The sequence below is a fragment of the Micromys minutus genome (assembly GCF_963924665.1).
Source record: "Micromys minutus genome assembly, chromosome: 4".
NCBI classification, from domain to species: domain Eukaryota; kingdom Metazoa; phylum Chordata; class Mammalia; order Rodentia; family Muridae; genus Micromys; species Micromys minutus.
In genome coordinates, this window is record NC_137973.1 from 19,451,115 (window position 1) to 19,523,203 (window position 72,089).

At 40.6% G+C, this 72,089-nt stretch overlaps 1 protein-coding gene across 1 annotated transcript; it reads left to right on the forward strand.

Annotated features, from left to right (window-relative positions):
• Positions 1–22,598: 22,598 nt before the first annotated feature.
• On the forward strand, positions 22,599–54,610 carry MAP9 (microtubule associated protein 9; the record flags this gene model as incomplete). The annotated part of the gene is made up of 14 exons (XM_080915598.1): positions 22,599–22,686; positions 23,343–23,492; positions 24,235–24,319; positions 27,599–27,922; positions 33,286–33,497; positions 36,174–36,267; positions 38,733–38,977; positions 43,311–43,381; positions 45,387–45,555; positions 46,255–46,344; positions 47,563–47,724; positions 47,851–47,996; positions 48,176–48,308; positions 54,488–54,610. The coding sequence occupies exons 2-14, from the start codon at positions 23,418–23,420 to the stop codon at positions 54,608–54,610; spliced, it is 1,929 nt and encodes a 642-aa protein (XP_080771724.1). The 5' UTR covers positions 22,599–22,686; positions 23,343–23,417.
• Positions 54,611–72,089: the final 17,479 nt, after the last annotated feature.

Consider the following 72,089-nt stretch of genomic DNA (forward strand, 5'->3'; position numbering starts at 1 on the left):
AATGTTCAATCTATCTATCTATCTATCTATCTATCTATCTATCTATCTATCTATCTATCTTCCTTTCTTTCTATTTATCTATCTGTAGATAGCCTTTGTTTCTACCACCAATCTCATTATTCAACTACATTTTCATAAACAGATTGTATAGAGAAGAGATGGAAGAAGAGAGAGAGAGAAAGAGAGAGGGAGGATGCTATATAGAATATATTCACATATTTACCAGTAAGCTGAGGCAGATCTTACTTTAGAATTTCTTAAGGTGATTTTATAAAATTTACTTCGGCTAGCAAAAATTTTTATTAAGCTGGAAACTATCTCAGAATCCTTCTCCATGCAAAGGAAGTGAATAATTTTTCTTAAAAATGATGATGCTTTATGGGCCAGTCAGTCTTATTCATAGCATTTAGAAAACATTGGTTCTTCACCCCAAACCTAGCCTTGTACTTAGCTCATCTGACTTGGAGAAGTTTAACACCAAGATTTGAGAAAACAGAGTCCTGGCTGGACATGAAATGGTGAGCTGAGCATCCTCCCTCCACCTCCCTCTTCTTTCCCCACTAAGGACAGGGGGGCGGGATGAGCAGCTGTGCAGCCTGCACTTCCTGCTGTCAGTCAAGCCTTCAAGGAGATCCCTGGGGCAAAAGTGAGAAGATAAACAGCCCTGAGCGTTTTAATCCTACGCTGAGGAATATTTCTCCCCATAGTTAATGTTCTGTTGTCATTTTTTAGTATTCGTTTTCATCTTTTCTTGGCTTTTAAATTGTCTGTTTGTTTTGAGACAGGGTTTCTCGATGTAGTCCTGGCTGTCCTGCAGCTCACTACCCACATCTTGAACTCAGAGAGGTCCCTGTGTTCTACCTCCCAAATTCTGGCATCAAAGGAATGCATCACTACACCTGGATGACTTTTGAAATTTTAACTGAAATTCGTTTTGATTCTGCATTCTGATCAAGATTTACCTCTCTCCCAACTCCTGCCAGATTCTTTCCACCTCCCCAATCACAACACAACTCCATAAATAAACAAAATCAACAACAGCAACAATAAAAACACAAGACATACAAACCACTCCACCACCACAACACACACACACACACACACACACACACACACACAAAACAATATAAAAGCAAAAGACCAATAAAAACAACAACAACAGCAAACCACAAAAAATATCCAAACAAAACAAAATGAAGCAAAATGTCTACAAAGAAACCTTTGAGTTTGTTATATGACAGCCAGCTGTTCCTGGGTTCGGGGCCTACCTTGAAGTGTAGTTATTATGCCCAAGGAGGTTCTACCAGAGGAAAGAAACCTTTCCTTTGTCAGTAATATCACCGGCAGACAGTTTCTTTTTTAGGGGTGGGGCTTGTGCCTACTTCCACTCCAAGCAGCGGAACCCCATCCAACTTAAACTTACCCTGTTAATTTTTTAACTTCAGGACTCCTAATTTTATGTTTCAGGCTACCACAACTTACATGAACTACACAGGTAAACCTGAGTAGGGGAGGTGACTCTAGAGCTTGTTCTGAATTTTAATGTTGCTCAAATATGAAGTTAGGGCTTGACTTGCTCAGTGATACTGATGTAAGCCAAATCAGTGAGGTTGAATGACATCCTTTATAATAGATGATGTTTTCCTGATGAAAGATTGCCCTTCCCAGCTTCCCTTGCAGATACAGAGGTCATCTCACTCCTATGAGGCAGAATCCCTCTTCCTCTGGGGTCATCAGCTCCACTTGGAGGCACTTTGGCCATCTGTAAGGATGAGTGACAAAGATGGTCCTTGTTAACCTAAGATCAGAGTAAGCCTTCTCCTCCTCTTCCTCCTCCTCCACCACCTCCACTTACTCCTCCTGTCTTCCACCACCTCCTCCTTCTCCTCCTCCTCCTCCTCCACCACCTCCTCATCCTCCTAGTCCTCCTCCCCTCTCTCTTTATCTCTCCCCAGCTGATTTCTGTTCTTGTTTATAGCAATAGATATATGCCTAAATTTGGCAAATATGTTGACAGTTTTTTGTTTTTGTTTGACTTTGTTTCATTCTTGGCTGTTATAATGGGACACACACACACACACACACACACGCACACATACACACACATATATATTTCAAACCAGCCCTTAATACCAGAGGACTTCTTGTTTACCCATTCCTTCCAAAATTATTTGTTGTGTGTCCACAGAGCAGAAAATCTGGTAAAACACAGAAGGAATAACTCTGTTTTTACATATTTTGGTGAAGACAAATAAAAACAAACAAAAAAAGCTTCAATTACAAAACACAATGTGCTAATGTAATAGGTAATTTAAATACTGCAAAGTCAAGAGATTGACGTGAGGATGGAGGGACGGGGCAGAAGGGCAGTATGGCATGGTAACCTCTCAGAATCAGTCTCTTCTGCTTCTCGGGAATGTCCGAATGCAGCCAGGTCTCTTTGCTTGTGTTATGAGGCAGGTAGTACAACCTCTGTAGCCTAAATAAACTAGACAGTTGTCTTACAAACGCCATGGCAGAGCACATGGCCAGGAGGGGAAAGTCAGAGAAGGGGTCTGGGAGCCCATGACTTCCTTTGAGACCCTGTTCTCAGTGACACAAGCACTCTTGACTAGCCCAATCTTTGCTTATTGTACCGGGATGTTGACTTAGTCACTAAAATATGCATTCTCACGGAACATTTAAGACCCAAAGTATAGCATACATACCCAGTGAGACTGTTAGAGAAAACATTTTCCCCCTTTTAGTAGTATAGATTGCAGATAGCTTCTTGATTACAGACAGGAGCCTGTGTACACTTCCCTGCTCAGCACTGGGATTGCTTGGCCCTCTACTCATGGTGGTGGTAAGGGAATGCATTGGGAGTATGCGGAGAAGCAATACTCACATCATATCTGAGACATGAAGAAGGAAGGGAGGAAGAGGATGAGCACACTGCCCAGTGCAGTCATCTAATAGCCTGACCCCCAGCAGTCCCACCTCCGAAACACTCCACCATTTGAGGCCATTTATCGAAACCACAGTACACATAGGAATATAAGACTATAACATGCATTTGCTTCCCCCATAGTTTACTATTTACAGACTATAAATAAAGTCTCATGTCATGTTTACTAGGCATTAATAATGAGAAAGACATTAAACATGATAGATACATAGTAACTGGGAGTTTCTAAATAGTATATCGTGTGTGGTATGGGTGGGGGGAGAGAGGGAGAGGCAGACAGAGAGACAGAAAGACAGAGAGCAAGAGAGAGAGAGAGACAAACAGACAGACAGAGAGACAGAGAGACAGGCAGAGAGAGAGAGAGAGAGAGAGAGAGAGAGAGAGAGAGAGAGAGAGAGAGAGAGAGAGATGTTTCTAATGACCTATGGGTCTGAACATAAAACTCATTCCTCTAGTAATTCTTTATCTGCCTAGTGAGCTATATTCTAAAGCCTCATTTGGAACAAATTATATTTGACATAGTCACACTATCCAAGTGCTTATATAATTAAGACGCTATTACAAAAATAATCTAACATAATAAAATGCCCTTCAATTTATAGGACCCTGATCACTTAATCTCTTCAAGAATATTGAGTAAATATCCAGAATTTGAGAAATAAAGATAAGTGGAAATGTGATTTTTTAAAAAGTGTCTCACTTTAAGGAGATTCTCATAAACTAATGATTTCTTACACTTCTTCCTTGGCTTTTCCGTGACCTTTGTTTAAACCTTGGAAACTTCCGAGTAGACGAAGTGTTGTCACAAAAAGAGGTAGACAAAAATTGCTTCCTGTGACATTTGTGTGATGAAGCCTGGGAATGCTTTCATAGAGTGATACAGAAACCTGACTCCCTCGTCTTCTTATAGTGATCTAAATAAGGTGACATCAAGCTATAACTTATTTCTCTTCACATATTTAAGGATCTTATGTTTATAACGAATGCATAATTATTGTGTCTTTTTATGGAAAGGAACAAAACCAAAGCTCTCAGACCATTGCAAGCTTCCTCTTTTGAGTTCTATAAACAGATGTGTTTTATCCATGGAACATAGACCCGGATCATTGCACAACACACCCATGACACAGTAAGACTTTGCCAAGCCTACCTTTCCAGATGGATCAAAGGTTGTCACTTGGCAGCCTCTGAAGGATGTTGGCCTACAAGGTACCTATATTCCTGCTTACTGGATCACAGTCAAATCTCTACCAAGCTCATCCAAATAGATACCATTAATACTGCCCAATTTCTACCAAATGGTTTCTTTCAGACTTGGGTTTATTTGGAAATTTTTCCTCCTATTCAATCTTTCCCATAAAGAAGTTTTCCATTACCTCAAACTGCTTTTATATAAAGTCAAGAAATATGAGATAAATAGTAAAATTTAATTTGCATAAAATGAAATTTTTGTAATGAAGGAGAACGGTGTGATTTTTCTAGAAGCCCAAATAGACTAGGTTATTGATCAAAACTAAATTCTGTTATTTTGCCCTTCCATATTATTTTTTTTTAGGTTATTCTCACTACATCTTTGCACTTACAAAGATGAATTGCCAACTTTCTCAGATCTTCTCATTGAGTATCTGAATGAGCTAAATAGGTTCGATCATCATCTGTGCATAGAATCAGCCAAGACTTGAGGAGAATGTGCTTGAGGAAGGATGCCAACGTTGATAGCGATGTTACAAATCTGAGCACAAACACTCTATTCTAGCTCATAATTTAGCTCCAAAAGAAAATTAAAGTGACAAATTCCATTTGCATATGTTAAAATCCCTTCTGCATATCTTCTGCAGTATAGAAGATGCCTATCTGTCTTCTCTTCAGTCTTCCCAGACTAAGAGCTGATTAGGGTGCCAGATGTATTCCAGGCATTACAGTCTATTAGAGGCACAGAGGACCGTGAGTTTAGATCTATATTTGAGTGGGAAAAGAGAGGTGACTGACTAAACTCCAGCAAATAAACAAGGCAACGTGTAAGACATGGAAATTTAATGGGAAAATGCAGGACACCATAAGAGAAAGAAATAGCAGGAATAACATGTGTCCCTTAAGGACCTGAAATTGGCAAACAGAGTGGAATATGTTGGGATAGTAATGGTGACTAAAGACATGGGAGAAGTAAGGGACAAGCCAAGTGCAAAGAGCAGAAGGGACTGAGGTGACTGGTCTCCGTGGGGATCCAGTGGGGGCCAGCATGCTGAGAGCCAGGGCTACTGCAAGGATCTAGTGATGTACTAGCTTATGCTCAGTTTTAATAAGGGGGCTGGAATGCATAAACAGTAAAGAAACAAAATTATGATGTAGCCAGATTTCTCAGTTGCCTTCTACAAGTCCTCAGATGATCCTAACGTGGGTTATTAAAAATCTATACAGTAAGTAAAGACTTTGTAGGAAAACACATTCCCAAAAGACACAAAGTGGACAGGAACCCACCCCTATCCCTGGGGAAGGAAACTGCAAAGCAGAAAATTCCTCAGAAGAACAGAGCTGCCAAGGAAAACTGTTAATTTTAACAATAAGGACAGAGCTATGTTTAGTGTTTGTAATGGGCCATCAGCATTATTCAAAGAATGCACACATCTATAGTCACATGAAAGACTGTTCTCATGGCACACTGCTATTTGTTCAAAGTATAGAAAGAAGGCCCAGTATCCTCAGGTAACAAACTGCCTGTATGCATTATTATAACAAAAGGTAAATATCCAAAGAGTTACTGTGAAGTGAAATGACCGTTTTTCTTGAGAACACAGGCCTGCCTTCAGAAGATTATGAAGGGCTTCTCAAAGAACTTACTAATATTCAAATGAAATGCCAAATGCTAAAAAGCTTTTAAATGAACAGACACTTGAGTACCAATGCGGCAGATAGGGAAGACCATCCATATTAGGAAGATAGATATTTCTACACCTTCTCTCTAAGCAAGAAACTTTGGAATACATAGAAAATCCTTAGGATATCAAATCTTTAAACATTCTACTGGATCTATATGTGTTTTAATTTTTTTAAGGTAATGTCTTCCAAATAAGGCAAGTTTTCTGGGAAGCATATCTAAGAAGCAACTAAAAATATTCACATCATTTTTCATTTTTTACAGGAAGCCAGAAAAATCAATGAAAGAAAACTTAAGTTGAATGTGTGATTTTTCAAATGTTAGAATGCAAATTGGACATATTGAAACGACTTTCAGTATAATAAGCTAATTTATGTTTCTCTCATGATGAGACTCAGACAAATTGGACGCGATGAAGAAAAAAAAAACAAGTTAAAAATCTGTGAAGTCAAAACTACAGTGTTTTAAATGAAATCATCATTTCTCCTGAAATATTTTAAGAAAAAATATTATCAATAGAATTTTTAAAGCCTTTACTGAACAATATCAAGAAGCTGAACATTACAATGGATGGCTTGACTATGTGATGTGCAAAATAGGTTCAGTAATTAATAAAGTGCTATTTTTCAAGAATTTTGCACTCTCTGAATCCTTGGTATTTTGTTTCTATTGGTACAAAAAAAATCAGTGGGTTTGGTTTTTCAAAATTTACAGCAGGGATAGTTCACTCAAGGGATTTGGTATGACACACAAATTATTGACATTTACTCCATAAAAAACAAACACTTATGAAAGAAATATGAGTACAAAAATGCTTCCTATATCTGTAATCTGTTAAAATTCCAATATTACAAACTGTAGTAGAAATATCCTAACTGCCATTGGAGTCTTCGCTAGTTAGTTCATTTTTATATCTACTATATTGGCTTAATCTATGTTAACAATATTATGTTGAAAATTCTACTACGAAACCCATATTCTCAATCTCCTTGGTCACAGCTGATTAAGCAAGTCTTGTGACTTCACATAAGAGTAGACAATCTGATGGGCAGTCTTTAAGTCCGATGTCTAAATTTTCTCCACAGTAGCATACAACTGATCAGACCAGCCTGCTCATCAGTGTCTCTATAAAAGTGAGATGGTGAGCCTTGGGGATTCTTGTAACTAGTAGCAACAATGAGAGTTCAAGTGTCGTGGTACCTGAATCTTAACAGGCAACAGCTTATGAAGGGGAAGAAGCAACCTCAAATCAAGTGAGTGCCCCTTGGTTCATTTCTTCCAAAGCAGATTCGGAGATAGCTTCATTTATTGAAGAATGACTCTAGTATATGGCTCAGTGGGGAAAGTTCTTGGTGCATACAGCATGAGGATCTGATTTCAAATTCCCCCAGAACCTAAGTAAACCAACCAATATATAAGCTCAAATGTGCAGATATCCTAGTAGCTGAAACAAGTCAAGTGGCTGAACCCAGGATAAAGAAGCTAGGGAGTAGAGCCTGTCTTTTAAGAAAGAAGAATAGGCTGGATAGCAAAGGAATAAATACAGCAAGGTATTTAAATTAGGGCCGTTCACACAGCTTAGTAAATAATATGGCAGAATTGGCGTTGAAGCTTTGTCTTGTCTGCCATGAAGCTTTGTTTTGTCTCCCAATTTTAATGTTCTACTTTGTCTTTATCCTCTGGGTTAGAAAATACAATATCAACACATAGCCATTCTGATAAAAGCTAAGAGAACAAAATTAATTCCATGCAGCATTTTGTAAAAAGTAACAGGGCAAGACTCTGTAGCAGTTCCTCAGCCTCATATTCTTCATGAGGCTATTTTATGTTTAACTAGAATTTAATCTCCTTGATGAGAAACCCCATAAAAATAGTCATTTTCATATGAACGGGATGTTTAGGTATAATATTTCCATCCATTTGCCTGCAAAATTCAGGATGTTCTCATTCTTAATGGCTGAGTGGCATTCTATTGTATGTAAGAAACACATTTTCTGTATCCATTCTTCTGCCGTGGGACATCTGGACAGTTTCCAGATTCTGGATATCACAAATAAGGCTGCTATGAACATAGTGGAACATGTGACCCTATGGAATAATGGGAAATCTTTTGTGTCTATTCCCAAGAGTGGTACTGCTGAGTCACCAGGTAGATCTATTCCCAATTTTCTGAGGAACCTCCAAATTGATTTCCAGAGTGGTTGTACCAGTTTGCAATCCCACCAACAATGGAGGAGTGTTCCTCTTTCTCCACATCCTCGACAACATGTGTTGTCACCTGAGGTTTTGATCTTAGCCATTCTAATTGATGTGAGGTGGAATCTCAGGGTTGTTTGTACAGTTTTTAAAGTGAAGAAATAGACCGGAGCATCCAGGTTCCTGATTTTTCTACCAGTCAAACTGTTCTCAACAGTACAAAGGGTCATTTGTTTATTTTTCTCTATTCTGCCACATTCCCTTCATTATAGGAGTTTAACAAAGGTGAGGGTGAGAAAGAGTAGGAAAATATACATGGAAGGTAAAGGTAGATGGGGTGGAGGAGAAGGAAGCCATAGACATTGTTCTCCCTGTACTCATAATTTCAGATTATAGGAGAATATTCTTGCTATCCACGTGAGAAATAGGGAGACAACAGGGGTAACCATCCATGAGGATCAAGGACAGGCTTGCTAATTCACATTCCACTGAGGAGCCCATTTTAACCACTGTTCTGTGCATTGGTATTTGTTATCTGAAATCTACTCTAGGCCACTTGCATTGTACAATCCTATTCAGGAAACAAGCCGAGAGCTGGTGTTTATGTTAAATGTTCAGATTCTACCTCAAACCTATTGTATCAGTACATGCCTTTAACCTGCCCCCAGTATCATTTACAAACGAACACAGTTGAGATTCCTTGACCTCCATTTCAAGGATGTGCTTTTGTATATCTGTTCCCAGATAACAAATAGAGAGATTAGTATTTCCTTGAGATGTAACCTTTATCTCAATTTCCTGCTTCTGTCAGTAAGCCCATGCACCTTTGCCTAAAGCCTGCGGTCCATAAAGAGGCTGTACAGTGCTCTTAAGACCCTCAACAAGAAACTCCAGGAAACATGTCTGGATTAACTGTTAAAAAAAATAACTAATCCCTTTAAGAAAGCATCTCTGGTGTGTTACTGGGAAGGCTGGAAGAAGCCATGTGGTTAAATTGTGTGAACAATTGTGGTTGGTTTTCCAGAAGGATGACAGTGTCACACAAGATCCAAAGAGAAACGGCTTCTTTCACTGTTACTCTTAATGAATTACTTAACATGTGTTTCTTGCCCCTTGTAAAGTTGGATTCCTCTTCTGTGAAGATCTTGTTTGTTCAAGGTTAATGCTTTTACATGCATACAAAACAAGGTCTGAATCAAGCTCGAAGTTGAGACAATTCTTCTTGTCACTGGCCAAGCACTGGAGCCATTGATCATAATTTCACAATAGTGAGTTGGTTGTATTCACTAACTGTTGTGTAGTATTTGCCAGAGAAGACTGCTTGGAGATGGGGTTAATCCAACAGAAAGCCTTGATTAGCTACTTTGGAACTACAAGGGGTAGCACCGATCCTTTCTCAGGGTGAGCTTTTGAGAACAAAAACCATGTCCTGGGTTTACACACTTCAGTTAGGAAGAACAGCCAGAAGCAGAACTTCATTTGCTAAAAGGAAAGGTTAGTACATTTTTCAGAACTATATGAACTTTGATATATTAAGCCTTTGACTTGGGTTTTGGCAGGTGGTGCTGTATCATGCTGAGTTTGACAACCTCAATGGTACTTCCAACATGGACTCAGTTGTGCTAGGAGCCTACTAAGACTGGGGCCCTGTTACACACAGACAGGGAGTATCTATCTGGAACACGGAATGTATAAAGTTGATTCAGGAGAAATGTAGTATCTTCTCTAGGTACTTAGTTTCATTAATAAGAGAATTTAAGCATGAAGTCAAACAGAAACTCAAGAACAATTTTATTTAAATTTAAAAGAAAACATCCCTGGGCAGGCAAGCTGTAACCTGAGCAGCTGCCCAGAGGCAGACAATACAGGAAAAAAGGGGAAAAGCCACGCTATTTAAGTAGACATAGAGGTCAGACACACGGTAGACCAGCTGCTACATGACAGTGTAGGAGGCTTTAGAGGAAGAAGAAGGATATCCAAGATATTGGGGAAACCCTGTGTCTTAAGGAGAAGCTACTTTTATGGATAACTCAAGAATGGACAAACTGCTGTCACTGCATTGCTGTGGACTATAAGCTGCTGCAAGGGAGCAGAAATTCCAGGAAAGAAGCTCCAGTATCTCTTTAAAAGAATAATTATCCCACCTAACTCTTTAGTATAGTCTAAGGTGAACCAGAAATTATATTTGATTGACCTCAAGGAACTTTTTTTCTATTCCAACAATAAAACATACAATAAATAATAACATCCAAAACATTATAGTATAAATCAACATAACAATCTTCAACCTCCCTAACTGCGACTTTGTGTTGGGCATTACAGCATATGTATTGTGTGTTTCCATTTATTAATATCCTCAACATTTACCAGACATTGGTCTTATCAGTTTTTTTCCCTTTATTTTTGTTTCACAGGAGAAAATTTGAAGATCCAGAGAGGTTATGTAATTTATTCAAAGTCAATTATAAAGTAAATGAGCAAGACATTGTATATGGAGTGCTAATCAAACTTTAATAAGACCAAAAAAAAAAAAAAAAAAAAAAAAAAAAAAAAAAAAAAAACTCCTATGGTATAATTAGATGCCAACACAAAGCAACCAATTTCAACTTTTACTTTTAAATTGAAGATATAGGGCCACTTAGAGGCCCAGTAGATAGAGGAGCTTGCTGCTGAGTCTACTCCACAGCTGTCTACTGAATTCTGTGTATGGCCCATCCTCACAAATAATAAAGACTAAACAGGCAGATGCAACAACACAGTTTAAAATTGAAGATCTAAAGCTAAAATATGAATGAGGTGCTACACTACAGAAATTTGTGAAAGGAAATAAGAAGTAGAAGAGACATAGATTTATTAAAGTAATGCCATCAATCAAAGAGTTGCCTCAAACATGGCCTCAAAATCCTGGAACCTATTCTTTTAGTAAGTAGATAACATTTGCCAGGTTTTGGGTCATGTTGAGAAAATATCTGACACTCACCTACTGATTTAAGAATAAAACGGTGGATAAGCTGAATTTCCTCAGTTGTCTTTGTAATCTTGATGTTGTTATTATTAGTTGGTTAATGATTTCTAACTTTATTGTTTCTAGTATTTTCATTTCAGAATATATTTTAATTCATTTTTCTTGCAATTATGTAGTTTCTATATTCCCGGTGGTTTCCAGCAGTCCATGACTCATGTCCACTTCCCCCATCTTTCATTCTGCAATGAGCATGCTTCTCACTAAGCATTCAACCATACTCATATGGTACGCATTCTTAAAAGCATGCATATTTACCTAATTGTTGATTTGTGACTTTAATATTTGTGGTAATTATTAATTTTTGTGTTTTCTCTCTTTATGATTTTTCTGTGATTTTTTTTAGGAAGTAACAGTAAATAAATTTTGGGGTTTGTTGTATACACTATAGATACTGAAAGTGTCTGAAAACACTAAAGTACCCATGTGCTTTGCTCTTTTAAAATTTAGCCCTATATTGTTATAGATATAGAAAATATAGCTGAAATGTCACAGAAATAAATACAATGATTACTGAATAATAGAAATATAGAAAAATATAATTGTAGGGGAAATGCCAGAGAAACAAAAGTCATCATTCAATGAGAATTTGTAACCTATTTTAAAATTAATTTTTAGTCTAGATAAATAGCTTAAAACTGTTTAACAACAGTGTAACTATGCAATCAAAATTTTCTTATTATTAGTTGAATGTCTTACATTAAAAAATAAGTAGATATGAACATACCTGTTGCGTGTTCTTTGGTAAACAGCTTTTCTTAGGTTATATTCTTCAATATTTAATACTCAAAAAGAAGTTTTTAAGTTTACAAAACATAACCTACCCATGCCACATCTCCTAATCGATCTCAGGACGTTTGGGTATTATCCTCTTCCACCTTGGCTCTGTGCCCAGGTTCTTCCTGTCCTAGGAGGAATCCAGAAATTTTCCTACTAATAATTTAATCGCTGGAGCATCTTCAGTAGTATGACCAATTCCCAAAAAGAACCTCAGGAAAAAAAAAAAGCACCTCTGAGTTCTTAAGATTTTTAATGTTATAAAAGCATGCTTTAAAGCAGGAACTTAGTTTTTGGTAAACCAGAAAAGGTAGAAATATTTAATTGCAAATTAGAGTAAAACACATGTTGTGCTGATTTCTATTTAAGCTTCAGCAAATTTGCATGTCTTGTGCATTTATTGTTTTCTGTACACTAGTGTAAACTCCTATTATGATAAAAGATTATTGACCTCATTAGAAAATAACAAACCTAGGGCTGAAGAGATGTCTTAGTGGTTAAAGTTCACAATGCTCTTGCCTAGCTCCCAATCTAAAGGACCTAATACCTTCTGACCTCTGCAAACACATGTGACATAAAGTTATTGTGCATTATGTAAAGATTACCCTTGTAGTATTCAAATGCTGTTTTCTCTACCCCATATCTGGTTATAATTCTTATTCTGAGAATCTTCCGTTTCAATGTTGTATAATTTTTCCTTGTTTGGTCAATAAAGAAGCTGATCAGCCAATGACTGAGCAGAGGGGGGAATTGGACTGACTTCCTCACAGCCTGGGGAAGGGCAGGGAGGAAGTGGGGATTAGCCATGGGGAGAGAGTCCAGGAGATGCCATGAGAAAACACCTGGAGCAGAGAGAGAGCCATATCAGCACTAAGATAAAAGTTTCACCAGGATTTTGGCTAAGGGGTAGTCAGATTAGCTTAGAGAAATAAAATAGAGTGACTCTGCTCAGTTGATGTGCTCTTAAAGCTTGTTAAATCAATCTAATAGTCTGGTCGCAATTGTTTGGGATCTAGCTGGGTTGAGAAAAAAACTGTAATATATTTATAGAAATAACACTAACAGTATGTGTGCACATATATACAAACACACACACACACACACACACACACACACACAGAGAGAGAGAGAGAGAGAGAGAGAGAGAGAGATCTTTAAAAGGATAAACACCTTATCTCATAAATAATGTAATGCTGTTTGCTTACAACTGAAACTAAAAGACAAGAGAATCAAATCTAAATAACCTCTGCTGTTGGTACCACCCTGAAAAGAAGAGACTAGAAGTAGGTTCTGTTTTCTAAAGTTAACACATTGCACTAGAAGAACTGTTAAGATTGTCTGGCATTAACACTGTTCAGAGAAAAAGACAGGACTGTCAGTAAATTATGTATCTTAATTTGTTTTAAGTAGTGACTTAAACAAAGACACTTTACACCATACATCTGTTAAAGAGGAAGATGATACCAAACAGAAAAAAAAAATAGTATATTTATGGAACGTAAGAAATTATCTGAAGATAAAAAGATTTGAAGTAGATCAAATTAAAACACAAACCCTTACATTTAATTGCAAAGAATGTATTGAGTCATGTGATCATCCAACAATCTATACATTCACAGATCAAACAGGAGCAAAACCTATCGGGCAGAAAAGGAAAAGTTAGTTGGAGCTTAGGCTGTGTTAGGAGGAGAGCATAGATTTCACATAGGTTATTCTCTGTGCAGGCTGCACTGTCTCTGCTCTCCTGAGTCTTTTAGAAACCACGCTGGAGAGACAAAATTGACTTACTTATTTACAAAAAGCATAACTGCAATGTCGTCAGATTTTAAAACCACATGAAATAGCGGCAAGGAAATATAATAAATTAGAAGGAGAATGCTGCGTCTTTTCTAAACAGGTTTTGTTAAGCAAGAGGGGGCTTGGGCTTATTTTCCTGGACTGTAGAAAAGAGATAGGATCAGTATAAGGAAGATGGAAAACGTTTTAGCTACATGTGGAGAATAAAGTTATGTTGCGTTGCCCAGCGGTGAGGGTCTTTCCCTGTGTAGTAGAAGAATGCCTTGTTGTCCAAGGTAGTCAATCGAGCAGATGCCGAAAGGATTCCTGTATCAAATCACATAACAGCCATGGTATGTGAATCTCACTTCATACTCTTCAACTGTATTGAACCTCTCTTGATTTATTTATTTATTTATTTATTTATTTATTTATTTATTTATTTATTTACCTACATATTGTTTTAAACACACCGACTGTAAGCCTTCAGACTGATGCTGGAAGGTGGTTGTATAATATCATTTCATTAACTTCTTACTTAGCTGCAGGTAAAATAGTGACATTTCACTTTTTAATACCAGGCCCCAACTCCCCACAGGCTTAGAGGCTGAAACCAGGCCCTGTAAAGTTGGTTTGAATTATATGTGCATTTTCAAATATGGCTACTTTAGGTTCAACCCTCACAAATCCAAGATGCGTCATTTGAAGATACAAAATAACACAAACACGCATAATAGTCTTAAGAAATGTACATTTTTTTCTTCCGTTTGTGACGTGTGACTGAAAATTAACAGAGGAAATGGATTTTGACTAACAGACAATACTGACATTTAAAGAGAAAATTCATTATGGAGGAAGGCAGACACTGCAACATGCCATGGAATGGGAAGTCTGCGCACAGTTTTGCAGGAGACATTCTTTCTGTTCTGTCTTTAACAGAAAACCATAGCTGGCTATGAATTGCTTACATGCCACACAGTGAAAACTGTGGCTGAAATCTGGAAGGAATCCAATGATTAAAAAGCCATCACCTTAAAATATTTACTGTTGAACCAGAGAAGTTCATTCTGAGGCTAAGTAGCTCACACCATAGAAAACTTTTATCAAAGTTTACTCTAGGACTGACTACGCCGCACGTTTGTATAAAATATCTAAAACTGAGTGTGATTAGGCAGCTAAGGTCTTTGAAGTCAAGTAAATTATTTGGCAACTCCTTAGCATTTATCATGGCTTGACCTAAACATGAAGTACTTTATGATATTTTTAGCTCCCATGACCTGGTACATTTCTCCAACAGAACGATATTAAATGATTGCTGTGAGTAATTATGACAAAAAGAAAGTAAGATCAGAATAATTTCTTTTACCTCCAGACAAGACTTTTCACATTTGAATGGCCTTTCTTCCCTTCATCTTTTAATGTTTGATATCAGAAACTGAAGCAAGTAGAATTGCATGTAAGTTTTTATTTGATATTTAGCTTTTTAATTTGTGGATATTCGTGAGATTATATCTGGAGGAGAAAATAAACTGAGTGGCATAGAAATAAGGAGAAAATGATAGAAAATAAATTGTATCTTTTCGTAAATGATAAGCGTGCCTAACTAACTGATAACTTTCGGTAAACACTTATTCCCATGGTATTCACAAATAGTGCATAAGATTACAAATACTTGGAAAGCATAAGTCTAATGGCTGCTGATGGTATATATTTTGATCCACTGATTCTGAATATAGGATTTCATTCTAAATTCCCAACTAAGCACTTTGTATTTATTTCAGAATCCTCCAGAAAGCTCGAGAACAAAGTATAGTCAATAATGAACCAAAAAATGCATGTAATTATATAACAACCAAAGAAGACACAAATCAATTTTTACTTAGCATGTGTGGTGGTTTGAATGTATCTGGCTCAAGGAGGAGTGGCACTATTAGAAGGTGTTGCCTTGTTGGAGCAGGTGTGCTTCTTTGGAGGAAGTGTGTCACTATGGTTATGAGCTTTAAGACCCTAGTCTTAGCTGCTTGGAAATCAGTCTCCTCCTGTTTGTCTTCCAAACAAGATATTGAACTTTCAGCTCCCCCTACACCATGCCTGCCTGGATGCTGCCATGCTCCTGCCTTGATGATACTGGACTGAATCTCTGAAAACAACCACAATTAAATGTTGTCATTTATAAGAGTTGGCTTGGTCATGGTGTCTGTTCACAGCAGTAAAACCCTAACTAAGACAACATGCAAGGATATTTGAGCAGCTTGATCAGGATGTCTGATGTAAATATTTTATATCTTGAAATCTTGTGAAAAATAATTATAACTATTGTTCTAATTACAGTTTCATTGCTTCAAAGAGATACCATGACCAAGGCAACTGTCTTAGTTAGGGTTTTATTGCTGTGAACAGACACCATGACCAAGGCAAGTCTTATAAATAACAACATTTAACTGAGACTGGCTTACAGCTTCAGAGATGCAGTCCATTATCATCAAGACAAGAGTATGGCAGCATCCAGGCAGGCATGGTGCAGGAGGAGCTGAGAGTTCTACATCTTCATCCAAAGTAAGCCAGGAACAGACTGAACATCCTCAGGCAGCTAGGAGTGGTGTCTCCAAGCCCAGCCCCTGAGTGACACACTTCCTCCTTCTAATAGTGCCACTCTGTGGGCCAAGCATAAACAAACCTTCACAGCAACTCTTACAAAAGAAAAATATGACTGGGGCTGACTAACAGTTCCAGGGGTTTAGACCATTATTGTCAGGGTGACAGTCATGGTGGCTTGCTGGCAGACATGGCAGTGTGAAAGAAGACATGGTGCTAGAGAAGAAGCCAAAAGATCCACATCCTGATGCACAGGCATCAGAAGAAAATTGTGTGCCACACTGGGCATAAATTGAGGATAAGAAATCTCAAAGTCTGAGAAGTGAGATGCTTTCTCCAATAAGACCACACTTACTCTGACAAGGCCATAACTCCTAATAATGCCACTCCCTATGTTCAAACATTCATACACGTAAGTCTATGGGAGCCATACCTATTCCAATTACCACAACTATTAATAATGATTATAGTTTGGTTTGGGGTAACAGAGAGTTGATTTGGGTCAGTTGCTGATGTAAAGCCTTTAAGAAGAGTTTTGCATGTCTTCTCATAACATTAAGTATTAATCATTTAACTTTATAATATAAAGACAAATCTGACCATGTAATAAGCATCATGAAATTATGTCAAATATAGAGGGTTTTAATGTTTACATTTTTAAATTTTTAAATCATTTTAAGACCCAATAGTCATAATTATTTCTATCTGCATAGGTGCAAATCCTTTGCTGCCATCTTCTGGAACTTAGTAACTTGTACATGCCAATATGTTTCTTTCCTTCCCAGGGGGAACGGGGAAGAGATAATTGCATTCCCAAATCAGAGCAAAGCTAAATGGAAATTAGCTTCTGAGAATTTACTGAGTGAGTCACTTTATTCTACTTTACAGCCTACATTTGGCCTATTGGCATTCCTTGAACATCCTGAAAATATTGAGTGTTATTTTGCCATTTTCTTGGGCTTTCTTTAAAACTGAGTTTTATCTATTTTATTTCCACAAAAACTTAGACACTTTAAAATGTAGGATTTTTTTTAAAAAGAGAGAATACTCAGAGAGAACCATGTAAGTACTCATGGTTCTCTGTCTTACAACCAAGTCTGACTTTTTAAAGAGAAATTGCACAGAGCAAAGGACACTAAGCAATTGGAGAGAGGTTGGTGCCTCAGGGAGCTACACACAGAATGGTTACATATGGAAGGTCAGTGTGCAAGGAGATCAGCAAAGAAGAAAAAACACTGGGTCAGCATCTTACACAATAATAGACCAGGTTTGCAAAGATGAGAATTTACTAAAAGTGAAGATATTGCAAAATGTTGCCTGGAAGATTCCAGAGACAAAGAGTGGCTTTGAATCTACCCGAGTCACTTGGTACTGTGGTACTTCATTTTCCCCCTCATCATTTCCCAGGGGATCCATTTCTTGGCCTGTGTTCCCTGCCCTTATTATCTTGGGCTGACTCCCCTCCTCACATTGGCCACAGTCATCTGGCTCAGCAAGTCCGGACACAGGAGACTACTGCTCCTCTTGAGCCTAGTACACACACCTTTGGCTGAATTTCAGGGTAACCACTTGGACTCTTTTTACCGTTTCTTATTCCGTTCCCACTATCTGATAGTTTGTTCATGTCACATCTCTCCTGAGCTAAAGCCATAGTTTCCTGAGTGATATTCGTCTTCCGACTTCTTTCCTGGTTCTTCTCCTATACTCCAGCTAGTCTCTTCTATGATCATCAAAATTACCTTTATTCAGTATGACACCATCATAACCGCTTCCAATTCCATAGAGACTAAATTTTCAAGTGCATGACTCATAACTACTCTTGCTTTCCCACTGTGTGTAACACACACCAACAGAAACCAATAGACCTATTAATATAAACATAACCTATCTTCTACTTAATTTTTTCATCATAAACACAGAATCTCGATTTAAAAATTATGTATATAAAAGCAACGTTAGCCCATGAGTGACATGATTTTTTTTTTTAGTAACTTATCCTTTTATTCACTTTATATCCCAGTCATAGCCCTTACAAATCCTCTCCTCCGTTATCCCTTCCCTATCTCCTTAGAGAAGGGGAAGCCCCCCCTTGGGTCCCACTCCACCCTGAAACATCTAGTCCCAGCAGGACTAGGCACAGCCTCTCCCACTGAAGCCCAACAAGGCAGTCCAGGTAGGGAAAGGTGATCCAATGGCAGGCAACTGAGTCAGAGACGGCCCCCACTTCAATTGTTAGAAATCCCACAGGAAGACCATGCTGCACATTTGCTACAAGTGTGTAAGTGTCCTGGGTCAAGCCTGTGCATGCTCTTTGGTTGGCAGTTCAGTCTTTGTGATCCCCCATGTGCACAGGTCACTTGACTCTGTAGGTCTTCTTGTGGTACCCTTGCCCCATCCAGCTCACTTAAACCCTTCCTCACTCTTCCACAGGACTCCCCAAGCTCTGCCTGATGTTTGCCTGTGAGTCTCTGCATCTGTGTTCATCCAATGCTGGAGGAAGCCTCTCAGGAGACAGTTATGGTAGGAGTCTGCCTGCAAGTGTATCAAAGTATCAGTAACAGTGTCAGGGGCTGGCTCTCTCACAGGGGATGGGTCTCAAACTGGGGCAGTCATTGGTTGGCTGTTCCCTCGGTATTTGCTCCATCGTTATCCTTCTGGATCTTGTGGACAGGACACATTTTAGGCCAAAGATTCTGTGGGTGGGCTGATGTCCTTCTCCCTCCACTGAAAGTCCTGTCTGGCTACAGGAGGTGGCCACTTCTGTCTCTATGTCCCTCGCTGGTAGGAAGCTCAGCTTGGGTCAACCTCATAGACTTCTTATACTTCATAGACTCCTTGCCCTCCCATAGCATGTTAAAACAGTTATTTCCAAACAATGCATATTTACTCTTTACAGTTCACAAAATGAGAAGCAGTGTAATCACTCTAGATTGGTACATTCCCTCTTAGATGACGGGAAAGGCTACAGACTCATGAGAAAATTAAAACTCATGAGCCTCCCCCTGCCCCAACTTTATACAAGTATCAAATAATTGTGGGAAGAGAAGAAACTGTTTGATGGAGCTATCTGCAAGTTCTGTAGGGAGCTGTAGTGATGTAGCTTTGGTATGCCACCGGTCATGCTGGAGTGGACTTGTTCATGTTGGATTTGATGATGTCATACATGCTTCTGTAAGTAAATCTAACAAACTCCCATTGGTTCAACAAGTTAGATATGGTTCCTGGTTTCATCAGAAATGGGTAGATGGGGCTGCAAGTCTGGAAGATGTGAAGAAGAATCCATAAAAGTTGATTGAATCGCCTAGCTATGGTCCTGTATCTCTTCAACCTCTGTTTTCACTGTGACCACATCTGGTACCCTGAACTTCTCCTGTGAAGATTCTGTGGTTATGTTGGTTTGTCCAAAATCATAGTCATTTTCTCATTCTGTAATGACCAGTCTAATTAAAAACAAATAAGGCAATATACTTCACAGGCGCTAGGGATCAGGCTTTGGACCTTCCCTGGTGGCAGGGCCATCACTTATACTGTTGGTGAAGAGCACCAGTTGTAGGCTAGCTTAACTGGATCCAGTTGTTTTTTTCTAGTCATGAATCATGGAAATAAATATACTGGGAAAAACATTTTTCTATATCTCTATTTTCTCACCTATAAAATGTGAATGTAAAAATGTGGATATTTCACAAGGGTAGATAAAGCTTAAAATAAATAAATGACTGAAGCAGAAATAATTATCCTGGGCCCAGTACAGTTAGCAAGGGTTCTAGTGTCCACTCAGACCACGTGTCTAACTAGAACAGCATCTGTAGGGACAACTGACCTAGGACATTAACCTAATGACAAAGATAGTTTGCTCAAAATGATGAGTTCCATTTAAGGATAAAGAATCATGCTTCTCTTCCTGTACAATAGTTCTGATATCTCTATGGAACACACAAAAGTACATTGTTATATTCATCACCTTGCTTTTCTCAAAACAGAGAGATTCTCCAAAATCCAAAAAGGACTTGTTTGGTAACAGCAGAACATTGCGTTCAGAACATGTACCTTACATTAAATTATGGACACATGAAAGGACATTGAGGAAAAGGACCAAATGGGGTATTATGAAACTAGAATCTCCAGTCTCTGATTAATAAAGTGTGATGTCACGGCCAGTCTGAACAGATGGACGCTGGCCAGATGTCCTGCAGAAGCACTTCTTGTATAAGATGGCATCTGAAGCCGAGGGTTATGACACTCTTTAGTGATATCAGTCAGCCATGCAGAAGCTTTTCTTCACAACATCAAAGCATGATTTGCATTTATGTTTAAGGGTGACCAAAGTAACTCCATTTTGATTCTGCTAATGTTGACATTTCTTTCAAAACAGTGGTGTTAAGTTGTTCCCAATACATGAAAGAAATACACTTAAGTCACTACAGTTCATTACAGTGGGGTGGCTGTCCTTGAGACTCTCGTGCCTCCCTTTGTGAGTCCCTCCCTGGCCACAGTGCATTGGCCCCACAGTTCCACAATTGTTGGTGTACTTGTATCTGATCTCAACCTTCATCCTCAAGAGCTATGGGACTCATGTCTTACAGCACAGCATCCAGTGCCCATAGACTGCTTTTCTTACCATCCTATGTCGATTGTGTGAGCACTGACCCTTGCTCCTTTTAAAGTGTGTACAATCTCCAACCTGTACCACAAGCCACAGAACTACAAACAGCTTTCTGCTATGAGAGGATAAGGCACTGTTGAATAAAAGTCACATCTCAGTTTCTTTGTGAAATTAAAAGGGGTCTTTTTTTTTACCCTACATCCTACACACACACACACACACACACACACACACACACACACACCAAGTCCAAGAGGCAGTAAGAGCTGAATAAACACCACATATTATTATCTTTGAACACTAGTTAAAGGTGGTCCCTGTGCTTTGCCAATCAAAACCATGTACTAGAAGGTCCAGCTTTCTCTCTATTTTGTACTCAGACTCACATCTGTAACTACTAAAATGCTACAGGAAGAACTTTCTTTAGAGACTCTCATGTTGGGCTTGCAGCGAATAATCATCCGAACCCATCCCCATTGTGTGCAACCACGCCCCGTTAGTAGCTGGGAACTCAGTGTTCTCCATCATCGATGTTGTAAGTTTATTTCTTTAAGTCATGCCAAAATTAAACTTATACCAGTCAAATGGATACCAAATGAATACAGCCATTACACATTATCATTCTTCCTATTTCAGTACCCACTGTGCATACAGGGGCTTTAACAGAATCTTATATATTAACAGTAACTGGTACAAAATGAAAAATCTTTTCCTTATGCAGATATTCACTAAAAAATAGTTTAAAACAACATAATTAAGCAAAACAAATTTACCAAACAAGTTGAAAAGCAAGAACTGAGCTGTTCAAAGGAGTTATTGCAAATACTACTTAGAAACCTTTTTTTCCTCACTAAACTTCATTTTTATTTTTCTGTATTTAAAATTTCTACATGCTGATTTATTAAATCAAGTTGTGTTCTTTTTTGAAAGAAATATTGTGGAGATATGGAAGCAACAAACTTAGTTACTAGTTCATGAATGGATTCTGACATATTTCTTTCAAGTTAAAAATAGCTGAAATCTGTGTAACTTTAAAAGTTTAAGTGTTTTGTGCATCATATTAACGATAATTAAATAACGATACTGATTCTTTCAGCAGTTATTTTATTTGGTGACTGATTTTTTTAACCAGATTATCCGCTAAATATAGAAAGATGTGTAACAGACTCTGGGCTGCGTGGATCTGAGATACACACACCCCTCCCTGGAGCGTCAGTTCAAGAAACGCTCATATGTAATATTAATTGAATGCAATTCTGAACATATCGCAGTATTTCGCTACATATTGCATTCAGTATTCACCGCAATCCTTTAAGGAGGGTGTCTTATAATTATTAGTTTCTTATCAAAGCATAGAGACCTTAATTTGCAATCGCCAAGAATCAAACAAGCAGTTTGACGCCGAAGATTGCAAACGTCACGACTACGTCATTCTGTCGGGTCCGCTGACACTGCACCGACTCACCGATTCCTCGTCCTAACTAGAAAAAGGAATTTTGCGTCGTGGTCACGCAATACCTGTCCATTAACAAGGACCTTAACTGAGCAGGAGCAATCAGGGTTCCTTGTGGCGTGACGGCAGAGGGCCGGTCCTGTTTCCTAGGAAACAGCCATTGCAAACAAGCTGATAGGGCACTGCGCTCCTACACCGCTGATGTCACTTCCTTGGTCTGTGCGGTTGTCCCAGCGACGCTGGCGGAAAGGCGGTGTTGGGTACCCAAGAGACCAGGCGGTTGGAAGTCACTTCCTCCCGGGGACGCTGTTGCCAAGCAACCGCCTTCCGCCTCCATCTTTTGCCCCGCCTCCAGCTTATTCCAATACCTGGTTTCCCAGACCGTGAGGCCCGGGCCGGGGGCGACATCTGTGTCTCTAGAGCAAAGCGGCTGGGTTCTCAGGTGGTCACAGGGACCCGGGTGCACGGGGAGCGGGGTGGGTGCAGGAGGCTCGGGCTGTGGTACGTGGAAGATACGAGGGTACCGTGCGGGGTGTGCGCCGGCCTGGCGCGTGCTGGGCCAGGAGCCGCGCGGAGCTGGGGACGCGGACGCCACCTGGCCAGCCCGGGGAGTTCTGGGCGGTGGCCGGCGATCCAGATGGGTCTCCGACGTCGCGCGGTAGAAACAGAGACTTTAATGCAGCCTGATGTGATGCAGCTTAGGGTGGAGAAGTCGTTGTGTGTGTGTGAGAGCAAACAAATGCCTTGGGGGAAATGTCGCTGCTGCTTGTGGCTAAGCATTGTTTTGAATACTGTTATTTGCAAGCCGTTTCCGGAGCTAGGAACCTTGACAGTCCGCATCTTGAAATAAGTCGTGGTGGCATGTGCAATGCTGTGTTTTTAGTAATGGAAAGGTGAAACTGTTTTGGCGACATTTGGTGATTATGTAGTTCATTCATACTTAAAATAGGTGTTGAAGAGTAACTTGCTTGAACATATTGGGCGGTGTTTAGAGTGATTTCTGCTTATCTGACAGGGGGCTTAGGGGACACTAATGCCAGAGTACCCCGATCATGTAAAAACGTCTAATTGTTTGAAATATTTATATGTATATTTCAGCTACCATCAGAGGTTGAATGAATTATTTACATTACTTATTAACTGTTGTATAAAAGTAGAGAAAAAAGGATCACTATGTCGGATGAAATCTTCAGCACAACTTTGGCATATACCAAGAGTCCTAAAGCTACCAAGAGAACTTCTTTTCAGGTAAAATATGGCAGAGCATTTGGCTTTGTTTATGCCGATACTCAGCACTTGCTGGTTCTCCCAGGGTCTGGCGTGAATCGGGAGGAGTTCTTGCTTCGCTTTTAGTGTGTTGTAGGACATCTGTCAACTTTGACCTCCAGTCAGGGACCCTGTCTTTAATACTGGCTTCTAAGTTGAAAGCCACAGAGTGACGTCAGAGCTTGTCTCTCTCTAGATTTCGATTTTCTGTCATAAGCGCCGCAAGGACTTATTGTGCCAACGCTGCATCCGACTCTTGTTCTGCGTTTGCTGCATTGATGCTCATCTCTGCGATATACTTCAAGGACCGGTTCGAGGCTGAGGGTATGCCTCAGTGGTAGGCTGTTAGTGCCGTGCTGGTCAGACCCAAGTGCTTACCTCCCTCCAAATGTCCATGTCTCTAACTGAGTATCAGTTTCTAATAAATCCCATATAAATTGATGCTGCTGTCGCTGTCATTCATCAGCATTTAGCGAAAATTGTGACCTGAGATTAATTTATCTAAAACTAGTAGTCACTTCTTGTCTAACTACAAATCCCGGAGGAGACGGCTCAATTCTCTGTTCTGAGTCTGATGACTTGGGTCCATTGTACAGCGTAGGCTTAAAGTTAGGTGAATGAAATTTAAATGTGAATACAGGATAATCGAGTAATACTTGCTTAAAGATCTAAGTCTGAGACATCCCCGCTTGCTTGGGAATTGACATTCCTGATCTCCTTGCAGGATGAGCTGATCAGAGCAATCACAGCCCGGTCAGCCAGGCAGAGAAGTTCCGAATACTCGGATGACTTTGACAGTGACGAGATTGGTATGTAAGAGGACGAGCCAGGTTCCTGTGATGTGCTTCCTGGGTTACATCTCACCTACCCCCTAGCCTCTCATGCTATGTCACTGCCTCTGAGTTCCCTAGTCTCAGAATTCTATGTGTACAGTGAGGCAGGAAGGTACTCTTAATCTTAAAGACCCTTACGAGTCACCTCTGCTTCTTTCTGAATGAGAATTGGAAAGTATCACTAAGTCTACAGTAAAATGCTGCCTTAGGACTAAGCTGTCTTAGGCAGTAGCTCCATCTTTAAGTTCGACTTTAAGAATTCTATATCTGTATCTGTAACAGCGGGCATAGTAACTAGGTTTTGTCGCTGGTATAAAGCAAAAAGTGACTTACAGAGAAAAGCATTCATTTCAGGTGACAGTTCAGAGTGTGCGAGTCTGCCTGGGGGTGGGTGGACATGGCAGAAATTTAATGGCCTGGTGGCAGGAGCAGGAAGTTAAGAGATGCCTGGAACAGCAGACACACAGAGCAGAAAGAGACCTGGAATTGTGTCAAGGTTATGAACACTCAAAGCCTGCCTCAGAGACATACTTCATCCACAAGCCAGTACCTCCTCTCCAAACAATGCCATCAACTGCGGACCAGCTAGTTACCTTCCTGAGCCTATGGGAAGCAGTCTCATCCAGACGACCATATTCCACTTTCTGTGACCAATGCAAAATGCGTTTAGTCCAACTTTAAAATCCCCCATTGTCTTTAACATTTTCTGCACTGTTTAAAATTCTTCTGAAGTCTCTCTGGAGACTTGGGGCAATGGACTGATTGTAACCTCCTGAAAAATCAAAATGCGAACTACATGCTTCTAACATGTGATGGGATAGGATATATGTATATATATATATATATATATATATATATATATATATATATATATTGCACATACATGCAAACTTACATCCATACATGCATTACCATTCCAAAAAGGAAGAATGGGGACATAGTAAGGAAGTCTGAAACATAGCAGGGCAAACACGAAGCCCCAGTGGCTCCAGTGTCTGGGACTGTAGTTGGCTCTTCTTGAGCTTTTCTGCCTGCTGCATACATCTGCCACTGGGGCTGGTTCTAATCCCATATATAACTGCGTCTCTAACATCTTGAGGTCCCTACAACCAACTGCCCAAGCTTCACTTTCACAGTTAAACACAGTAGCCTTCTGCCCTCTCAGGGCCGTCTTGCATAGACTGCCCTGCCTTAACTTGCCTGGCCTAGGGGCCTCTCTAGAACCATGGGAGGTGTGTCTGTGAGTCCCTCATTATTCCAGATTTTGTGCCTGTAAAGTCAGTACCAGGTGGATGACACTATAGTTTGACTGGCAGCTTGGGAGGTGCTCTCCCTCCCAGGAATCACACCCTTTTTATCTAGTTGCTCTCCAGAAGCAGAACATTCCTTAAGCTCTTTCACAATTGGAAACTCAGCTCCTTGGCTGGGAGGGGACTTACCCTGAGGGCACCCTTCCCTTTGCTCTAGTGCAGAGCTGGGGACCTCTGCTTTCTTTCAGCACAAGTTGTGCTTCCTAGTATCTTTTTTCTGGCCAGGCTGGATTTCTTTCTGCCCCACTTCATTTTTCTTATAGACCTACATAAGCAAAACCAGTAATAATCATGCCACAGATTCAATAGAATGCTATTGTCAGGTTTTCTCTACCAAAGAAATTATCCATTACTTTTTAATTTAGTGGGTTGTTTGATTTCTATGGCTGTACCAAGACACTAACTTGTACCAGCTTGGGGAGGTGAGGGCATGTGTGGCTTACATTTTCCCATAACAATCCATCACTGAGGTATGTCCGGGCAGGAGCTCAGTCAGGAACCTGGAGGTAGGAACTGAAGCAGACAGGGAGAAGGGACACTGGACTCCTTTTTAGCTTGTTCACATTGCTCTCTTGTACTGCCAGGACTGCTGCCCAGGGATGACATCACTCACCGTGGGCTGGACCCTTCCATGTCTATCATTAATCAAGAAAATGCCTTACAGATCTGCCCACAGGACTACGTGTGGGAGGCAGTTCTTCACTGTGTTTTCCTCTTCCCACGCACTCTATTCTAGTCTGTGTCAAGTTAACAAACACTAACCAGCATAGTAACCCTCAGGCAAGGACTTATGACATGAGCCAGATTCTTCACCAAGGTAACACAGGAATGGCCTCTATCCTAGATGCTGTTAAAGTCCTTGCTTCCTCCTGAAACTTCTTGACTCAGACCTCTATAGTTCCGCTTACTCTCAAAACATCCGAGTTTTTAAAGGTCTTACAGGGTGTATGTAACTCTATTCTAATCCAAAGTTCCAAGGTATTCCACAATTCTCCAGAGAACAGCGTGATCAGGTTTCCAACAGCAACAGCTTACTTTCTGGTCCCTGCTTCTGCCTTAGTTACTTTTGTGTTGTTGTGATAAAACACCAATGGCCAAAGTGACCTAAAGAAGAAAGTTTATTTAAGCTATGGTTAGAGAGAGATGCCAGTCCAGCATGATGGGGCAACATGACAGAAACTTGCAGGCGTGGATGGCAGGAGCTGAAAGCTGAAAGGTAACATCAACAGGAAGCAGGGAACAAACTGGAAATGGGCCAAGTGTGCACTTCCAAAGTCTGTCCTCACTGATGCACTTCCTCCACAGTACAGTGGGGTATCTCCCCATCACATAGTTCCATTGACTGGGGACCAAGTGTTAAAGTACCTGAGCCCGTGGGGAACATTTTCACTGAGACCACCAAAGTGGGTCATTTTGAAAAATTGAATCTTCACATGAATACTTTAACTTGGTTTCTTTTAAGTGAGCAAAACAGTATAGTTTAGGTTTCAGGTATAATCATGTAGAATTCTGAGTTTGAAATTGACTGTGTTATTTTGTAATATTCACTGGATCAGCATTCTCTGTAAAGGTATTCAGGATAACTATTAAATCATGTCTGTCTTGCTAAGCTGATGTATTAGACTGTAGTATTTTGGGAAGGGCACTACATTGAACAACCTTTGATAGATATACCTTCCCCCAATAAACATGGTGCTGCAGGCACTTGATAAATAATTGGAATAAGTTAGTGAAACACAGACTTTATTTGATAATTGCCAATGAGACCCACCTAGATTGGCTGTTTTGAAAAGTTACAAAATATATATGGACTTATGTGGGGTTATTGATTTGTTTCTAGCCATTTCTGTTTATGAAGGTAGTCTTGCTTTTCAAAGAAATAGAATATAATTTTTGAATGTTTAAAATACACTGTTGAAAACACCTTTTCTTGTTTTTATTTCAGTTTCTTTGGGTGAATTTTCAGATACCTCAACAGATGAAAGTCTAGTTAGAAAAAAGATGAATGATTTTCATATATCTGACGATGAGGAAAAGAATTCTCCAAGACTGTCTTTTTTGAAAACCAAGAAAGTCAACAGGGAAATATCCAAAGATGACCTGGACTCCGTCATTCTCGACAGTGAAGGAACGTCACCAGATGCTCAAGAAGATATGACTGGAAATTCCTTCCCCAAATCTCAAAATGATGATCAAGAAGTGGACAGGGAGATCATTACAATAAAGCCTACACCCAGGATGCTCCCTGTCAAAAGAAGCACATCTTCAGGTAACTGGGGAAGTTACTATCATTATGTTTCCAGTCTATTCATTTCAGGATAACCTTTCGCAAAATACTTTTTATGGTGTTTGATATATTTAACTTTCCAGTTTTCCAGTTATAACTTAGTAACCATAGCTACGAAGGCCCATTGTATATTCACTCTGAAATCAGAGCTGGGGCTGGAGAGGACGCCTGGGCAGCTGTGGTCACCCACAGCTGTGCCTCCCACTCACCTGGCTCAGCAGCTGCTCTTCTCTGTGGGGCCGCAGCTGCAGTGAAGCTATTCTAATCCCCACGTGCTCCCAAGATTAAAACAGTCATCTGCAAAAGGCAGATGGTGTAGGGACGTGGTAGCCTGGTGGACGGCAGGCACTGGGCTGTGGGTTCAAGGTCAGGACCGTGAAGCACAGAGGCATTTCCATACTGACATTTTGCTTTGGCTGTTTAATGAAGCTTCTTGACGCTTCTTGACGCTCCCTTAAGAAGCCAGACTCCTTCTTTGTTTTTGTTTTTTTTTTTTTTTTTTTTTTTTTTTTTTTTTTGCATTGAATGTGCTGCCAGCCAAAATGCAGCTTCCTGAAGTGACTTCCTAGTGTGACTGAGAAGCACCAGAGAACTCTCCACTAGTCTGCTGAGCTCCAGACCTTCGGGAGGAAGGATGGAGTGAGGGCAGCCAAGAAGTGTTGCCCTGGAAGCCCTTGGGAGAGGCAAAGTATGACCAGAGGAGGGCTCGGTGTCTCCTGGCCATCTTTCCTTCTGTTTTATAAAGGGAAAACTAGTTGAAGCCGAGATACATAAACTCTCCGCCACCACCCCAGCCATCCCCATCACCACCCCGGCCCATCATGCTCTTTAGTGTGGTGCTGTCGGTGGCTCATTTTTAACGTGGCAGATGGCACCAGTGACGTAAGGTAGACGTTTATTTCAGACGTATGTTAAGGGACGGACCTTCCCTCCCTGTGCATCCTGGGAACCTTACAAGGATCAAAGTAGAGCCGAGACCCCCCCTAGGAAAGTGTCCAAGACATGGACACAGAAGCATTGCCAGGTGTCAGCTATGTGTGACTCAGGCAGAGTAGTTTCAGTCGCTCGAGCTTCGTGAGTGGGAGGGCAAACCTGCTTTTCTTGTCCTGCAGTACTGCTTTGGGATGTTTTGAAGTTAACCAGAAAAAGCCATCAAATGTAAGCAGACAGCATAAGGAGGCTGGACCAGCTTCTAAGCTGAGCTTTCCAAGTGTGCTTGGTAATGATAGGTAGAAAGGAACATGGTGGAACTTTGTCGTTAAGAACATGTGAGGCGGACCAGGGATGTTGTACTGTGGGCGAATGCTTGCCCAACTTATGAAACAGGTCCTAAATTTGATTATCCAGAACTGACCAGAGAACTAAGTTTAAAAGGAAGACAGAGAAGAAATGTGAATATAGCAGCAAACTTTATAGTCTGGATGTGTATGATTATCAGCTTAATGTAGGTGCCAAGCAATACTCCACCTAGTCAATACATGTTTAAAGTTATGCTAGTGCCTGGTGTATTAGTGTGTACTTGAGATCCTAGCACTCTAGCTCATGAGGCAGGAGATTTGCTGGGAATCTGAGGTTACATAGATGTGGACTAAAAAACAAGACTTTGGCTAGAGTCCAGGAGAAAAAGTGGGTGGGGAAGCCGAAGTAAAGATGCATTAAAATACGTAAGGCAATACTCCATTCTAACCACAAGGTGGCAGCAGCATCTGTGTGCATCCGTAGGTGTGGCAGAATTCAGGGTTTCCAAGCTGAAAATCACTAAGTAGAGAATCTCCTTAGGGTTGATACAAAGCATTTCAGATGAAAAGAATTTACTTTTCTCCTAAGACCTTGAAAGCATTTATGGAAATGGAAATGGGATGTTAAATATGCTAAAGGCGTCAAGTGTTTTCAGTGCAAAGAATCAAAATTGAGGCTGGTGTCCCTAAAAGGCACCCGGAACAGAGAATTCCTGAAGGATCTAAATGAATAGATAAATCCACAGCTGATTCATTCATGAAACGAGGAATGCACTTCTTGGCTTTAGCTGTACTCTCAAAATTCTTTGACATCTTCTTTCATGGGGTCTTTGGAACTTGATATTTGTAATGTGAGCCATAGGTCAGAGGTAGAGCATAGCCAAGCCTGAATGAAGCCCCCAGTTCCACCCACCCCACCAATTCCACTGATGGTTTTCTCTGCTCCTGCTTACCTTTATGCTGACTATGGGGACCAGACACTGGCCTGGTGGAGCAGCTATCACAGGGAGTTTCACTGTGCCGTTTTTTGCAAGGGTCTCCCAAGGGTGCTACAGTTTAGGTGTTTCTGCATTCATCTCCTGTTTACAGTTTGGTGGAGCTTTTAGCCTTTGGCACAATCCAGCCTTGATCTCATTTAATTCATCTGTAAGATAAAGATCTTAGTTTTCACACCTCTAAGCGGTTCAGTACTTAGGAGTTAAAACCAACAATTCAGTGATTTTCTACGTTTGAAGTGCTCAGAACAGTTTGACGATTTTTCATAAGCAAGTGATGGATTTGTCTCTGTGTGTGTATTCAGAGCTCATTGTGTTTCCTCATGCTACAAACTAATGAACAGGAATGTAACACTAAAACAGCTTAGACCAAGCCTTTAGACTCCAGTGAGGAACTGTATAAAAGTTGTAGTAAGAATGGCAGATTGTTGCGTTACCTAAAACACCAAGGAGGGTTTCTGGAGGGGGAGGAGGAAGAATAAAGTCTGCTGTGAGTGGGCTGGGGTCTGTGATAAAGTGGTAGAGGGGAAGGAGGTGGGAAAGGTAGATCATGAGACACTCACCTGCAAAAATTATACAGATGGTGTCATGGAGAAACTTCCCCCCAAGGAACTGCAATTATAATTGGCAAGTCACTGGATAAAAATGGAAGAAATCATCTTCCCACTGTTGGCGCTCACTGAGCACCGAGTGTCTCTCAGGCCCTGTCCTGTGGACTCTTCGTGTCCTCTCCCTGGCTCCTCAAGCAGTGCCGGGAAAACCTTGTCTGAGTTTGCCTTCTGCTGCAGTAATACACACCATGACCAAACACAACTTGGCGGGTGTCTAAATTATGGTTTCCATTGCTGTGAAGATATACCGCGTGATCACAAGAGCCCTTATAAAAGACAACATTGAGTTGGGGCCGGCTTTCCGTTATCATCATGGCTGGAAGCTTGGAGGCATGCAGACAGATGAGGTGCTGGAGAAGTTGCTGAGAATTCTACATCTTGATCAGCAGGCAGTAGAAAGTTGAGTGTGGGGGAGGGTCTCAAAGCTCCGGTGACACATTTCCTTCAAGGAGGCCACACTTACTCCAACAAGGCCACACCTCTTGGCTCCATTCCCTCAGCATTCAAACTTGAGTCTTTGGGAGCAGATCCATTTCAAAGTAGCAGAGGGAAGAAAGCATTCATTACATTAGCGTCCGTAATTAAAGACAGCCAGGACAGGAGCCTCACTCGGGAAACCAGGGGCAGGAGCTGACGCAGAGGCATGGCTTGCTCAGCCTGCTTTCTTACGCAACCCTGGAACACTTGCCAAGAGTGGTACCATGCTCCGTGGGCTGCGTGTTCGCACATTGATCATCAGTCAGAGACGGCCCACAGACTTGCTTGTAGGTCAGTTCCTCAGCTGAAATTCATTCCTCGAGAACATGTCTAGGTGTATGACAGGTTGACAAGAACAACCCATGCAGTTCTTCCATGGTTAGGTTATACTGGGAAGCTTATGGTGACAACTGTCAGAACTGAAAGGAAAGCATGGGGCCTCTTAAGGGGTCAGACTTAGAGATTGGAAGTAGCGTGGTAGTTGCTGGGGACTGGAGGGAGCATCACTGGGGACTTGTATCCAACAGTATACGGTATCCATTCTGCCAGGTGAACACGTTCTGGTAACATTATGCCACAGTAAGTGCTGTGCTGAACATCAGAAAGTACTTTAAGAAACACTACAAACAAAGATAACTCGAAGGCTTCTTGGCACAATATTTGGAGCTGAGGCTTGAACGCCACACACATTTGTCAGAAGAGAACCCAAGATCTGATGTTTTCGGCAGGAAGATGTGCACTGAGAAAGGTGGGGTTGTACAGAGTGTGTGCCCGCCTGCAAAACAGACCACAGAACACAAGTCCCAAAGTGGAAGAGCCAGGAAACTTCCGCACAGGTGACCAGCAACAGACAGGGGCACCTTCGATGCTGTTCACAGGCCACTGAGTCTTTGCTGCTTAGCGTTGGAGGAGGAAGAGCCCCTCAGACTCTGCAGAGAGGGGTGATGGGATTTCTTGTCAGGGAAGCAGTGTTTAGAAACAGATAAGAGCCAGGAGTGGGGAGGACACAGAATAAGGGAGACTAGTTTGTATCGGTGGCACCTTTCAGTGTAATGATGCTTCGATATACAGAAAAGTGAAAAGAACATTGGCCAGAGTTTATGAAGAGCTAAAACAAAACAGTAGGACATAGTGACACCATTTTGACATGGCTTCAGAATCTTCTTTCTAGCAACATTCATGAGACACTCGTAGTCATGGAGAAGGTGCATGTTGGGTTAGCTCAGTTTTAAAGTTATAGAAGAATAAATTGGTTAGAACGTGGGAGCCATAAATATACATGATTGGTAAAAGTTAGTTAAAAGTACATAAATGGGAAAATCTCATCAGTGTTTGGTAGCTGAAAGTATACCAGCAGCAGGTTTGCATCTTAGAGAGAAGAGAATTCAGTGCCTGTAAAAGTTTCTTCTGAAGTTCCTATTCTGTATCTGGGATGCTAGGGGTTGAACTCAGTTTTCCTGAGTGCTGAGCACACTGCTGTGCCACCATCATTGCTTAGGAAGCTTTCTGGATGGGAGAGACCTGTAACTACTCAGCTCTTCCTGCATCCCTTCCTCTAGCGAGAGGCCTCCCATCAGGATCCATCCTGGCATGATTGTAACCAAACTTACCTTTGTGCTGTCCAATTATGTATTTAGGATCCCATCCTTTCTCGACCTACGAAGTCTTTGGATGGAGACCTTGCTGCTGAATGGTGAAAGGTCTGGTGTGGCATAGAGGGCCTGGTGTCAGTAGAGCATTCTTCTGGTGTGATAGTTTACGTGTTTGGAAGTGTTTTCAATACTATGTGTACTCATAAAATCGAAATGGACTTTCTTATAAAACTGAATTAGACTCATTAGCTACTTACAGGATGGCAACTATTCTTGGATTTCCATTATGAACTCTCCGCTATCTGCGCTCTATTGGAGCTTGTGGAGAAGTGTGTGCTCCTTGGATGCTCTGAGCATCATGACAGCTTCCGGAGGGCAGCTGGAGCCATGGCCTGTTTCATACACTCACCCGAAAGTGTTTTTCTTTTTCAGGGGAAAACAACAGCAGTCTAGATGCAGATGGCCACTTTAAGCCTTCGCCCCGGCCAAGGAGCATGTTAAAAAAGAGCAGCCCCACTGAGGAGGGAGTTCGATCGGGAGTTGATGAAGAACATTCCACAGTTGAAGACTCTGCTCCCACACCTTCCCTCCCAAGGCAGAATGGCACAAAGGAAAATGTATACTCGGAAAACCTCGATCTCGAGGTTGGCATAATGTGGATCTATTGAACTGTACTTCAGTTCAGATCTGTCGTGGTTTGTGTGTGTGTGTGTGTAGTGTATGTGTGTGTGTGTTCCATTTTCTTTTGCAATTGGTAAAGAGGCCAATTAGTATATTAGACCCCATTAAGCCCAAAATTCCCTTAACTGAAAATGTAGCATGGTTTTCCACACCACCAGAAATCTATAGCATATCAGTTATAGTGAGATGCACCTGATTTCAGAGAAGGTGAAATATTAAGATAATTTTTTTCTGGGTATTTATAGTGTAGCCTATCTTGAATGGTAGTAACGTATGTGACTATGTATTCGTCTTTGCTTATATAACTTTGGCTAAGGACATTTTAGTTTATGTTCTTTTGTCTGGACTTACTCTCAGGGCACAGCTCTGTCTTCTGTAGGACGTGATACATCCCCAAGCTTCTATGAGGAGCTATGATTTCAGTGTCACCAGGGAGGTCCCCTGTCATCTCTCTGTAGTTCACTGTGAAAAGGCAGCTTCCTTGTCATGTCTCGGAAAAGTACAGTTTCTCTGTTATTTCCTAAGGCAGGTCCAGGAAGATGAGCTGCAAGCAGCCTGGCTAGGCTCCCATCTCTTTCCACGCATGTGTGGTGTGGGTACGGAAGGAGATAGTGTGGATACACCTCAGGACCTCTACCTGTAGGTCAGACCCCAGAGTCACTTAGAGCTACCTGTGCTCTCTGGTTAGTTGTAAATTTGTTCTGAACAATCGAGAGGAACCCAAACAGTGATTTTTATGTATTTAATACAGTTACCTACCTGCTCGGGTGACCTTGGGATTGGTTTCCTGAGGCTACCATAAGCCAGGGGACAGGCAAGAGGAGGAATCTTGTTTTTGTAGTTCAGACATCTAGGTGTCAAGCCACCCTCTCTAAGGCCCTAAACAGGGCCTCTCTTCTTGCCTCTTGCACCTTCTGGTGGCTGCCAGCAGCTGTGGCCCTCCTTGGTCTGAAGAGGCATCACAGCACTCTGCCTTCATAACCAGGGCTGTGCCTCTGTGTCCCTCTTCTGTCCTCAAACAAATACTGTTGGAGTTAGGGCCGTATGCCTTCATCAGCTGTAAACTACAGTTACATTTGCAAATGTGGTGCTCACAACAAAGGTCTCTGGGCGAACCTGAGTTGAGGAAGGGGGCGCAGTTTATAGAGGTGCGGAGTCTTAACTGAGTATTTCCCTGTATTTCCATGTGCCCTATCTTTTATGACTGTGATGAGCGTGTGTGCTCCTTTTTGTTTGGAAGTAGCAGCACGGTATGACAAAAGTCTCACAGGAACATATCCAGCATCTCGCCACTGCCTCAGCCCTGGCACAGTTCTTCCCTCCGGCCTTCCTCAGCTTTGCCATCACACTGTTGGTGTTTTAGGTAGATCTTGTCTGTAAATCACGGAGTGTTTCCAAGATCAGAGGTGGTCTTGAGGCCTCATTCACGTGGTCTGACATAACCCATAATGGCAAACTATTATCCTGCTGGACACTATTTTTAACACTTAAATGTCCCCTACTGCTCACTGTAAGTCTCCCTGGCTCTGCTCTGATTCTTTAAGGTCACTCTCAGGGCACTTCCCATGTGGCTAGACCAGGGCTTCCCTTTCCTGCGTGTGGAACCTTTGTCTCCTCACTGCTTGGTCCCCTGTGTATGCAGCGGTTCTCAAGCACCTTCATTTCTACATAAGCTCTCACATAAAGCCCCAGATACCACACCGGTACTGCAGAGGTGCGAGGGAAGGACTTTGGCTTCTCTGCATCCTCCTCTTGCCTTTCTTCAGAGTACGTACCTGTGTGCTGGATGGATGATCCTGTTCCTCATACATGGTCCTGTCTCAAACCATGATTGATCAAGGCATCATCACTATTGTGATCTGATTTGTTACTCTTTTGTTAATCCTCCCGTGTGTGTGTGTCTGTGTGTATAAAGATATTGCTATATGAGCTTTTTAAACGTATAACCAGGCTTGAATGTCCGTCAGATAGGATTATTTGTTATTGTTTGTGTGTCTGTTACTGTGTTTGTGTGTCTGTTATTGTGTCTGTGTGTCTGTGTCTTCTCTCTTCACTGGCTGAACGTTTGTTATGAAACACACAGTTATGAAAAGTGAAATTAGAAGGTTCTCCAGTAGAAGGATTTGGGACTGGAGTCTTTTTTTGCAGAGACATCTGTGCCGTCAACTCTGTTTGTCCATTTGTTCTTTTCTTATTTCTGTCTTGCTCTCCCCTGCATCTCTTTACTATTTCTGTCCGTTGCCTCTCCTGTGCATGCTTCAGCTTGCCAGTGGACAGAGGACAAGTTTGGGAAACTTAAAATCTTCCACCTTTACATGGGTGGGGACTGACTCTAGGTGTTCGGGCTTTCAAAGCAAGCTCTTTATCTCCTGAGCCATCTTACTGGCCCCTGGTGTTTGCTTCCTGAGAGTTTGGCATTTGCTGTCCGGGGCATAAGAGAGTGTTAGGTCCCTAGGAACTGAGGTTACACATAGTTGTGAGCTGCCCACGTGGGTTCTAAGAGCCGAGATGGGGTTCCTGTGGAAGAGCAGGAAGCACCCTTAGCCCTTGAGACAAATTTGTAGCATCAACAACTGTTAATGATTCTGTTGCTTCTGGGAGCCCTCAGGGTTAACCTTATATGGTAATATTTTTAATAGGACTCGCTCTTACAAAGTCTGACCTCATCTTCCCTCAAAGAAAGCCCTGGAGGTTGCACATCACCAGGATCTCAGGAAAAGATTCCCATAAAAGGTAGTTACACCTCTTACTATACCTTCTTTGTGAGCTCCGTATTACTTGCTGTGTGTATTTTGATTATGTATGGGGAAAGTAGGTTTGTTTTTCTTTGAGTTTTAATCCTGACTGCAGTTGTCTGGGTGACTTCAGAAAACAGAAGTTAATTTCCCAGTGCCTCTGATTCCCCAGTGTACTGTAGTTCCTGTCCCCAAAGGCTCTCATGACATTAAGTGTTAAAATGCTTTTATACCCTGAGCATACGCTAAAGGACAACTTGGGGGGGGGATCATTTAAGGTGAGCCTGTGTTATGTGTATATCACTTTAACCATGAAGACAACACAACATAATTCTTGTGGACTTTTTATCCAGATGTAGACACATGGATGGAGTAGCAAGCCTCTCTGGGCCTGTGAATTATCCTTAGATAGCCGGCCGTGGTTGTGGTAATTTTAAACTAGGAATGAGTAGGGATCCCCCAAGAACAAACACTGTCAGAATAACACATATTAAATGTGATGTGTGTGTTGCTAATGCCGTTTCTCTTTTTAGTGTTATAGAACATGTAGCTCAGTGCAACTGGAAGCAAGGGTTGTTCACAGAGACTGCTGCTGTGTGTGGCGAGCATTCATTAGGTTTCAGTCACCCTAACATACCTAAATATGCCTCAGAATGGGGAATCTCAGTTGAGGGGATGCTTCCATCAGAATGACCTGCAGGCGAGCCTGTGGCTCATTTTCTTGGTTATTTCATTCATTCATTCATGTGGTAGGAACCACCCGCTTGTGGATGATGTCACCCCTGGATTGGTGGTACTGAGTTGCATTAAAAAGTAGCCATGGGGTCCAAGCAAGGACTAGCATTTCTCCACAGGCTCCGCTCCAGTGCCAGCCCTGGCTTTTCACAAGGGTGGTACCTAAGGTCAGAGGTGACACATAATTTGACCCTGACTCTTAGGTCCTGGTTCTTTTCGCAGCTCCAAAGTTCACAACAATGAATCAAGTCATGAATGCTCTTCAAATTGGAACATAGCAACTGTAATGAGGAAGTAATTTTTAAACTTAGTTATGCCCCCACCCCCACCCCCAGTAGCCACAGTGAAGGTAGCAGAATTAAGACTTCGCAGTGACTGAAGTTAGGTCTTGGTAGAAATCAAAACTGCTATCATACAGGGACTGTTGGCTCCCTCTGTTGAATGTCTCAAAGCGTCAAAGAGGCCATATAAACAGAAGCAGTTCAATGAAAGCCGAACTCAGTCTTCTGATGTTGAGCTTGAGCCCATGCTGAGGAGACCCAAGTGTGCCTCACGCTAGCCCTTGGTGCCTCCTTCATGGGAGGCATATCCTGAAGGGGTGAAGATGGCCTACCCCTGGCTAGATCTTTGAGATGAATTACAGGAATCCATGTGTGTCTTAGGGTTTCATTGCATGGTAGATACACCGTGACCCCAACAAAGGAAAACATTTAATGGGCTGGCTTTGCGTTTCAGAGGTTTAGTCCATAACACCGTGCAGACAGACATGGTGCTGGAGAAGGAGCCACGGGCACTGTGCCTCACATGCTTGAGTGAGGGAGACATCAGCGTCTACCTGCACAGTAACACACATCCTCTAACGAGGCCACACCCATTCCAGCAAGGCCACGCCTCCTAACGGCGCCACTCCCCAAGGGCCAAGCATCTGAACACCTGAGTCTATGGGAGTCATACCTATTCAAACCACCGTACTGCGCTTCTCTCTGAATCTGTGCAGTTCACCTGAGCTGCTACACCGACAGTGCCATGGAGCTGTTTGCCTCCAGCCTTCCCAGCATGCTCTTAGCTTCAAATTCATGGGCTTTATGAATGGACAGGGCAGCTCAGTTACCTGATTTGCATATACATGTTGTTTCTGACTTGGGAGTAATTATTCCATCCTAATTATGCACATGGTGTATTTTCTAAATATGAGACTTGTGAAATGTTTAATTAGATTGAATAAGCATTTTTTGCATTCATAAATCAAGTGTGCTCAAATTTAATTAGGTAGCTTCGTTTTGATTTGTAAGAAAGGAGAGATTATAGCCAGGCGTCATGGCACATGCCTACAATTCCAGCACTTGGGAGGTAAAAGAAGACAGGTCAGGGGTTCAAGCTCAGCTTCAGCTATATAATTCCTCTCTCCAAAAGACAGGGACAGCTGTTAAGAGCGTGTAGTATTTCTGCTATGCCAGAGGACCCAGGTTCATTCCTAGCACCCAAACCAGGCATCTCACAGCTGCTGGAGATTTTTGAATCATATGACCTCTGAGAAGGGCATCTGCATTCATAGTCACACAAACACACACAGAGACACGCATATACACACATCCACACATGCATGCGTTCACTTAAAAGCCGAACATTTCAGAGTATGACCACACATGTTTGAAGGACAGTAAAGGAGCCTGTGACACACTGCGTGGAAGGAGGAAGACTGAGAGTTGTCACTCTGCCTCTAAACAGATTGCGATGGAGAACCGACCGAAACCTGGGATTCCTTGATATCAAAAGACAACGAAGGAAGTTCAGTTTTGGTGAACTGTGTTACTCCTGAACTTGAGCAGCCTCAGGAAGGTGAGGTGGCAGCTGATGACCGTGAAGAAGAAAGAGAGAAGGGTGGATTTACAGAGGATGACCTCACCACTGACCCATTGCTCTCCACGTCCCCAAGTGTCATAACACCCACTGAGCCAGCGGAGCCGGCCAAGGTAAGGCAGTGATGTACACCGTGGTGCTGTAGCGTCACACAAGAAATAGAAGCATCCGGTATCTTGTTTCTGGATTTGCGCCTCCGTGTTGGCCGGGGAGAGCATCTTTTGATAGTGCTATTGTGTTTTCAAGGAGTGTTACCCAGCTCAGTTGACGTTCAAATTCAAGGAAAGTTGGCCTTTGGCAGACTGAAGCCAAGTAAGTGTTCACGGGAAACTGTCAGGCACAGTAATATCATTTAGAAAGTTGCACAATCATATAGTACATGTGTCTAAGTATATAGGTTTCGTTAGATCAGATCATACAAAATGCAGTTGTTGAGAACAGCTCCAGAGTTGTTACACTGGTGAAATTTTAACATCACTTCAGAACATAAACAGTTTAATGAACAGTGTGAAGAACACTGATTGCATATTGAGTTCCAGGCCAGGCCAGTGCTTTTCAGTGTCTGTCCCTTTTACAGTGGATGAACAGGGCCATCATCAGGACAGTAACACTGTTATAATGTCAGGAACAGATTTATGTTTTCCATAATAACTATGATTCTTTGTACTAGAATGTCAGACTACTGTGCCTATAAATTTTTCAGTGTAGCACTGTTAGTCTTTATTTCTTCTGAATTTAGTCTCTCTCTCTCTCTCTCTCTCTCTCTTTATTTACAGTTACAACCAAGTAGTGCTATTATCAAATTAAAAGGCAAACACTTGTATTACCCCAAACTAACCTATAAGCCTCACTTTCCCAGGAACCAGGTAACTTCCTGGAATGCTGGGAATTGTAGTTCTTAGAAAAATAACAAAGCCTCATGTGATAGCATGGTGGCCTATAGGCTTGTCCTTATAAATTCTGTAGCTTTTTTTTTTTCTTTTAAATGGATATGTTAAGCATTTACATTTCAAATGTTACCTCCTTTCCTGGTTTCCCCCTCTCCCATTCTCTCTTCCCCTCCTTCTACGAGAACACTCCCCCTCCTACCAACCTATTCCCACCTCACCACCCTGGCATTCCCCTACATTGAGGAAATGAGCCTTCACAGGACCAAGAGCTTCTTCTATTGATATAGACAATGCCATCCTCTGCTACATATGCAGCTGGAGACATGAGTCCCTCCCAAGTATATTTTTTAGTTGGTGGTTTGTTCCCTGGGAGCTCTGGCGGGGAGGGGGTCAGGTTGGTTGATATTGTTTTCTTCCTATGGGGTGGAAAACCCCTTCAGTCCTTTCTCTAATTGCTCCATTGTGATTCCTGTGCTCAGTTCAATGGTTGGCTGCAAGCATCTGCATCTGTATCTGTCAGGCTCTGGCAGAGCCTCTCAGGAGGCAGCCATATTAGGCTCCTGTCAGCAAGCATTTCTTGGCATCATGTGGTCTGTGAATTGTTTCATGGGCCATCCAAGCTTTTGAACTAGTATCCACTTATCAGTAAGTGCATACCATGTGTGTTCTTTTGTGACTGGGTTACCTCCCTCTGGATGATATTTTCTAGTTCAATCTATTTGCCTAAGAATTTCATGTACTCCTTGTTTTTAATAGCTGAGTAGTAAGTACTCCACTGTGTAAGTATACCACATTTTCTGTATCCATTCCTCTGTTGAAGGACATCTGGTTTTTCCACCTCCTGGCAATTATAAATAAGGCTATCATGAACATGGTGGAGCATGTGTCCTTGTTATTTGTTGGAGCATCTTTTGGGTGTATGCCCAGGAGTGGTATAACTGAGTTCTTAGATAGTACTATGTCCAATTTTCTGAAGAATCACCAGACTGATTTTCAGAGTGGTTGTAGCAGCTTGCAACCCCACCAACAATCAGGAGTGTTCCTCTTTCTCCACATCCTCGCCAGCATACCATTGTACCTCACACAATAATAGTAGGAGACTTCAACACCCTACTTTCCTCAATAGACAGATCATGTAAACAGAAACCAGAGACACAGTAAAACTAACAGAATTTATGAACCAAATGGATTTAACATATATCTATAGAATATTTCATCCTAAAACAAAAGAATATACCTTCTTCTTAGCACCTCATGGTACCTTCTCCAAAATTGCCCTATAATCAGTCATAAAACAGGTCTCAACAGATACCAAAAGATTGACAAAACACCATGTATTCTATTGGATCACCATGGACTAAGGCTGGTCTTCAGTGGAAATTAACACAACAGAAAGCCCACATATATGTAGTAGATGAACAAATATCTGTGCACTGATAACTTGGTCAGGGAAGAAATGAAGAAAGAAATGAAAGACTTTTAAGAATTCTATGAAAATGAAGGCACAGCATACCCAAACTTACAGGACAATGAAAGCAGTACTTAGAAGAAAACTCATAACTATCAGTGTCTCCAAAAAGAACCTGGAGAGAGCAAACACTAGCAGCTTGACAGCACTGCTGAAAGCTCTAGAACAAAAAGAAGTAAATATACCCAAGAAGAGTAGATGGCAGGAAACAATCAAACTCAGGGCTAAAATCAACCAAGTAGAGACAAAAAGAACTATACAAAGAATCAACAAAACCAGGAGCTGGTTCTTTGAGAAAAATCAACAAGATAGATAAACCCTTAGCCAGACTGTCCAAAGGGCACAGAGACAGTATCCAAATTAACAGAATCAAAAATGAAAAGGGAGACATAACAGAAAGTGAGGAAATTCAAAAAATTCTTCAGATCCTACTACAAAAGCCTATACTCAACAAAACTGGAAAATCTGAATGAAATGGACAATTTTGTAGATATTTACCAGGTATCAAAGTTAAATCAGGTTCTGATAAACCATCTAAACATTCCCATAAACCCTAAAGAAATAGAAGCAGTCATTAAAAATCCCCCCCGCAAAAAAAGCCCAGGACCAGATGCAGAATTCCATCAGACTTTCAACGAAGACTTAATACCAATACTGTTCGAACTATTCCACAAAATAGGAACAGAAGGAACATTACCAGATTTGTTCTTTGAAGCCAAAATTACACTCATACCTAAACAGCACAAAGACCCAACAAAGAAAGAGAACTTCATACCAATTTCCCTTATGTATATCAATGTAAAATACTCAATAAAATTCTTGCAAACCAAATCCAAAACACATCAAAACGGTCACTCATCATGATCAAATAGACTTCATCCCAGGGATGCATGGATCGTTCAATATATGGAAATCCACCATCATAATCCACTATATAAACAAACTCAAAGAGAAAAACCAAATGATCATCTCATTAGATGCTGAGAAAGCATTTGACAAAATTCAACAGGACTTCATGTTAAAAGTCTTGGAAAGACAGGAATTCAAGGCCCATCCCTGAATTTAGTCTTAACCTTTTATAGCATCATATAGCTAATGTCCATGCCTAGCCATGACTAGTGGTAAGAACTGGCTTATATCATATAGAGTACCCTGGTGCCTTATGTAATACAAATACAAACGAAGTGCAAACTCCAAAGTGTGACCAGACTGTATCAGAGAGGCTCATGCAGTCGCACAGTAGAAGCACCCATGCACTGCAACTGGTCTAGGGCTGCGCTCACACTGGCGTCCTCACTGTTCCATAGGCCACCCTCACCTGTGTTGAACAGAGAGCTGTATGTAACAAGCAAGCGTCTGTTGTAGTGTATCGACAGGAAATCAGAACAGAGACAAGTCTAAATTAAAATACAGTTTACACATCACAGTAAGGCCATAGTCTTGTGAGGCCATGTTTGGTTTTGTTCTTAAGCATTGCTGAGTGATCCTTCCCACTTTGAACCCAACGTTCTTTCTGCGCATGAGCATGATACCCATGCTCCTTAGCGTCATCTGATGAACTCTCAAATCCTTCGAATGCCTGCTCTTCTCTTCCCATCTCACTGAGCTTCAGCGTTTGTGTGCATTGCTTACGGCAGTCAGGAACCCAGGCTCTCCTCCTTCTCCAACTCCTCCTTCTCCAACCTTCCCGTTGTCCTCCACTTGCCCCTCAGCTCCCATCGTGTTTCTAGAGTCCTCCCCAGGTCAGCCTCACCCCCAGAAGCCCCTCATCCCCACTCTGGCCACTCACTGTCACTAGTGCCGTCTATGTCCTGAGCCCCTCCACTTAGGGGTCACCTAAGACCGTCTGCATAATATTTACACTACAGTTTACAACAGTAGCAAAGTTACAGCTTTGAAGTAGCCATGAAAATATTTTTATGGTCGGGACCACAGCAACCCGAGGAGCGGTGTTAAAGGCTGCAGCCCGAGGGAGATCGAGAAGCACCGTGCTGGATGCGGCTTGTTGCTGGTGCTGCTTTTCTCAGCTTTGCTTCCCAGCCTGACCTCCTCATGGTGACTGATCCGATTTCTGTGTTTTCCATCCAGAAAAGAAATGAAGACAGAAACACGAAGAACAAAAAGACAACGAATAACAGAGTGTCCAGTGCCTCTGGCAGGTAAAAGTCTGTATGAGTTCCAGTTCTAGCAAAACTCACTTCCATCCAGATCTATGTGACGAATCCCAGGAGCCGTCAGGGATTTTCCTAGTCATTTCCATTGTAAGCTGGGATCCGTACTTCGTGATGGAGGCTTAACTCTTTCATAGAAAAATTATCATTTTAGGCAATCTTCTTGTGGTCTTTCCTCTCCAGATGTGTTTTTATTTTTCCCTAATTTCACTGTTCAGCTCCATGGCTAATACTCCCATATTTTGATGAGCAGGGTATAGAAATTGCTACAAAGCTGAAGATCAGTACATTTTTATTTTATTAAATACTTTGGTCAAACATGAGAAAAAAATGGACAATTTCCATGGGCTATGTGGGTTTATTAAAATTATAAGAATTTGAATTTCAGCATGTTGGCACATAATCCAGCACTCCATAGGCTGAAGCAGGAGGATTATTGTAAGTTCAGGGTGGATGAGAACTATGCAGATGAACTATGCAGAGAACTAGTGTCTCCACACACTAAACCTTATTCACCAAGAAGGAAGGTAGGCTAGATTTTCCCCTAAATATCCAAAGTACGGGGTCTTATGCTTCTAAATTCATAGTTCAGGTATATCAGGTATCAGAATAATACAATAACATATTCAAAGAGTGATTAAAACCTACTTGGTTGGTATTTTTCATGTAACTTATGATATGGTCATGTTTCTTTTTTTTAGATTTTTTTTATTGATTATTTTATTTATTTATATTTCAAATGTTATCCCACTTCTCGGTCTCCCCTCTGCAAAACCCCTATCCTACACTACCTCCCCCTGCTTCTAAGAGGGTGCTCCCCCACCCACCCACCCACTCCTGTCCCACTGCCCTAGCATTCTGCTGTGCTGGGACAGCGAGCCTTCACAGGACCAAGGGCCTCCCCTCTCACTGATGCCAGATAAGGCCATCCTCTACTACATATGCAGCTGGAGCCATGGGCCTCTCCATGTGTGCACTTTGGTTGGTGCTCTAGTCCTTGGGAGCTCTCAGGGTCGGAGGGCCTGGTTGATTGATATTGTTGTTCTCCTTATGGGGTTACAAACCCTTTCCAGATCCTTCAGTTCTTCCCCTAATTCCTCCTTTGGGGTCCCCTTTCTCAGTCGAATGGTTAGCTGTAAGCACCCTCATCTGTATCAAAAAGGTTCTGACAGAACCTCTCAGGAGACATCCATATCAGGCTCCTGTCAGCAAGCACATCTTGGTGTCAGGAATAATTACTGGGTTTGTTGGCTGCATATATGGGATGCATATGTGCCCAGGCGAGGCAGTCTCTGGATGGCCTTCCTTTCAGTCTCTGCTCTACTTTTTGTCCCTGTGTTTCCTTTAGACAGGAGCAATTCTGGGTTAAAATTTTTGAGGAGGGTGGGTGACCCCATAAGTACCCAAGAAGAGAACTATATTTCAAATTATAAAGTTTAAATTTATAAATATAAAATTATAAAGTTATGAAGTTTAAATTATGTTGAATGGAACTAAGCAAACTTATTTTGAGTGGATTATTTTCAAAGCAATTATATAATTCATTACATCAAATCATAATTTTGTTTCACTTTGTTTTGTTTGAGACAGGGTCCCACACTTAGCCCAGGGTAGCTTGGACCCCACTGTGTACATCAGGCTGACCCTGAATTTATGTTAATCCTGTCTCAGCCACATGGGTAGGACACATAGGTGTGAGGCTTTAAATTATAGTTTTAAATAACTACCAAGTGCGGTTCTTTTTCTTTTTTTCTTTTTCTTTTTCTGTTGATATAGAGCAGTAAAAAATTAATTAACAGCTATACAAATCAGCTGATTTTTGCCAGTACCTATTAAAATTTTTTAAAGTAGCAGAAGAAAGTGCACATTAATTATTTGATTATTGCAAATCTTTTTTTTAAAGTTTTTATTGGTTATTTATTTTCTTTATTTACGTTTCAAATGTTACCCCCCCCCCCCAACACATGCGCTTGGTGTCTTTGCAACTTTCCAGGCTGATGACCTCTGAGTTTTTAAAGAGATCCGTTCCCACAAAAAGAAGCCCATCAGCAACTACCTCCTCTCACTATTTAGGAAGTTTGAAAGTCTTGGACCAGAAGCCACCGCGGAAGCAGAGTCTAGAGCCAGACAAGGCTGACCACATAAGGGCAGCTGTTTATCAGGTAAAGAGAACCGATCGTTTCTACAGTGCTTGTACATCAAATGACAGGGTGACCCACCCCGGTGATGACTGGACACTTACTGTCACTGGGAGACAAGGTTTGTTCCTACAAGTCTGTGAGAAATCCTGAGGGTTTTTCTCAATTATCTACTGCCATATTTTGTTCAAAATATCAAAGTAGTGTTTATAAGGAAAGAGAAGATACTGTTGTAATTTATAGAAATATAGCTAAAGCCAGTCTGTTGTAAAATCTACATGCATTTTATTTTGCTCTTATGAAAGTTTATGTTGATCATGATCAACAAATTTTTTTAATTTTTTTTTCCCGTGAGACTTTTTTTAGACTTCCACAGACTAAGGTTTTCCTATTTTTTTTTTCAGAATTTCAAGAAAAATCTTTTTTGTTTTGTTACACAGAAGATAATCTAGTATGGAAAATTTTACTCTTGAATTTCAGCGTAAAATATTGATATATTTAGCCATTATAGGAAATCATTTAAGTTCTGAAGTACAAGAAAGATGATTCACATGTGATTTTCTTAAGCAGCAATAATCATTCTCATGTTTTACAGTATTATTGGAAAGAGAATACTATAGGTAAAACATTAATTTTATCAAATATTTTAGACGAAGATAAAAATTTCATGTCATTTGGATACCTTATAGCATCATATAGCCTTTTTTATCTTTAATTTCACAGGAGTGGTTAGAAAAGAAAAATGTGTATTTACATGAAATGCACAGGATAAAGAGAATTGAAAGCGAAAACTTGAGGATCCAAAATGAACAGGTACCACAGAAGACGGGTGAGGAAAGACAGAACTTTCTGTTGGTAAAATGTCTCTGGATGGATATTTAACGGTAGCGAATAAACTATTTTTAAGTGGTAAATGTACATATTGGAGAACTGATTTCAGATTTCATCTTTTCAGTTTGGATTCAATTTCATTTCTACATAAAACACACACACATTGCTAGTTTTATATGCTTAGGCTAGACACAGCAGGGCTGACGTGACCTTAGTATCTGTGTGATCAATAGAATCCGTCATAGAAATGAACTTTGATAAGAGTTTAGCCAAGAATATAGATGCTGTATGCTTTCCCTGTTCTGTTTTCCAACCCCTGCTATGGCCTCTGGCCCACGTCCCCCTCCATGCCCAAGTCTCTTTTCCAGCCCTTGCTGTGATTTCCCTCTGTTCCTCTTACCTACCCGAGAGCCTGCACGCTTCCCCTCTTCCCACTCCTCTTCCCACTTGACTGGGCTGATTCACACTAAAGTAGGTGGACAGGAAAAGTATTCCTAAAATGACCAGCACAGGGCCAGGAAGTTCTTTTTGCAGCACCTGTGCAGTTAGCTCTGCTGTGTGTACCCTTGGGTTATTTTGCTTCTGAGTTCTCACCTCTGTGATGCAATCCAGGTCTCCTAAGTTTGAACGATATTTGAGATCCAATAGTGACCTTAAGGATCTTAGAGAGTAAATGCATTATATTTGAACCATAGCAAGCTGCAGTACAGCCCCTACATGTTCTAGTGTGATTCCCTTATTTAACAATTGGTTATGTTCATTTTATAGGAAAATTATGTCTATACCAAAACAAGCTACTGTATCTAGTGTGCCTTGGGCAACTTACCTTAGTTTATAATCTTTTAACGTTCATGGTATTGTTTTACTAAACATCTTATAGGATCACTTAGCTTGCTGTAGTTAATTTTGAAAACATTTATTTAGCATACTACCAAGGTCAATAGATACTTTCTCATGAATACCAAATAAGTCAACCTGATAAGTGCATTGACATTGAAAAAGCTGGGAATAATTGGGAAAACATCTTTTGTAGCTCAGCTGGCCCAAATCATTCTGAATAAGTTAAGTGCTTTGTAGTTTTCTCCTTTGATAACTGTTGGGTCATTAACGACAAATACATATGTCTAGATTTATGTCTGGGCTTACATTCCTGTGTAGACACATCACTGTATACTTTTGTTTTGTTTTGAATCAAAATAGAAAAAGGCTGCTAAGAGAGAGGAAGCATTAGCTTCATTTGAGGCCTGGAAGGCTATGAAAGAAAAGGAAGCAAAGAAAATAGCTGCAAAAAAGAGGCTGGAGGAAAAGAACAAGAAGAAGACGGAAGAAGAGAATGCCGTGAGAAAAGGCGAGGCCCTGCAAGTGAGTGTCCCAGGCGGCTGCTCTAAGTGCCCTCCGGTGCTGGGCCTGAATGCAGGCTCTCCTGTATTTAGGCTGATCTCAGAAAAGCCATGGCAAGTAAGAGAGTCTCTCTGAACTTCTTTTTAGGCCTTTGAAAAATGGAAAGAGAAAAAGCTAGAATACCTCAAGGAGAAGACCCGGAGGGAGAAAGAATATGAAAGAGCCAAGAAACAGAAAGAAGAAGAAGCGGTTGCTGAGAAAAAGAAAGACAGTTTAACTGCTTTTGAAAAATGGTAATGCCTCCATGATGCGCCTCAGTAGTTCCACGGTAATGCTTGAGGCTTCCCTAGGAGTTAATTACAGTTTACAGGGCTCCTCCTGTCTCTCACCTCATTGCTCCCAAGGCTACAGGAGGGCATCCCAGATGTACATTCTCCTTTAACCCCCCAGTGTTTCATGTTCTCCTCCACAGGAGTGAGAAAAAGGAAGCCCTCCTCAAGCAAAAGGAAAAGGAGAAAATAAATGAGAAGAGAAAGGAAGAGCTCAAGAGAGCGGAGAAGAAAGACAAAGACAAGCAGGCCATCAGTGAATACGAGAAGTGGTTGGTACGTGTTACGTGCAGATGAACTTGACCCTTTAACTGACTTCTATCTTTTCTGCGTCTCACTCCCCGACTTCTTCCTCTTGGAGTGCACCTCCTTGAGCTCAGCCTTGACTAATCTGAGCTTGCAGCAGTTGTGATGCTCTAGACCTGCATCCCTGCCTCAGTCCCTTCCCATCATGCCTGTTCTGTACTCCATGCCTCTGACGTCATAAAAAGCAGACGAGCACAGCGGGTACAGACCTGTAGGCGCAGTCAGCCATTGCTTGCAGTAGCACGGAAGCTATTGGTGAGGAACCTACTCTATTTCTTAGACTCTTGATATTGCTGATGGTCTGGGGAAAGGGGTTTCATGTAGGCATTGTTTGACGGAAGGGATCAACTGTGAGATCGGAAGGTATCATATCCAGCTGCCCTACGTGTGTGAGTGATAAATATTTGGTTTTGATTTACATATGGTAGCAAGTTACTTTCGGTTACTTTCAAGAAAAAATAGTTTTCTATTTTAAAATAAATATTTCTTTTCTTAATTTTAAATAAATAGTACCCATTAATATTGCACATTGTGCAAGTAGATGGTATTGTTATGACCAGGTCACATATAAAATTCCTCCACAATGTATCTACCAGGGTTTGGGATTTTTGGTTTTCTTTTTGTTTTTTGTTTTTTGTTTTTTGTTTTTTGTTTTTTTTTTAATATCTGAATTTATTGAATTCAACTCCTGCCGTCTAAAAATGTCAGATTAGGGTTTGTTTTCTCTTGACCTGCATATCTCAGACTGAACTTGAGCTTGTCTTCATTTGTAAACATGTATTAGGAATATACATTCTGTAAACCATCGTGTCATGGGCACACATTTTTCTATTGGACTGCCTTTTTCTCCTGACTCTGGAAGCCTCTGCTGTCGGGAAACTTACTTGTAACTTCTGACAGGAGCTGCAGCCTTTCTACTCACTCCTCCGATCTCGCTTCATCGTCTTTGCCTATCACCGTCTCTGGCCATGCTTGCTCCAGTTTTATTTTGGCTTTTTCAGTCTTTTCTGTTGACCTCTGATTCTCCAACCTAGGTGAAAAGACCTTCCTGAAGTTTAAAGCTACCTAGTCTCTTTCATTCATCTATGGCCCCAATATATCATTCCATATGCCCTGCCTGCCCTTTCATGCATACCAAAAAAATTTGATTCCAACTTAATTTTCCCAGGATGTATGTTTTACAAATCAACACATCTTCTCCCAGGGTTGCAAGAGCTCATCTCTTCGATCTATCCCTGCCTTGGGGCTCTGTTCATTGACCTTGTGTTCCACTGGCCACTCTCATTAAGTAGGTAACTTTTCTAGTACTATCAGTTCTGATGCTGAGCTTCCTGTATTGTGTATCTGGGTGATACCCCCCCAACTCTTTCACAGTGTTTCTCCCTGGGACTCTCTATTTTCTGTGCACATTTTAGAATTAGCGCTCCTTACAGCACACACCTAGGCCAAGTCCTCAGGAAATGCTGCCCAGAGCTCTTGATAGAAAGGACCTTAAACTGGAAAGGTGTCTGCTCTCTCCCAAGTCTTGACTGTGTAAAGCAAACATCATTTCCAGTTTCTGTGGACTCAGTACTGCTTGGTGACAATTTTATGCAGAGAAATGACCGAATTAGATGGTCAGTATTAGCTTATAGTGGGACCCTATCTTTAACGGTGAGAAGGTGCAATATTTAAATGAAGTCGTTGGTGTCTTGTGATGCTCTTTTAAGTTAAACTCTTCCATAGTGCTTGATTCATTTTTTAAAAAATGTTAGACAACTTCCCATATCAAACGATCTACGTTACTGCTGATACCACATGGGTAATTACATTTCAAAGTTTGAATTGTCCACTTTATTTCCATATTTCCTCGAAACTGAAGTAGCCTTCCCATTCCTGAGCCCAACGGAGTTTTGAAGTACTATTGAACTGAAGTGCATTGACATAGTCCTCTTCTCATCAGTACCTGAGAAAGCAAAACATCCTCAAAGCCTTAACAGCTACCAGCACATCGCAACGTGCAATAAAACTCCCCCCAGGAATGCCCCTCAGAATTCGAACATGCAAATCGCTATTGTCCAGCTCTCCAGCTTATTCATTGGTTATTTTAATCTTTCTGTCAGCAGAAGAAACTATGGTGAAGGGCAGGAAGGAGCTCAAACTTCTGATAAAAAGCCTCTCCAAATTCTCTTCGCTGTTCTAACACTTTTGACTCCCATTACCTGATTGGGGGGTAAGAATTGCCTCCTTCTACTTCTGGGTTTTCAGCATCCTACGTGTAAGGTCAAACTTGATTCAGGTTTTCTCTTGGGAAAAAGAAGCATAGTTCCATCAAGTGGAGTAATGAAGACTGGTCTTTGGAAGGTTCGGAAGGATTCCTCTTTGCTTCAGTCAGAGGATCAAGCTTGCAGACATCCTCAGGGCAAGGCTGTGAAAGTTAAGACCTCGCCTCACTTTTTTTGACTTGCAAATATTGTCTTCAATTGGAGCTCTTACAGGCCATATTGGTCTCATGATGCGTCTCCGTCTTGATGTGGACTGACGAAAGACACAGCCAGCCAACATCTGCTCTAGTGTCTTCCCCAAGCCTGCAGAGACAGAGTTCTCTAAGGGCCTTATGGGAACTACTGCTTTTCTGAGTCACAGGAGAAAGCCAGAAAAGAACTTCCAAATGTTTGGTCTTAGCAGAGAATCAGAAACAGAGAGGCAATCTAGGTTTTAGGATGGAAAATCCAGTGCTGTTCAAACACCAAGTAAAATGTATCTTGATGACTGTGCAGATTTTCTAGTAATGCCTAGATAGACTTTTCTGAAATATAAATGAAAAGTGGCTCAAATTCACCTGCTATAATAATGTAGAAACATGAAAGGTAACACTTCAGTGATAAGAGGAAATACCACTACTACAAGTTCCTTCTAGACTCCTATTATAATTGCTTGCTGCCTGTATCTGCTAACCTGGAAGCTTCTAGCCTCTGTACTATCTTATCTAGGCCTAGAATGGTTTCAGCCTCAGAGACTTGCTGCCGAATAAGCTCACCCTTTCTAGTTCTTTCTGAGCTCCGACTGGCTGATTCAACTCAGTTGAATCTCCTCTCCAAGCTGACTGATTGTATTTGCCTCTCTCTTTCTCCTGGCTTCAAACTAACTCTGACAATCCGTTCTAATCTTCTGGCTCCTCATTCTCTGGCTCATTCTGTCTTCACCTATGTCTGGCTTGTTCTCTCTGTGTAACCTGTCTCTGTCCAGCTGTTCCAGTAAAACTGCCTCCTTCCTCTCTTCTCCTCTCTCTGCATGGCTCTTAAGTAGTCTTTCTTTTCCTCTCTCTTCTTGTGAGAGTCGAGCAGATCCTATTCTGACCCATCTTTCTCTGATTCACCAATTTGTCTGACACTCAATTAGACATCACTTTCAAACATGGCTGCTTTCTTCTGCAAACTAACCTACCTGGGCTGTTTGGAATTAAAAGTGTATACTAAGGGTGTGTCTGTATTCCAGCAGAGAGACAAAAGGTGTGTGCTAAGGGCTGAGCCACACCACAGCTAGAAACAGGTTTTTCAGTAAATAATACAATCTCAGGTTTCACAATGTGATCAAATATTCTACAACAGCCACTAATCCTCTTATCAACCAATAAAATAGAAATATACTGTCTCCCCTCTGTGAAGCTGTATTCTCTCTATCTCTCTTGAGTTATCTTTTTCACAGGGATTGGAACTTAATCAGAAATAAAAATGAAATAATGAAGTCTCTACTCCTGCCGGCTCTGGTTCCTCTTAACCTACTTGCCTTTACTTTTAGAAAGCTGGTGGACACTTCTGAGATTCATCACACTCTGCCCAGTTCCCCCCTTCCTCGCCACAAAGTGCTATAACACTTGGTTCACTGCCTCTGTGTGATGGCAGCACAATCACATTGACACACACACACACACACACACACACATTCTATTCCTCTCTGTGTTCCTCCCAATACTTCACGACATATGTCCCTAGTTGCAGTCCTTTACCACCTGAATTCTGAATAGTACCACAGTTTACTGTTACTTATGTCCCTGTATTCTCATCTGGCATAACTTTCCTGTCCCCCTGGCCTTGGTCACAGTGACTTCCTTTTGTTTCCTCAGGCATCACCAGCTTTTCCCCCAGAGTTTTCTGAGCTATGACCCCTGACACCTCTTTGCTTGAAACCTCTTCCTCCAGTGAGTCCCCACACAGTGTCCTTCCAACACGTGTCAGCTCAGATGGGTGCTCCTTGAGTCCCCACACCTTCTCTCCTTCCAACACATGTCAGCTCCGAGGGATGCTTCTTTAATACACTTTTCTGTGGCTGCCTCCTCTGTCCTCTGTTTCAGAGAAACCCACACAATGTTGGATTCTATGTTATTGATGTCCTTGTTTCTCACCTGTCTATTTTGAAAGCTTTCTGAGTGACAGAAAGTATATGTATCTGTGTGTTTAACTGATCATCTCGGAGCCTGTTACATGTGAGGATGTAACAACGTGTGAGGAGCAGCATACATTAGTGGAGGCAGGAGACTTGCTATTGGCTAACACCTTTGATATTTAGATTTTGAACCTCTGCTTCACAGTAGGAAAAATATGTTGAAAGGACTAGTGCAGTAAAGAGATAATTCCAAACAATTACCAAAACCGAAATAAAATTCAGTAAAATGAAACCCAATGTCTCTCCGGTCTCCCAGGTCTGACATGCTTTCTAACCCTTTAATTACTCAGAGTCTTCAAGGAATAAAGCCATGCTATCAGATTGAAAAGCACCAAAGTGTCATAATCTAAGAGTCAGTGTGGAAGCTGGTGGGCAGGTCACTGCCCACAGCTGCTTAAGAGAATAAAAGGTTGATAGGGGAAACTGAGGACAGGTAAACAGTGGAAAGGTTGGGGGAGGGCAGATGTGATGTGGGAGCTGAAGGAGCTGACACAGAGCTGGAGAGCTGGTCCTGCTCAGTGGCTCCTCACAGCTTCCTGATGTATTTCACCACTTTCTGAGGCTGACTTGTTTCTTAATACATTCTATAAAACCTGACGCTCCAAATGACATAAATAAAACACATAAGGACACTATGTATATCATTTGAAAATAACCAAACTACTAAAAATTAAAGGCACTGCCATCTATGGGGTTTGAGGAATCAAACAGTTGGACAAAAGAATCACAGCAAGGACACCAGATTGTTTTGTGGTGTGCTCAAGTACAATATCGAGTAAAACCTGAGACTAGAACATAGGCTTCTAGAATGGCCAGTGTTGCCTTGGCACTGTCAGACATGGTGCTTGCATCTCTCCTGGAAATGTGTCACCCAGAGGTCACCACTACCTTTTCTTAATCAAGATGCTAGATATAAAACTGCACACTCACAGGTTTTCTGTTTTTGTTTCTGAAGCACAGTCTCACCGTATAGACAGAACCGGCCTCTGACTCTTAATACTCTTCTCTGCACCTCACAAGAGCTGGGATTGTGTGTGTGTCCCCATGCCGAAAGCTTTTCCTCTTGTCTCTACCCTCATCCTTCTTTCTTTTCTGTTTCCCACCCCCCCCACCACCACCACCACCACCCCCACCACCACCACTCCCACCCCCACCACCCCCACCACCCCCACCCCCACCATCATCATCATCATCAGTCACTGTCTACTGGGGACAAGGCTGTCCGGAACTCACTATGTAGCTATAAACTCAAATTTATAGCAGTCCTGCCTGAGGCTCCTGAATATTAGGTTTATAGGTGTAAGCTTTCATGACTAGCTGGACATAATTTTTATTATACCATCTACATTTTAAAGAGTGGGGTGAAGCCAGGCAGGGTGGTTCACTCCTTTATTCCCAGCAGTTGGGAAGCCAGAGGCTGGAGGGTTAGAAGTCCAAGGTCCTCCTTGACTGTGTAGTGATTTTGATGCTAAACCATGCTTTATGAGACACTCTTCCAAAAACCAAAGTGTGACGTTAGTAGGATCAATTATAATTCTGTACATATTCATACAAATCAGCATTATTGCCTACCTACTTGTGCTTTATAACTAACTAAACAACTAATTATATACAGAAATCTTGTAATGAGTTATCTTCTTCCAACAATCTGACTTACTAAGAAATTCACATATTCCATATAACCTTAGAGTTTTCTGTTTTGTGTGATTTTCCCTTCTCTTTAGGAAAAGAAAGAAAGGCAAGAAAGAATTGAACGGAGACAAAAGAAACGCCACTTTTTCCTTGAAAGCGAAACACACCCTCCATGGAGCCCTCCAAGCAGAGCTGCGCCCTCAAAAGTGTTTTGACGTGTCTGGTTCTTGGGGTTTTTTTATTGTTGTTGTTTTTTTTTTTTGTTTGTTTGTTTTTCTAGTTCACTGACTTTACCCATAGATTTAAAACCAGCCATCTCATTATTTGTGGTTAGAAGAATCTATTCCACTTCCCTGCAGGAGCTTCTCTGGAGCAGGAACGAGATACTTTGCAGTTTAATCAATGGGAACAGATTTTTGGTGTCCTCATCAGATTGCTGGTACAATCCAGATGCATGAAGCTTTGTCATGTCTTGACTGTACCTGGAGTGGGGTTATGCATGGTCACTGTCAGTGAGTTATGAGTCTTTTTTTGTAGCATGTTTGGTCCCACTAATGAAAGAAGGCCGGCTAGACAGATACCACCGTGGTTGGATGATTCTGTCCTGGGAAGTCTTTGCTTCTAGAGTGCGGTTTGGACACTGAAGGTCCCTGGAGTGTATGAATGTATTATCTCTTCTAACTCCAGTTCTTCAGCTCAGATAAGTATCTGTGCTGTTCAAGTTAAAGACTCGGTCAGTTGAGGCCACTGGACTCTAATCAGTCACTTTATTTAAGAACTTTGCCTTAGGGTTTAATCTTGGTGCGCATTGCCTGGACTAGGCTTACCTGACAATCACAGCAACTCCTATAATAGGCTCACTTCTGGAATGTCCTTTCTAAAGCCCATCTCAATCTCTTTATTGTTTGATTGACACCAAAAAAAAAAAAAAAAAAAAAAAGAAAAGAAAAGAAAAAAGCATCACTTTGACTGTAGTGGTTTCTTAAGAGAGTAGTTGTGAAAATTTTAGGGTGACTATCAAAGTTTTTCTAAAGATTAAGGTAATGGAGGTAACTCCCATTTTCTTAACTAATTAAGAATGGTTCAACTTGCACTTCAAAGCAGTTGGATAAGAAAGTAAATTTGTAAAAATATTCAAGATCGATTATTTATTTATTATTTATTTATTTATTTGACCTCTGCTCCTCCCTGTATCGACTGGTCCTATACGTGACTGGCATCTCTTAAAGCAGACTAATTGTTGGAATGATGCTGTAGGCAGTGATGCAGTGCAGGGACAATCGATGGGAAACATAGTTGCTACTGTTCTCTTAGCTCTTACATCATCTCTGCTGGGCCTTTATAGATGTGACTTGTCAACTTTGTCACAACTATTCAGGGCAGGTATTATTAGCTTTATTGTGCAGATAAAAAGACTGAGTCTTAGAAAGTCCAAAGTAATTTGCCATACAGCTGACATGTGGGTGGTAGGGACCAGAACCCAGCATCTCCCTGGAAACCCGTGTGACTTCAGAGACTGTGGCTCTGACTTCTTTGTTCATCAGCCTTGCAAATGCCTGTCACTCCCAAGGGTGTAAAGTCAGGCCGTGTTGATGAGACACACCCCTTTCCTAGTGCTTCCTTACATCTATAAAATGAGATAAGGATTCATGGGATTTAAGATATTTATCCAACATCTGATGAGTGTCAACCAAGCCCGCAGCTTGTGTAAGACTCACTGAGCAGTATTGAACCTTGGGATGTGCACACAGCAGGATGTCACAAGCTGCGAAGCAGCATCATGGAGCGATGGAATCACATACAAGACATCTCCAGACAAGCATCCTGCCAGAAGTGGTTACTGGGAGATGACCAGCAGTGTGCTATCTGTTTGGGTTTCCGGACTCAAATTTGCATGGTTTCCTAACAATCGCAAAGAATCAAGCCTACCCCCGGGTGATAAGGGTTTCTTGTATTGAAGTAAGTTGGGAGTGATTTAAAAGAATGTTTGCACATTGTAAAGATCTTTAAAGAAGATCAGACGAAGGTATAGCTGCTTCTAGGGATCAGAAACCTGAGGTGTGCATGTTGTGATTTCACACCAGGTGTGTACTTCCATTCCCTGACTACTTTCTACAATGTTGTGTTTGTTACTGCTCTTAGCTCCTAGATCATGTTGAATAGCCACTTTAAGTTAACTAAAGTATTTGGAGCATAAGGACTCTGTAAATGTTCATTGTTATCATTTTTTTTACTACATCTCCCCACCATGGATGTGGGATCAGTGTGGGGCGAGTGCAACAGTAGCCATTTGGCATACATTTTTAGCATACAGAAGAACTCAGTCTTCTGGTCCATCTGTGATGCGCCAGTCACAGCCAAGCACTGCCTGGGACAGGACCCTCTGAGAAGACATCTGAGTACTGGTTTCTCGAGATCACTTCTGAAGAGAATGAAGTGACAAATGCAGATGGCCCCATGGACCCGAATGCCATTTCTTCAAATATGATTAGAATGGGAATATTTATAAAGCGAGTACTAGTTTTTTCCCCAACTTAACCCATGCCCCCCCTGTGCAGGATTTATCTAGTTAAATAACGTTTCTGCTGCGGTAAGAATAAAGCAGAGCTTTGTCCGCTGGGTGAACATCCAGTTCTGTCATGTGGCAGTCTGAAGTACAGAGGGTAGAGACAAACTTGGTCAGATCATCCTAATATGTTTACCTATTTAAGGACTAATACTTTTGCCGCATTTCCTTAATATACCAAATATCAATATAGATCATTCATAATAATAAAAATCCAAGCTCTGATATGAAAGTTAGTTCCATAATAACAGCAGAAAGATCCCACACACATCACAAGGAATAGAAGGGTACTTTAGAAGAGTTAGAGTTTCCTTGAGAAAATCTGCTAGGAACAGCCTGGAGCTACAGTATTCCGGTAACCCGAGTGTCACACTTGAAGGTGCTGGTTCACTAGTTGTTTTAGATTGTAAAGATAGCTGCTCTTTTTATTGGTGGTTTTACTGAAAAAGCACAACCTTGTAGGAGTTTGATAGCCACAGTTGGATGTTCCGTGGGCTGATGTAGCTTTCACTGAATCTGGACTAGACTCTCTTTCTATGTTGAATCATCTGGTGCCCAACACTTTTGAATTTGGCCAACGTCAAATGCTTAGTGTTATCATTCAAGCTGTCAGCAGGCCCTCTGCCCATCTTCCAACCACAGTTGTGGTCCGCTAAAATGCTCACCCCAACTTTATTTAACTGTGGCTATTGCTCCTGTGGCTGATTGTTACTGTCTCCCATTTTCCCTTCCTCCCCAGCCTCCCAGGAGAAACAGCTGTTTGGCTTCTCACACTGTTCTGAGAAAATAGTGGCCCTACTTAAATCCTATGTCATGAGACAGATTTCACAGAACAGGGGAAAGTGCATGCCAGTCACAATTATTCTCAGAAATAGGATAGTACAGGAACCAAAATTGTCTAATTTTACTTGACTCTTAGTTCAGTTATACTAAAAGGAAAGACCCATGTGTGTCCATCCTACAAAGCAAAGTTGTCATTGACTTTCCTCATTCCTAGTTCACTGGTAGAATAGTGAAATGCTCTGTGGTGTAGAACTGGAGGCTTTTCCAAGGCTTGTGATGTCATGTGATACTGCTCTTTTGGAATGCTGTGTTATCCGTAGTGGTAATTGTATAAGGTTAATCAGATTATGTGAAATTCTTGGTGCTGAATTTAGGGTGTCTTTGGGATTATTGGGGAGATACATTTAATGCTTGCTCCTTAGTAATGAATTTTTGTTTCATACTTAATTTATTCAAGTTAGCCATTTGCAGTTTAGTTTACTGAGTGTTTATGATTTATTAGCTGTATACTGGTGTTAGTAAATGGGATGTATGTTTATTTCTAAGCTAAAGATAAAATACGTCATGATGATATATCTTGCATTGGAACGGAATGGTGGACAGGAAGTGATTTTCAACTTAAGGTTTGGATATGAAAGTGACTTTACTGTACGGATTGCAAATGTGACATAATTACTAATTATTAGTAATATTACTAAGTGATGAGGAAATGCAGAGTGAGCTCAACATGTTTCCTTCTCTCTGTGGTAACTGCCGCTAATGCGGTATTTCCATTTACCTGTCCATTTTCTAGTGAGTTCTCTAGTATTGTAGGTGTAAAGGGATAAAAGAAGGAGCTCCTAGTCTCTAGTTCTCTGTCTCTCACCTCTTCCTCTGTCCTCTGTGTTATCTACATGTATAGACATATATGTATGTGTTTATAATGTGTATATGATCATTGAAATAAAATGAGATCAAGCCACAATTTGGTAACTGAAATTTTTATTAAATAATGTATCAAAGATGTATTTCCACATTAATATATCTTTAATCATTTCTGTGCTGTACCTGCAATGTAATTCTGATTCCTTTGTTCCCATTGCTCATGAGTTATATGCATGTAGCCCATATCTTTGCCGTCAATATCCATAATGACAATGGTGAACCTCTCGAAATCCATATATCTAAGGAAGAAGTGAGAAAACTTAAGGTAAGTGCTAGAATGTCAGCAGCCCCCTAAGCTATGGAATAGGGGTCTCATACGGAGGACCCCTGCTGGAGTCCTGTGAAGCCCAAAGTCCTCACAGGTCATTTGGGCCATTTACCGTATGATCATCAGTGCGCAGATGCAGACTCAGGCTTCTGCTTACACGGTAAGTCGGCTCTCCCTGTATATGATGTCACCAAGCCTTTTCCTCTTCACCATCAAGTCACACGTTCCACAGTCAGTGTCTGTGTGCGCACGCCTGCGTTCGTGTGTGAAGAATGAAACTCTTTAAGCTTGGCAAATGCTCTACAACTGAGCCGCATTTCCAGTCCTCCATTTGCTTCACTTGTAAGCCATCTCTGCGCCCACTTCCACTACTAATTTTCTGACAATGCAACCTCATTTTAGTTTTGGCTGTCTTTCTAACCCATCATGCAATATGACTAACGTGTAGGCACAGCTGCAGCCGTAGAGACTATGGACCTGAAGAGGCAGACGGGCACCGGGCTGATGGATGGGGCGGGAGCTTGGCAACAACCAATAGTAGCAAGGGCAAAAACTTCTATTTTTAAATATCCTTAGCCATATCTGCCCAACAAATGCAACTCTCCGCCCTGACCCTGGAAGGCCCAGGTAAAACAGGTATATAAGCCTCCCAGGTTTCATTCTCCCTTATCCCCTCCCGAAATTCTCAACTGATGTGCCACAGGCGCACACATGAACCAGAGCTCCTCTGATAGGCACATGCTATGTGCTTGTGTCTGCCACAACAGCCAGGGAAACATGGCCAGAGTCTCTATGGAGTCATGGAGTCGATCACCTATGGCCATGAGCTGCCTCATATGAGCTGGGAGAATGTCAGCTTGGGGACTTAGGCAGCTGGTATGTCACTCTGTACCTACAAATTAATACAAAGTAAGGCACACTCAACAATAGGTGCTCTGCCTGAGACTTCAGAGTCATCTGTGACATTGGCTACATATGTCAGCTGCCTTGGACACCATTTTCCCTTTCTGTGAACTCTAAGGGAGCTAAATTCTAAGTCGAGAATTACAGCTGTAGGGTACTGATTGTACAGCTAGAACGATTGGAGGTAGGTGTCACCTGGGGACTAGGTGGTATCTTTCCTTCAGGCATATCCTGCCTGCCAAGCTGAGGCAGGTGAGATAGCACCTCAGCTGCGGGAAGACTGAACGGGTCCTTTCAAACCACAATGCTGTGAGTCTGCAAATGGAGCTTCCCGGTAGTTTGGCAAACTTGTACCAACTACTCCATATAACTTAAACTCCATTTACCCTCTCACAAGAAATTTTAACACTTCAATAGCCAATAAAAGAAAAACTTGCTTGTTTTTAAAAATGTAATTACAACTCTAAGGATTTGAGGATGCAAAATATGTTTTCAAAACCCTCCTTAACCTACATCTAATGTTCAAAGAAAACAGTCACCAGAGGGAAGATTCCACCTACACGATGCCAGGATATGGTCGAACTATTCATGAGATTGCTCATCAGAGGACTCAGAAGCAAACATCTGTAGGCTCCTTTATTTCAGTAGATGATGCTTTCTGCCTTTGAGAAGTTAGAGGACAGGATTTCCAATGTTTTACCATAAAGGAATGGTAAGCTTTTGAGGAGACACTTATTACCCTGATGGAAGAATACAGTGTATATCATAAGATAGCCCATTCTTGTATATTGTCTTTATGTTCTTACAAGTTTATATTAAAAATATATTAGTATGTGAAACTATAAGACTAAGATAGTTATAGATGAAAATGGTATCCTAGAATGGTGAAAAAAAATTTAAGTAGAAATTCTTTTCTTTTAAATTGAACAACTTTATTTTAAAAAACAAAGATAAATGTACAGATTTTAACCATTTTTGCATAAAAGCATACGAGTAAATTTTTATCAGTACTTGATTTTTTTAAAGGTTTGTTGAGATGGTACTAGTTACAATGAGCATTAGGTACATGCAAAACAAGATGTAACCTGGAATTAGTCAAAGTTTTCTCGGTGTGTAAAGATTAAGCATAATGGTCTTTTCTTTTCTTTTTTTTTTCCTTGAACTTCATATAGTCTGTGAGTTGTTTCTTGGGTGTTCTGAGCTTTCTGGAATTACTATCCAATTATCAGTGACTGCATATTATGTCTGTTCTTTTGTGACTGGGTTATCTCACTCAGGATGACATTCTCTAGATGCATCCATTTTCTTAAGAATTTCATAAAGTCATTGTTTCTGATAGCTGAGTAGTACTCCATTGTGTAAATATACCACAATTTTTGTATCTATTCATCTACTGGAGGACATCTGGGTTCTTTCCAGATTCTGGATATTATAAATAGAGCTACAATGAACATTGTGGTGCATGTGTCTTTGCTGTAGATTGGAGAGTCTCTGGGGTATATGCTCAGAAGTGGAATAACTGGGTCTTCAGGTAGTATTATGTCCAGTTTTCTGAGGAATCGCCAGACTGATTTCCAGAGTGGTTGTACCAGTTTACAACCCCACCAACAGTTGAGAAGTGTTCCTCTTTCTCCACATCCTCACCAGCGTCTGCTGTCATCTGAATTTTTGATCTTAGGCATTCTGGTTGGTGTGAGGTGGAATCTCAGGGTTTTTTTGATTTGCATTTTCCTGATGGCTAATGATGTCAAGCACTTCCTTAGATGCTTTTTAGCCATTCAATGTTCCTCAATTGAGAACTTTTTGTTTAGCTCCGTATCCCATTTTTAATAGGGTTGTTTGATTCTCTGGTGTCTAACTTCTTGAGTTCTTTCTATACCTTGGATATTAGGCCTCTATCAGATGTGGGGTTGGTAAAGATCTTTTCCCAATTTGTTGGCTGCCATTTTGTTTTCTTGACAGTGTCCTTAGCCTTACAGAAACTTTGCAATCTCATTAAGTCCCATTTGTCAATATTTGACCTTAGAACATAAGCCATTGTTGTTCTGTTCAGGAAATTTTCTCCTGTGCCTATGTGTTCTAATGTTTTTTCTACTTTCTCTTCTAATAATTTCAGTCTACCTGGTTTAATGTGGCAATCTTTGATCCACTTGCACATGAGCTTTGTACAAGGAGATAAGAAAGGGTCTATTTTCATTCTTCTGCATGCTGAGTGCCAGTTGGACTAACACTATTTGTTAAAGAGGCTGTCTTTTCCATTGAGTATTTACAGCTCCTTTGTCAAAAATCAAGTGATCAAATATGTGAGGGCTCATTTCTGGAACTTCTGTTCTATTCCATTGATCCATGTTCCTGTCTCTGTACCAGTACCATGCAGTTTTTAATGAAATTGCCTTGTAATATAGCTTGAGGTCAGGGATGGTGATTCCTGCAGATGTTTTCTTGTGGTTGAGGATGGATTTTGCTGTTCCAGGTTTTTTGTTATTCCAGATGAAATTGTACATTGCTCTTCCTAAGTCTTTGAAGAATTGGGTTGGGATTTTGATAGGGATGGCATTGAATCTGTAGATTGCTTTTGGTAAGATGGCCATTTTTACAAAGTTGATCCTTCTAATCCATGAGCATGGGAGATCTTTCCATTTTCTGAGATCTTCCTCGATGTCCTTCTTTAGAGATTTGAAGTTCTCTTGATACAGGTCCTTCACTTGCTTAGTTAGAGTCACACCAAGGTATTTCATATTGTTTGTGACTAATGTGAAGGGTATCTTTTCCCTAATTTCTTTCTCCACATGTTTGTCCTTTGAGTAGAGGAAGGCTACTGATTTATTTGTGTTACTTTCATATCCAGCCACTTTGCTGAACCTGTTTATCAGCTGTAGAAGTTCTCTGGTGGAATTTTTGGGGTCATTTAAGTACACTATCATGTCATCTGCAAACAGTGATGTTTTTACTTTTTCCTTTCCAATTTGTATCCCTTTGATTTCCTTTTGCTGTCTAATTGCTCTGGCCAGGACTTCCAGTACTATGTTGAATAGGTAGGGGGAGAGTGGGCAGCCTTGTCTAGTCCCTAATTTTAGTGGGATTGTTTCAAGTATCTCACCGTTAAGTTTGATGTTGATATTTGGTTTGCTGTATATTGCTTTTATTATGTTTAGGTATGGGCCTGTTCTTTCCAGGACTTTTAACATGAAGGGGTGTTGAATTTTGTCAAATGCTTGCTGGACATCTAGTGAGATGACCATGTGGCTTTTTTCTTTGAGTTTGTTTATATGGTGGATTACATTGATGGATTTCCATATATTAAACCATCCCTGTGTCCCAGGGATGAAGCCTTTTTGATTTTGGGTTAGGAGCTTTTTGGCTTTTGCATCTTCTCTGTCTGTTTTGTCTATGTGTTCCATGTTGTCTTCGACCCCTGAGATTCTCTCTTCTATCTCTTGTAGTCTGTTGGAGATGCTTGCATCTGTGACTCCTTATTTCTTTTTTAGGTTTTCTACCTCCATGGTTGTCTCTTTTAGTGTTTTCTTTATTATTTCCCTTTCCATTTTAAATTCCTTCTTCAATTCCTTCATCTCTTTGGTTCTGTTTTCCTCTAGTTCTTTGAGTTGTGTGAGTGATTTTCTTGTTTCCTCTTTAAAAGCTTCTATTTCTTTATGTTTTTCCTCCATTTCTTATTTAAGGATCTCTATCATTATCTTGAGGTATGATTTCACGTCTGAATCTTCTTTTTCTGGAGTTTTTGGCATTCTGCTGTTTGCTTTGATGGGAGAGCTGGGTTCTGGTGTTGCCAGGTTGTCTTGGTTTCATTGGGTAAGTTCTTTCACTTTCCTCTTGCCATCTTATTGTCTGTGATTATATGTAGTCTTGTTGTCAGTGATTAGTTCCCATCTCTCCCATGTACCTGGCCTGTGTCCCTGGATCTCCACTGTTCCCAGTGGCAGATGGTCTGAGCATTTGTTCTGCAAGCAAGGGCCCTCTGGGTGGCAACCGAGTCCCTAAGGCAGAGTTCCTGCTCCTCTGAACCACTGGAGGGACATGCTTTCTGAATGCTCGGCCAAGACCTTTCTGCACCCCGGCTACTCACAGTGCAGTCTTACCAGGCATTCATCCCTGGATCTCCTCTGTTCCTGGTGGCAGATGGCCTACATTCCTGTTCTGCATGCATGGGCCCTCCGGGTGGAAACTGATTCCCTACAGCAGAGGTCCTGCTCCCCTGAACCAATCAGGGAGGAGTGCACTTTCCGGGTGCTCGGCCCAGACCTCTCTGCGCCCTGGTTACTCGCAGTGAAGTCTCACCAGGCCTGTGTCCCTGGATCTCTGCTCTAGATTTTTTTAAAATAATTCTTTCTATTACTTCTCATATTTCATATTCATGTTTTCCATCAAAGAAAAAAAGAGAACTATATGACATTAAAATACGTTTATCATTTATTCAGACACAAGCTGTCTTGTCTACAGGGGTAAATAATCAGGAGGTATTATAATATTAAATATGTTGGTCAAGATTCTATGCAGACATCTCAGGCAATGAAATCAGATAGAAAAATACTAAATCCAAATAGCTGATACAAGACTCTTATTATACATTTTAAACCACTCTATTTTTTTTCTTTTTAGCTTTTGTGGGACTTCAATATTTGATTTTACCCATAATAATCATACTTTTAATTTTATGCAAGAAAGAATTCAATTTTGCTAACCAGCCCTGCCACAGGATCCTTTACATAAGGGACACCCCAACAGTAACAATGACTTTCTAGTGTCACAGGACAAGTGTTTGATGGCAGGATCTTACATTTTCCCTCCAAGATCAGAGAACGCATGTCTCAGAAGTTCACAAGCAAACCCACACAGCTCTTTCTGGGCAAAGGTTTCTCAGCTGTATTTATCATGTCAGAATAATTAGAGTCTCAGATGGAAAAGCAACAAATGTTTTCTTTGGTAAATGAAACAAGTAAAAGTACTGAATTTTAATCTATAGCGAAGCAAGGAAGATTAACTTTTTAAGAAAAATCAGAGTGGAGAAACTGGCATTGCCAAGCTTCATAGGAATGACTGTGCACCATTCATCATTCTGTGTCTTATAGATGCCTAGACTGTGCCACTGGTGGCTTAGATGCTGAGAATAACAGAGGGATGAAGCCAAGTTCATGTCCTTATGTAGCTTGTACTCCAGGAGCTAAGCAGGGCACTGAACAGATGAGCATGGATACATGAAACATGTGTGCTAGTGGATATAAGTCTGATAACCTACAGATCAGGTAAGGAGACAGAAGGATAGTCACTCTCATAAAGGATTAGCACACGTTGTAAAGAAAAGGATTGTGAGCAAAGGCCCAAGAGAAATGACCGAGGAAGCCATGCAAACAGAGCACTTAAGAGCTCACTGGTCAAGACAGAGACTTGGGCATTACCTGAGTTGCAGGTAAAACCAGAACATCAACAGCAGAGACCTCATAAGATCCGGTAGACAGTGACCTTTAATCCTGACAAATGCAATAGACATTTGAGGGCAAACATGGAGGATCATAGAGCTATGGAACTGTTAGGGAGGAAGGAGAAAGGTGGAATGGTCCTAGCGTGTATATATATACATATATATGTCACCTATAGATAGATAGATAGATAGATAGATAGATAGATAGATAGATAGATAGATAGATAGATAGATAGATGATAGATAGAGAGGGGGGATTTACTTTAGGATTGGGTTGTAATGGAGGAAAAAAAATAGAAAAAACACTGTTCCATTGGCAAACTTGATGGATTATGAAGCCAATCACAGAAATGGGCAAAATCAAGATTGAGTGAGAAAGCAAATTTGGGGGAATGTTAATTACACAAAGAATTAACAGGTCTTTAGTGTGAATATTTAAGTAGAAAAACGAAGCCCCATAAACAGATGTGTTTATGATACCATGGGACTTGCTGGAATTAGCTAGCTAGTGAGTATATGTAAAGAAAGAAAAAAATGTCCCAGAAAGCACCCTATGGTAATGAACATTAAAGGCCAGAAAGAAAACTGATCCAGCAAATGGCATGAAAGAAAACTGGTACAATTAGAGGAAACCCAAGTTTTACAGAATAAATCCTTAAGGTAATTACAAAAGAATTATTTTAAGGGCTGACAAATATTCATGATAGATCAGCGACCAAGATATAGACGGTTTGTGTATTTGGTGACATGGACATCAATGATGGTCCAAGAGAATACAATTTCAGCTGAGCACAGAAATGAGTGTTTGGGTACATCTTAGAAATGGGGAAGAGAGGAATCAGTGCTGCGTGTGAAAATTCAGAGTGGGGATCACAGAGGAGGAGTCTTGTGGAATCTAGGGTGAGCTTGTGTGTTTTTAAGATGGGAAAGTCTGCAAATTGTAATATTTAGCAAAAATAAAATGGAATTGTTTTTTTATGCTTTTTCATGCAGATCATAAATTCAACTAACAGGTAAAAATATCTCTGATATTTGGACAAGAATATTCATAATTTCTCCTCTTAGCATCTACTATATAATAAACTGTCATAAGGAATGAAATGGAAATACAATGTTTATTACATAGATTTGACAGCTGTCAAGTTCTGCCTGGTCAATCTTAAATATCTCTGCCCCGGTTAAATATTATACTGATCAGCCATAAACGTTAGAATTTATGAACATACTAGGGAAATAATGACAAACAAAAATAGGTAAACTAGTGAGATGCTTCAACTTCTAGATGCAGAAAATACTGTATTAGAAATTCATTTAAATAATTCTAATTATGCACATTAACATATAATAATGGAAGTGTACTCCATATATAAGCTTAGAGAAGAGTATTTTTATGGTGAAAGAGACACAGAGAAAATGAATAGACCCGTGCATACTGTGGTTAAATATGTACCTCACTGACGCTGTTGACATTTCCTGGGTATGCTGGCTTAAATATCCCTCAAATCAGGAAAAAAAATGCACAGAGAAAGAAGATGTCACCCTTCAGATAAATGATAATCATTATCATCCTTGAGCTGTGACAGCAAGTAAAATCTGTCACAAATATCACATATAAAAGCAGTTTCCAGATGTTTCTGACTAGGCCAAAGTATATGTTTTATTTATGAATCATTTCTCACAGTTGCTTGATTGGGAATTTCCTGCATGACAAAGCAGAAGAGCTCAACGGAATCATTTTCATTGTGATTACACACTCCCACTATATGAGACTACTACTGAATTTATCAAAATTAAAATTAAATTAAATCAAAACCTGGAAACTGGTTAAAGTAAGCTATTACATGGAAGGCTTTGGGATTTTTTTTTTTTTTTTTGACCTTAGACTTTTACATGTTTTTCCACCATTTTACCCCAGCATGTTGAGAACATTTCTGCAGATGTCTCATTCTTAGGTTTTTGTCATTGCTTAGAATCTGGAGAATAGAAATAAGTTCAATAGAAAGCTGGCTTTGAAGGGTCCAGTGGTCTCCTCATAAATGTGGGCTTCACAACCTGATGATACATCCCCTTCAAGCAGATGGTCATTTCTGTTGACTTTCAGAATCGCTTGCTATCACCTTTATTGCTTTTCTGGGTCTTTATATCTTCTGCATTGACAAATGCTCCAAGCTACAAATCAGATATGCAGAGTTCTTTCTTCTCCTTATGTGTGGCAGACATGGCCGGTTACCTAGCCAGCATCCCTGACTCAGCTCTTGCTTGGCAATGGAGCTGTGGTTAAATGGGTAAGCTACAAGGTACCCAGTAAACATTGATTTTTCATCTTCCCATGCTAGTTCCTGTGGGGACAGATAACATATTTCTACCAATGTAAGTAGCATACTGTGCTCAGAACCTTAGGCGAGCATTGAAATTTCTGATAAAAAGACACAGGTAGAATTCACTTTGTTACATTTTCTTTGAATGTAGAGTAATGCTGGGAGCTATAGGATCTGCTTTGTGTATCATCATGAGAGTACAGCAGGAAATGTAGCCCTGTGTATCTTCCCGACTAAAGTAAGACAGTACTTGTTACTTCTGAGCCTAAGTTCTCATAAAAAAGAATAAGCAGTTCTTCGGTCTGTTGACAATAGGTCTTCAATGATTTGTAACCAAGCAAAGGAACACACTCTCACTCTTAATGACCACAGCAGCAGAATGAGACTGATCTTCCGCAGTGACATGGTATGGAGGTGCCATAGCATGCTAGTTACTAAACCCAGCAAATCCAACATTCCAGTGCCCTTTGTGAGATGGAAGTTTGCTTGCTGCCTACAGTGATGTCTCTAGGAAATAAGATCAGGAGCGTAAAGGGAAGACAGAAATGCCACTCAGCCTCAGCAATCCTGGCCTTTCCCTTCTGAACCCCACCCCCTAGTGACTTCCACCATCCAACTGGAAGATTGGTAGAGGGGTAAAAGAACTCTAGGGAGGATTTCTGAGCACCAGGCCTAGAAGAGTTTCCCAGGCTGATGCTCAGAGCCTTTCTGTCTGTGTTAGAGGGAAGCATGTACAGAAGCTAGCTGTGAACCTAGATGGCCAGAAACAGATTTGGGGGTCAGCCAGTGGGTGCCTTCAGGAGCTATGAGAATTTTGATGAATATCCACCAACTTTGCCTCCAGTTTTGCTGCTTATGATTAGATCAACTGTAAAAAAAAATGTTATCCACATATATCCCATGCTAACTCAATTGTTTAAAATGAATATATTTTAGTTGATATGCATGTATGTGCCTTGAATACATATATGTAACCCACATGCATCTGTGTGCTCACAGATGCCAGAAGCAGTCAAGAGATCCCCTGAATCTAGAATTTCAGGCAGTTGCTGTGTGTGCTGGAAACCAAACACAGGGCCTCTAAAATATCAGCAGGCACTTTCAATCTGCTGAGCCATCTCTTTGATATTACCCCACTGTTTAAACATATATTTTATTGGGGAATAACTGACAGACAGTAAAAAGGCCACAAGAAGATGACAAAGGTTTTGATGTCTTTGTATGTTCACACACACACAGACATACACATACACACACACACACACACACAATACATTTATATATACACTCTCCTCCTGACACACCAACAGAACATCCTACCACCCCAAGGAACCACTTCCCAATCCAAGCACTCACAATTCTGCTCTCTTGCCTGTCTCTGTTTCACCCACATCAGAATTGTACATCAGCAAAAATTACAGGTTTGCCATAAAAGGCTTTTCTCCTTCCATGGAACACACACACCTCCGAGATTCCTCTGTACCGTTGCAGATGTTGTCAGACTCCTTCCTCTGATTTCCAGTAGAATACTACTGCCCACTGTATAGCACAGCAAGTGCCTGGTTTTAGTTTTTGGACTTCTGAATACAGTCACTCTAAGGACCTTCATCCAGGCTCCTGGAAAAAATAGGCTAAATAACTAGTGAGCAAATACCTTTGAATTAAGCTGCTGGGTCACATTACAAGTGCATGCCTAAGCACTTAAAGAAACAATTATCCAATTTTCCAGAGTGATTGCATCTCCTTTATAATCATTTTCCCTGTTATCAGCCTCTAAGTGATGTCATTTAGGAATCTTCTTCAAGAAACAGAGACTACATACATATTAGAAGTGTTTGCCTCAAGTTAAGTATGTATGAGTTTAGGTTCTGTCAAAAGTAATTGAATTCAAAATAATTAACTGATTCCATGACAATTAGCCTGTCCGATTGTGAGCTTCACTACCTGAATCTGTCATGAATATAACATGACAAGCCATTACTAGTTCGGTTTACTCATTCACGAAGCAATCAAGAATCATGTAAAAGGCAAGTCAACATTGTTGTATGCTATAATCTTTGTGTCTTTTTCAAGTGGCAGGAAGCTTCAAGTGGACTTTGGGACATGGCTAGGAACAACTGATATTTCCATGTGTTGGGTCATTTAATCATCTAACCATTGTATCAATAAACTGTCTGAAAGAGTAATGCATGGTTTCATAGAAAATGTGGAGTGTTAAAGTCATGGGTGCAACAATTGTTAATGTGTTCTTTTCAGTAATGCTGTTATATCTGAGCAGCAGACACAGGGTTGGTTAGAACTTGCTTTAGTACAAGTTTCCCATTTATCACAGCTTTCCTTGTCAATAAATCAATATCAAGTATTAGTAAAGAAGAATTAGCTAAGGACTTCCTTCACAATTCTTTCCACAGTGTAACCAACCATACAAGTTCACAATCTCAAACTAGCATACATCCATTTATAATTCTGATAATGTATGACTGTTAAATTTGCCACAAATTACAAATACCATTAACCTTATCAACTTATTTTAAAGAAAGTCAGCTTGGAAATAATTTAAAATATATCCATTTTTAAAACAGAATCAATGTTAGTCAAGGTTAGAAATAGAAAACCCAAAGTTAAATATAAATAATAAAACTGAATATTTATCAGTTTAATTGCTCAAGTTTCAGTGAGATAAACGGTGAAGATTCAAGCAACCCTTAAAATAAGGATTTCTTTTTAGGTTAGTTTGGATTGTAGTTATTTTTTGTCAAACATCATTTAAATAATCCAATTGTTTTTTGATTCTCCAGTGAGCTGCTTCTACATGAGTAAGCTACTTATTTGATATTTTGATAAGTATTTTTTCAGTTTTTTTTAATTATAAGGTGTTGGATTTTGGCCAAAGGTTTTGTTGTTGTTGTTTTAATCCTACATCAATTGAAATGTTTGTGTGATGTTTGTCCTTGAGTCCATTTTCAATATAAGTTATGTTTGGTGATTTAGTGAACCATCCTTGCATTCCTGGGACGAAGCCAACTTGATCATAGAAGTGATCTTTTGAATATTCTTTGAATATGGTTTGAAAGTATTATTTTGATAAATTTCATGTCTATATTTAGAGACTGGCCTGTAGTTTTGAATTTGTTGAATCTTTACCTGGTATTAGGTATCAAAACTAATACTGACTTCATATATAATTTAGAGTAGCACCTTTTCTATTTTACAAAGTAGTTTGAGTAGTATTGGTTTGTTTTTTTTTTAAAAACAGGAGAAAGCATTTGTTTTAATTCACAATTATAGGCTATAGTTCATTATTGTGGGAAATTCACAGAGGCAGAAGCTTTAAGAAGCCATTGTACCCATCATGGTCACAACATAATTCATATTCAGTCAAAGCAGAAAGAAATAAATCCATGCAGTCCTGTTTGTCTCCTTGTTTGTTTGTATTTAGCCTAACTAATTCACCCTTACACAGTTCAGTACACCCTGACCAGGGAATGACATCACCCACAGTAGACTGGATCATCTTACATTAACCAGCTCACCAAAGACATCATTCATCTCCATAGGCTATCAGAATGCAAACAATCCCCCTAAAGATCCCTCCCAGTTTATTGTACATTGTGTCAAGTTGATGATCGATGTCAATCATCATACTCAACAACTTGTTAACTTCACACGCAAACACATGAACATGCATGTATGCACCCATTACTCTTAAAACACAAGGATGCACCCTTATCCATAAAGTCTTAAGCTTATCTCATGATGTAAAATACAGATAAATTTTAAAAGTCTTTAGAAATCTTAATTTTTTTACTTTTAATTTTTTTCAACATTATTTTAAAAAACAGAGATACATGTACAGATTTTCAAAAGAATTTTTGCATAAAACTATATGAATATATTTTTGTCAGTACTTCATTTATTTAAAGGTTTGATAGTATGCATTGAAATAATACTATTTACAATGAGCATAAAGTACATGTAAAATAAAACGTAATATGGAAATAGTCTAAGTTTATTGCTGTATAAAAATTAGACATAATGATTTTAATACCGATAATTAGCACATGGCCATATTCTTAGCTCTTGAATTAATGATATAAGGTCTAAGTATACCACACTATGAGAGGGTACTATACAGTTATTTTTTTTCTAAGAAAGACTGAGGCTTCCACATTTTGGCGTTTGGTGGGTTTTTTTTTTTTTTTTTTTTTTTTTTTTTTTTTTTTTTTTTTGAGCTTTATATGGTCTGTGAGTTTCTTGGGTGTTCAGAGCTTTCTGGGGCCACTATCTAATTATCAGTAACTGCATATTATATCTGTTCTTTTGTGACTAGGTTACCTCACTCAGGATGATATTCTCTAGATCTACCCATTTGCCTAGAAATTTCATAAAGTCCTTGTTTCTAATAGCTGAGTAGTACTCCATTCTGTAAATGGACCACGATTTCTGTATCCTTTCATCTACTGAGGGACATCTGGGTTCTTTTCAGTTTCTGGCT